The sequence below is a fragment of the Chelon labrosus genome, assembly GCF_963514085.1.
Source record: "Chelon labrosus genome assembly, chromosome: 14".
Lineage (NCBI taxonomy): Eukaryota > Metazoa > Chordata > Actinopteri > Mugiliformes > Mugilidae > Chelon > Chelon labrosus.
In genome coordinates, this window is record NC_140347.1 from 24,957,509 (window position 1) to 25,028,494 (window position 70,986).

Here is a 70,986-nt window from a genome sequence, read left to right on the forward strand (position 1 = left end):
AGGCAATGCAACAAGTCGTTTTTAGGACAATACCAACCGCTGTGCTGTTCTGTGGCTAAAACAACCACTCCTGGAGATTATCACACGTCTGGATTGAGTGTTTAAATGTATATTTAATATACATTTAAAGGTATTATGAGTATTTAGTCACTGATTCAGCTGCTAGTCTTTAAAGTTTAGTGCTTTGGTTACTCCATACATACTTTGATCACTCATATAAAACCCCATTTGGAAATAAAAGAAATCATGGAATTGAACACGCCTCTGGTTGAGCCCTTAACCTGGAAGCCATTTCAGCCATGTTTGAAGGGACTACTGACCTAACACTTGGCTAAACATAGCACAACATCTAGCTTATCAGTGAGATTATTGCTTCAGAGAGTTGTGAAGTTGAGTTTACCCAGTTTCATTCCCAGGCTTTGTTTATCCTCGCTCTGCTTCATAATTAGGATAAGATCAAGTGGATGTAGCGTTCACTCTGGTGCTTAAGAGGTAATGGGGGGGGGGGGGGGGGGGGGGCTTGTTTAAGGGCAGGGTCTGTGCATAGATTTCATACTAAAAGGATATGTGTAGACAAAAGATGAGAATTGCATATACTGAAAAAAGCCTGATTTTAAAAACAAAGTCCCCTTCATGGCTCGCTAGGAATTTAAAATGCTGCACGGAAGCTCAAGCCTCTCATCTTGTAACCTCCCACATTTATCATAAGTAGTTAATACAGCCCACTGAGCTTACAGCTATAAATATAAATCAGCAAGCAGCTGAGGAAGCAAGCCAGAACGCAAATCTAGAAAGGGGCTTTTTTATCGCAGGAGCTGAGGGCAGAAGTGTTATCTTGTTGTGTGAATAAAAAAAATTAGGTGGCAACATTTTTAAGGAGTTTAGGTGGTTAGATTTGTGGCCAAGTGCACGAGGTGATGTTCCACCCTGTACAGAACACTGACAATTAATGCGAACTGAGAAACAAGGCCATTTCCTTCTTATGTGCAAAAAGCTACATGCCATTTCTTAACATGCACTGTGTCTGATACTGACATGTAAAGTGTTTTGGCCGGATAAAGTATAATATTACTGGTGCCATTTTATTTAATAGTGTTGTGAACATACATGTTTAAGAAAAGGTCAAGTAGCATTATTTAAGCTCCCGTGCACGTGTAATGTTATTTTTGAGAACTCTATTTAATTGAAGGCTCTGTAATTATTAAAAGTAGCTGGATTTATGGTTGGCTAGAATTAAAACCATCTCACTCACATGACAGTACTTATTATTCTGTCATGTTTCTTTCACCTATCCTGCTGATCCTATACCAATCAACAAGCACTGAAGGATAAACAAGGGGAAGGATTCTTAAGCACTGAGCTACATTCAGTGACACAATGTTGCAAACACACACGCTTTACCTTACGCACGTATTCCAAATGAATCACCTTTCCACACTGATCAACGTTTGCAACATGAATGAAGCTCAGGTAGATTGGTGTTGCCGTAATAGTGGTTGCTGAGGAGTGCCGGCTAGTCGATTGGGCCCTGGAAGATGAGCCGCGTCCACCCGGGGGAGCTGAGGCCAGCGGAGCAGAAGGGGCAGACAGGTCTGAAGGCGTGTGTCCCGTGAGGCAGAGGGGTCTCAGCCCAGTATCTGGCTGTCCTCTCTGAGCAGACGTGGCCGCATGGCACAAAACCGTGAGTAGGAGCTCCGGCATCAACGTACACGGCGGGCTCACAGCCCAGCCACAGGGGCACATAGGGACCCACGCTCCTGCACAGGGGACATTCTCTGCGGGTTGTGGAGCCCTCCCCTTCTGCCGGTACCTCCTCTCCCTCAGATCTCTGACCCCAGTCGTGGCGTCCGTGGACATGGCCGCAGGTGAGGTAGACCCAAGGCTGACGCTCTTCAAGGCTGAAGTAACACATCCAGAAAGTTGAATTTAAGTGCACATGCATGAAACAGTAAAGACAACAGTGAAGGATTTGCTTACTCCTAACAATGAGACTAAATGAATATCCTGATGGAAATAATTAGTATTTTTGAAAGACCAATTCATTGTGGCCCTCACCTGTGGCTGCGTGGAAGGCTGGGGAAGGCCAGTGTGCTGAGGCCTACAGGGCACTGGGGTCGGGACGCATTAAGCTCCTGACGAAGTGCCTCCAGGTGACGCAGTGTGGGAGCGCGCATGAGCCCCTCACCTGTGCGCCACAGCAAGGTGGCACCACATAGGTCGACCAGGGAACCGTCACGCAGTGCGCTGCTCTCTCCCTCTGCCTGAAGGTAACATCCAGATACAATAAAAGTAGACCTAACAAGCTGGATGAAGACAGAAAGCAACATGGACGCTGTGGAAAAACCACCAGCAACTCACCAGTTTGCCTCGACTGGGTCCAGAGCGTGTCTCCCGCAGAGCATAAACATCTCCACAGACAGAGATCTCCCTCCACAAACCCTGCTTGGGGTCTTCTGGGAAACCCTCCGGGTGCATCACTAGCACCCCGTTGGTGGTGAGGCCATCCATGTGCCCATCAGGATTTTTCCATTTGGTTGCTTTCTCCTGAGGCAGCATAGACATGAAAGCATGTATTGCTGAATTAATAAAGGAATTCATATATTTTTTTAATTAATTGTGTCATATATATGCATAACTATGCTCAGCCTGCATGGGCTTACACGACAATATCGACTCAGACAAGCCAAGACCAGACTTGATATTTCAAAACAACAGAGAAAGTCCAAAAATAAACTACTTAAGCTTTATTCACAATCAAATCTGACACAGAAGTCATAAGATTACTGCAAAGAATACTAATACAAGAAAAATATGAGAGAAAATAAGAAATCAATTATTCCATTTTGCCTTCTTCTTCTGGATTTTGAGATGAAGTTAGCGTTATACACGTCAGAATTAAACAACCAGTCCAGTTTATGGTCATCTTTGCATTGACATATTCCAGGATGTTGTCATTTCATGGAAATTGAATTCCCTGGACGATCAATGTACTCACCCCTAGGAAGATATTTTTGGAGGAGTCAAAGCCTGCAGCATAGATGCGAGCCGTGTAGGGTGGGTTGCGCTCACACACCACTCTGCAGGCAAATCGGGAGATAGTGCTGGGAGCGATGGAGGGGTCCTCTCCCTCCTTTCCCCCTCCGGAGGTGTCTGTCACCACAAAGTCAATAGGACTTTCTGTGGAGCGTCCGATCTGCAGGAGACGGCACAGGAATGACGACTCATATATTCCCTGCCACTTCTGGATATGATTTATTTAAACCAACGTGAATTTAAGTTCAAATTTAAACAGTATTTATAGGCTGGCTTTATGCCTTTGAAACATAACTGGAGTGAGCAAGACTGTTGATAATTTGTTGCAAATCTGTCACACTATTATAAGTCCAGAATCCTGTATATAAAAATAGATTTGGAAATATTACGCACAAGCCTTTATTTTTAATACAAAATGGTCACAGTTCTGAACTAAAATAATCCTAGTGTGGAAATTACTTTGATGGTATTACGCAACAGTATATTTTTGGAGAAACTTGCATTCCTTTCCTGACATCTCTTAAGGAGGATTCATAAAAGGGATGACTTTGTTTTCTCTCTTTCCTTACCTGGAACATGTCTGTGTTGTTGTCATGGCAGTACTCCACCACCACTGTCTGGTTGCGGGACAGTGTAAAAGAGATGCTGTGCTGCCCCCTGCTGTGGACGGCCTGCAACAACACCAGCAGCAACAAGCTGCGTTAATGCACTCATTTTCTGGAATAGTCTTTCATGTTCTCCACCGCATGTATTACTAAAGCATGTTGATGCTCAAAAGAGAATAACAACAACTGACATTTATAAACATAAAATAAAACTTTTCTTAAAGTAATGCTGTATGTGATGGCAGCATTTGAAAATAACCTGACAGTTTTAATATCAACATTATCTTAATTTTAATAACTGCAACCATAGGTACAAAGACACACCAAAATGGACAGAGCACATACACCATCCTCATGATTAGTCATCCTTCCCCTGGCATACTTATGAACAGGAAGCAAAGTAATGTTACATAATGATAAAACACACAGCGCACAAACGGGTACCTTGCTGTCCTGTGGTGTGTTGAGGATGTGCACAGCACTGGGTTTGACACCGTTGGCCTTGGCCCTACGGTACAGAGCAAAGCGGCTCTTTCTGCGCCCACGATCTCCACTTGGAAGCGAGCCATTGTACCTGAAAAATGACAAACAAAAACAAGCGCGGGAACAAACTGTGAGTACGGAAACAAAGCGATAAGTAATTGAACAAGAGTATGACTCAGATGTGCACACGTTTATTCCAGTTTATTTGGCATTACTGACCGATCACTATGGTGTTTAAAAAACAGACATCATTTAAAATGCCACTGGTGCTGCCAAGAAGGAAATAATTTGAGTGCAAGCAGAATTGATTATGTGCATCTTTACAGGTATAACACTCCATATTCCTTTGAAACAAATTAAAGCAGCACATTCGGGACACTCATGATTCATATTAAACTGCTGAACTTGAATGAAAGGGACAACTAGCCCTTGATCTAAATCACTTGACTTGCACTTGAGGGGCACATTCACTGAAGAGAAGCTCAGCTTTTTGTTAACAATATAAAGAGTTTTCAGCAGGACAGAATTATTTTGATAAACCCAGCGCACGATTACATTAACCTTAAAGCCTTGAGGACGTGCTCCATTAAGGATTTTGAATACTAACTCTGAAGCAATTGAGGCAGATATGAACATTCAGATTGAGTCTTCCTCAGCGTGGTAAATAATGTATTCCAGACCTTGACTGTTTTATTATTCAATATCAACCTTTTCTGAAAAGATGATCTCATATCAGTCTGGCTCTTTTCTCTTGCCGGCACTGTGTTTTTTATGCATCACTTTCACAGTCTGAGTTCACACTGAAGGCAGTCTGCTGATTTTAGACTTTTTACTAATCAGCAGGACATGGTCTTTATTACGATCTTATCGAAACCACTAAGAGGAAAGCCAGCAGACAGGACGACTATAACAATATAGACAATAAGTCTTTACAGGCCTTCATGGCATCTGGTTTGGATCTCTTCTGACCTGTCACTCAGTGGCCTGAAAGCTAAAAGGACAACTGTCTGCTCTGACAGTGTCAGTAATGTCAGTCTGGGTCCATAACTGTTAAGTCAACAAGCAGCAAAAGGAAAACAGTCAGTGGAGCTTTTGGCTGAAGATTGAAGAAATTCATCAAATAAAAGCAACATTATGCAAGTATTTTATCTTAAAATAACAACGTCGAACTCATGGTACACTGGCTTCTAAATGAGACAATGCTGCTTCTTTTCGTTTCACTAGGGTAAGTTGGGTTGATCGAGTACAATCGCCGGCAAGAAGTGGTTTACACCGTAATGTCACACATCAACTATGGGTTTTCAGCTAGGTACAACACACAGCTAGTGTGGTATTCTCTGTATAGAAATAAAGTCCGAGGGGAAGAGACCGAAGAGATTGATTACAGAAGATGGTGAAAACTGAAAAAGAGACAGACACCAAGCACAAGACCAAAAAAGCGTAAATCTGAGATTGGCTTTTAGTCTTTGGCAATAGGTCGGCAAACATAAAAGGGTGCAAAAGAGACACCTTGCTGTTGGGACGCTAGGTAAAATTAGCTGGCTTGCAATAATTTTGAATCTGTACATATGGTATAAATTCATAATGCACAATAGGCCTTTTAATTAAACATTTTCAAATAGAAATTTTGCTAGATTTTCAATATTCAATGTAATTACCACTTGGGTAGACCTCTTTCACGTGGACGTAATTCTGTCCTACATGCCTGAAAACTGCAGGTGCAAATTCTTTATAACCTGACCAAACCCTAACAGAAAAACATGTTTATGTACAGTATAATTACATATATTGTATTGTACAAACCGCATTTACCATTTTTCCTGTTCTATTTAGGATCTTTACGGTAGTGTGTAAAATTAATCTCAAATGTGACTTCTGCAATGTTAATATGGAAATGAAAACTAGGAAAAACACTTTTGCCAGTCTAATACAATAAATATAATAAAAACAGAAACCCAGTCTGTTAAAAGCATTTAAGTCCCGAGTTCTAGAGAAAGCAAAGAAAATGTTATATTTTATTATTCCTCTTTCTGAGATGACAGATAATTTAGTTTTTTACATCAGTAAACTGGTTTTCCTGGTTAAATCTGTGAGTGTGTCTAAAGGAAAGTTTGTTGACATAATGTATTTTTAATGAGGTGAACTTCCAAGAATCTCGACACGAAGATTGAGGCAATAGGCCAGTGGAAGACCAGCACTGAAAGTTACAACTATGGGCATTTGGGGTCTGCATCACGCATGTGCACACATCATAAATATGAAATATGCACTCCTTCTGCCCCCCAACAGAGGGTTTATTTTCGTTTAGGGCAAGTCACCAAGGAGGCTGGCCGCTGTAAAAGTCAGCACTCAGCAAAACACTGGAAGGCTGGTAGAGAAGGGACCGGGTGTGAAACGGAGAAATGCGACAGAGGCCGTGTTAAGATGGGTTATCTGTGGGTTGGAAATGTGTGGGGGAAAATGCATAGAGGAGGGTGTTTACATAGTGATGATTGGGAAGTTGGTTATGAGCGAGTCGAGCTGCACCGGGCCGCTGGACAGGACAGCGGCGTACATGGTGTCCGGGCTAACTAAGGTAATGAGCAATGGCAGGCAGCCACTGCAAAGATCACATGGCCTGCAGTGGAGCAGGCATCGACCACACGGGGCATATGATCATCAAGGCTGACAGATGCAAAGTCAAACCACACTTACACGAAGCAGGCCAGCAAAGTAAGAAATCTGACAGGAAGCAGTATAAAGAACAGCCTGTTCTTACACTGGTTCTTACTTCCTCTATGTCGGGGGACAGCTGAGCTGGTCACGGGGCATAATAAACCCAAAGATGGGATTGTTTGTCATTTTTAAACAAACTCTCACATAAAGAAGAATAGAAGCAATAATGGCATAGTGGAAGTTTTAATGGAAGTTTTTAACTATGACATCAACTGTTTGCAGATATCACTGAGACCTTTTTCAAAACCACAGATACCCATAACAGCCTTGAGGGCAGTACTCTGATGAGACAAGATCAAACCCAACCTCAATCACTACACTTTTACAGTGAATGCATTTTCAGTAATCGATGAGGCACATTAAGCGTTGCGGTCGACACCGCAGAGCGCGCTTGTGTTTGAGCTGCATGTCCAAAAGGCCTCAAAACAGGCATTCAGTTCTCACTTCCTTGTCCTGATCTATGGGAGCAAAGGGCCGCTGTGTTCAAACGGTCAGATGACGAGGTCTCATCAGTATTCTGATGCGGGCGGCCTCCTACAGCCTCCTCACTCCATGTTCAGCCAGAGGGGAAGAGATAGGCCATTAGGTCAGTTATCTTTGGCTTACACAGGAAGCTCTGCAGCGCAAGAGGGAGGCCTGTGTGCGCCTGGATATGATTGTGTATAGATGTGTGTGCGTTGTGGCATTTCTGGTCCCTGCAGAGCTGTGCTCAGTGTGGAGCTGAAGGGCTGGAAATGCTGTGGAAGCTGGTGGCTGTCATCAGCACATCCTGCCTACTGTGTGTGCTGGTGATGTAGAGGGGCTTTTCTCCTCCTCCTCATCCTCCTCTTCCTCTTCCTCCCTCCCTGGCAGAGATGGTCAGCTGGCTTTTATTAATTAGTAATAACAGCCGAAAGAAAGACCGTGACTCAGTAACATGACGGGATGCATGCATCTCTCATACAATGATATTCTCCCCAGTCCCACTTTTAGCAATCACGGATCCAGCACAGTATGACATCATTGGGATTTTCAGCCTGAGCAATCCAGCGCAGCTTACCCCCACTACAACCATTGATGAAAACGCGGCTACATTCGTAGTAGCCTTCTGTACTATGGCTAAAGCACATTTTGCACCTTTTACACCTAAACGCACCACATATGGTACAGAAACAATACAGTACCATAGTTTAAGAAAACATGAACCATGAACTTACTTTGGTACATTACTACACATCCATACTTGAGGAGAAAACGACGACAAACGTATAATAAACGGGAAATAAGCTAAGCTAGTATGAATTTACTACCAGAATATATTTTATAAAAGCAATGGATTTAGCCTGAACTCTCACATCATCTGATGGTTTATTGTGCTGATGAATCCGCTACGTTAATTTGCCGCTGGTGCGTTTCTCGACCCCATACAATTATTTTTTACTATCGTACAAGGTTTTTATAAGAGACTTACCCCAAAATGACCAATTCGCCGTATTTTACCGGGTCTTTAACGGGCACATCATCATCTCCGTCTTTTTTCGGTGAATTCATCAGACTGGACTGCTCCAGAAGAAGAAAAAAAGACGCGTCCAATGGCAATAGTGGGGAGCTAAAACAATGCTAACACACTCGAAACTGTAGGGAAGTGGTCTGGTTTGAGGTCTATCAAAGTTTGGCCACACTTGGGCAAAGTTTTCCCAGACTTCCGGACGTTTGTTTTATTGTTTTAATCCCGTGAAGGAGCATCTTTTCGCGGCTTTAAAGCCGGTGTGTAGCTAGTTTGTAACGCGACAAATCTGTTCAGATGCATAGGATACAACAACGGCTAACGGCACGGAGTGGGGCATACCATACTTTGTAGGGAGGGGTGTATAATTCTAAGCATATGTCGAAATAGTTGTTAAAATGACCTTTACAAGGTAGAGTGCTACCTTGTCCGATTTCAAAGTTTTATAAACGCATTGCTAGTGATTAGAAGAAAGCTAAATTATATTCAGAATCAGAAATGTAAATGCGGTTAAGGTTGAACCCTCCCGTGGAAGAACAAATGGGGGAATCCTCGATGAGACGCTGGCTCCCACTGACAGAATAAAATGAGCCATTTCGAAATGCACAGGAAGTCCCCGCATCCCTTGGCACGTCGAGGCGTCCCGGTGTATTTATAGTAGACCAACCCTCTATTAGATTTTTTTTTATTTTAATTTTTGCACCGACATCATGTAGTGTTGATCTTACGGTTCATTATGGAGTCTGACGTAATGAGGTACTTCGGGGGGTGTGGTGGTTTAGCTAAGATGTGGGTCACCATTGCGCCCCAGACAACACCTCCTTACCTTCCTCTCTGCATTTTCATGTGGGAGTTGGGAGACAGATACAGGCCGACCGGAGCCCACGCTTCATGCATCTCTCTCTCTCTCGCTCTCTCTCTCTCTCTCTCTCTCTCTTTCCCACACAGTGTAGTAAAGTAAGGCTTAATGCTGTGACCACATGAGGGCAGTGCATTTGCAAAATACTTTCCATTCTTCTGAAGTTAGTCAAGTCTACATATTTGGACAAATTTGCATGTATAAATAAGACTTCTGCCTGTGATTATGGTCCATCAACAACTTTTATTTACTAATTTGATCAACATAAACGACTAAAATGTGGCAAAGGCTAAAGCCCACAGATTATGTCAGATTCTTGTCCCACTTTCTTTGGCCGCTGTTCATTGTTATTTTATGAGACAGAAAGCAAACCCCTTGCTGCAGGCTTTTTCGGGCCTGAATGTGTCAGTAACAGAGTCTGTGCAGTCTCCAGAGCGGCATGTCTACCTTCATCTGGAACAGTGGCCTTATCCGTGTTCTGGCTGGCTGGTGTAACATGTAGCAGCTCGCTTAAGGCACAGAGGCGCCGTTCAGTACTCTGGATGACTCTGTGGTGTGCGGTGATGTCGGCCCTCGTTATCAGATGAGTTGGAGAACATTTGCACATTTGTCTGTGCAAATTTACACATGTTAACCTGAGTGGTAGCAATTTCAAAATGTCCCAGCCCTGGTTTGCACATTGAAATAAAGAGCTGCAACTTCTGGGAGAGACTTCTGATGACACCATAAGAAATGGTGACTCATGAATGACTTTAAAACAAACCAAACAACCACACCCTTGTTTTATGAATGACAGCCTGCAGCAGTCATTATGCAAAGTAACTAATAGACAAGCCTTGGTGTTTAATTATTTCTGCAGAAGCACACAAGTTTTTCTGTGTATATCAGAAGTTTAACCTTCAGCATACTTTTCCTCTGAGATATGAAGTAGAAACTGGATGGACCAGATGTGTGTGCGTTTCAGTGAGTTTCTTTCTTTCCCACTGTGGAATTAAGGTCACACCCTCCTGTGTCGCTCTCTCCCTCTACCCTTCCTTTTCTTCCGCTCTCTCTTTTCTATCTGGCTGTCCCTGTCCTTGTTTGGCTGAGGTTCAGCACTAAACGGTGAAACATTTTTGGCCTCAGCCGTGCGGAGGGAATTCTCACTGCTCCTTAATTTGCATATTTTAAAGCTATGATAATTCATCAGTAGGGCAAGAATCCAGTTTGGATTTACTTGTCTAGTCCGAGAAGGAATCCAAAGAATGTTCTAAATGAATACAACTCCATGTCCGGTAATCTGCCATGTAACATTTAAGGATTAGCTAGTTAGTGGAGAATTTCTCTTTTAGCTTTTCACTGAACAGTTTCAGTGATATAACGGTAGAAGAGATTAGTGAGACTGTTAGAAACAGAATAGACGCTTGTTGTCATAGAGAGTTGAAAATGGATTCCATTAATAAACTATACCACAAATATCCAAGGAAACCGTAGCAACAGTCTTTCCATTGTGTCATAAATTCTGTCATCTATGCCCCCTCGCTGCTGATACAGACAAACTCAATAAATTTCAGCAGATTGGACATAACGGTTTTGATTGACAGCCATGTTGTGGATACGATGACCTCATCAGCCAGACAAATCCCCACAAGTTAATGAAATCATGTGGTGTTTTCAGCTGCTGCTGAGTTTGTATTTACAGATCCCAAACTGTACAGTACTTGTCAGTATCACTTTACAGTTTATGATAGTTTGCTTTGACATTCATGGCAGCCACATGAATACTAATAAAGGATCTAAACTGAAATGACTTTATAGGGTGTTTGTAGGTATCACATTAAGTAGCAGCAAACAGCTTTGTGGCAACTCACAGCTGATCGACAATCCATATTTGGTGAGCGAATCACAGATCAGATTGTGTGCTTAATTGTGAACATGTGGATTGCATTACTACCCTGTTATCGTTATGCAGCTTTTAGCAGATCTCAGGTCAAGCAAAAGTAGGAGCAGTGGTCGCTGATAATTTAGAGGTGAATGTTCGTCTAGAATATGCACAAATATGGGCTTTTGTGGAGTAACTCTAGTCTTGCTATAAATAAGTCTCCTGTTAAGCACACATATGGCCACATATTTGGAAACGATAAACACTATTTACACATATATTCTTTGGTATTTAGGATACAGTACACAATCAGTCGGAGTTTATGACGAATGTGACTTCTGGATGGTTTCTGTGATTTATACCCAGAGTCAGTGATGTAAAGACACCTCCGGGCCTTCTGGTTTTAGTTGAAGCTGATCTAAAAGATGCAAACAGATATCTGGTAGAAGAGTGGTAAGTAAGAGATGGTAGCCAAGACAGTCAGTTTAGACCACTTCGGTGTGCTCCAACCATCTGCTGTGGAGTCTTTGTCAGTGTTGCCATAGAGATGGGAGCAAACAAAGAAAAGGTATTTTTGTCATTTAGCAACCCGACTCCCCCTGTTTGAAGTAAAAACTCAGGAGGGCCGGTGAAGTAGAACCATTTCGGAAATAAAGCCCACCAAACAGAGCAGCGACAAATAACTAACACAATTACGCTTAAGTGAATCATTCTGATCTGTTACATGTTATCATGTGCGCTTGCGGGCCGTGACAGCCAGGCAGTGTCCTGACTTTGATGCACGAGTGCACACATGCCCACTGGGTGTGTGCCTGTGCGTGTGAGAAACACCACATTCCCTCTGCTTGATGAAGATTCCGTCTCCTGCGCGGAGCGGGCATGATACTGCAGATGGCTCAGCATATTCCCCTTCTCTGTGGAGGCTGCAGACACCACCAGGCACTGCTAGTGATTTTGGCTCCCCACAGGGAAGACTAATTACATACACAAGCAGGTTTGTTGCAAAACAACGAAAACATATGTCATTATAAAGTGCGGCAATTGATTGTATATGCTGTGGAAAACAGCTTTAACGCTCACGTGCAGCTAGGTTTGAGCCAAAAAAGTGCAGATTTGCGTGTCAGTTCGTGTGCTGCATAAAACTGGGCAAGTCAAGAGCATGTGAGAAGCAGGAGATAAGGAAGTCATAAAAAAAACAATTGGGACCAAATAATCCTGCTGTACATGTGACAAGATTAACCTTTGAAGTCATTGGTGGGCTAGGCAGGACACTTGCCTGAACTGTTATGTTTTAGCACAGTCATTATAAAGTCATTTAAAAACAACTGTCGAAAACCTGCATCCTCAGAGAGACGGGGAACACCGTCCCGCTGCGGACTGGGACAGTGAAGTGATCTTCACGCAGCACCTGCCAAAAACCCGCCATACATGTGCATGCACACAGACTACACGCACACACAGCTGCCGGTGTGAGCAATGCCGTGCGCTTTACATGAAAGCAGATGGCTCTTCAGACGGGTCATTAGTGCGAGCCTGTGGGGAGGCTGTGTGTGGTGGGTTATTTCTGGATTTAGCGTTGTGTGTTATTTAGGGATGAAAGTTGTATCGGTGGCTCTATTTCTGTGTTTGCGTAAGTGGGAGGCTGCTAACAGGCACCAGAGTGAGAGAGCGACATTTAGAGTAATTGGCTCCCTGTTCGGCCTGACAGTATTCGACAGTATTAATAATCGCACAACTTGGTGTGAATGGCAGCCGCTGACCTGGGTTCAACAAGTTTCATTATCACAGCTTTTAAGGAATGTGTCAGGGTTGTTTGTTTCGTTACCACATAACATGAAATGATGAACTAAAATCTAAAGCAGATACATATTCTTGGTCTGTACTTTTTCTCAGTTTGAGAATAGAAAGCCAGTCCAGGCACTTACAGTGACACATACATTAACATATTTGAACCCTGTCTTAACTGTATTATTGGAGGACCAGACAAACTCCTCTATTGTACTTACTTTTAACAATATCCTGTTAATCCTTTTTATTTTTTAATCTCAATGTGTCCATCTGTTTCTGCGCTGTGCCATGTGTCGCACAGGAAGGTTGCAGCATATGTCACTTCCTGTAAATCGCAACGCTACAATTACTCACCGGGTTGTGTCGCTATCTGTAGAGGAAAGGGTTTTTCTGTAATTAGAAAATCATGCAGCTTCCTGTTATTTCTTTCGGATAGTTTTATCTGATGTGTGCTGCGAATCTGGGCCCAATTTTCACAAAATAATGACTCAAGATCCTTCGTTATGTTAAGTTACAACGTTTATCTGATTGGTTCATTGTCATTTTTTTTTTTTTGCACACACAAACCATCATTAATGTATAAAAAGATATAGAAGGCAGTGGCATCAATAAAATTAAAATAAATATATTATAAGTCACCTAATACCTAATCTGTTATATTTATTGTACAGTATTAGCAAATAACTTCCTCCACTTGTTCTTAAAGAGAGAGAGTAAAAAGTGGCTTTGTTTGTTAAAAAGTGATATTTAAAAAAAAACAAAGCATTACTTTCTATGCACTGTATCCATTAATTACATCTGTGAGCCTGATTCCTCGCTGCTGCTGTGTAGGGTTTTAGCAGCATGCATCCCTCCCACTGCACAGCTTCTCTGCCAAATGCAAACACAGGCCTCGGGCTCCCTATAATTATTAGCACACTGTCAGAGGCAGAGGGAAATGCAATGTGCAACAGATTCTGAAGAGTTTACAACTGCCTGCAAGCCAAATGTCACTCGGCGTGCTGGGCCCCATGACAACTGAGGAACTTTCAGAGCTGCGTCTCTGGCCCATCCAGCCGGTCCTATAAAGTGCTTTGCTGTGCGTCAGCAGTGGATGCTGTCGGACAGGAAATGCCTCAAGAGAACTGCAGATAATCATCCAATCAGAAGACAAAGACGGCAGCAACAATCAATTCTCATCCGTGTAACTTGAACAATCACTGGTTGATAAAGGCTAGGCAGAGGGGTGTGTCGGAGGATTTTCTTGTCCTGTTGCCCATGGCAACTGGAGGATGCACTGTCCTCGGCGAAAAGACCCCAAGAGGTATTGGAGGCTCAAGGCGCAAAAGGGAGGATTGTGACAGCTGAACAAATGGCTGCAAAGCAGACTGTAGTGTTTCCATACTGCAGGTGGTGAGGAGCAGCTTGTTTGATTCTGCACTGCGCTTGTGGAAAGAATCATAATTTGTAGAGAAATTAAGAATGATACCTAAACGCAATTTCCATTTAATTAACACGGCGTACATACAGTATTTATAGCAGACAATCAAACTAACGCCAGAGAGACAATACACACATAAACACGATGAGAAAGCGCTTAAGGGTGAAGCTTTGACTGTTTTACTTACCTCTGACTCTTTAAGTAAAGTTAGCATACCATGTCTAAGCTCCCCAGCACTATGGAAACAATTGTGGGAGGATATAGACGTTGCCTGAGGTGTGAGTAAACCAGCATGTCCGCTCAGAATACTTTCTGAATGTGTCTTCAGCTGACATAATCGTGCTTTTACTGCAGGTGGAGAGTAGATTAGTATTTACAGCGGCATGACAAAGAATCAGCAGTGAACACATTTCTCAGAAGGCACAAGTATTTGCTTTTATACTGAACTGAATGTAAGTTCATGAGCCCCAGACGGTTTCCTGGTTTGCTGAATGAAGAACTGAAGTGAGATTAAAATCAAGACCTGTGTACACATGTGACAGAGGAACTGCCAGTGAGCTCTGCTTCTAAGTATTGTTTGAAACCACCTCCTCAATAGACGTACAATAGTGCAGTCAGCCCCCACCCTGACACATACAAAGGCTGCGCTCAGGGCAAAAACTCCATGGTAAAAGAAAATGAAGCATGAAAGCTGCACGAGTGCAACTTATCTATTTGCAGCTGACAGACAGGTATGTCCTTCCCAAACAAAAAAAAAAAAAGATTACTTAGATTCTACTAATTGACAATACAAATTCTTAAATCGCGTCCTTTAACTGAGGGCCACAGGTGAGCCTGACAGCGTTTGACACCAGCCAGTGTGTGCAGTGCATCTGCTGCCGAGTGCAGTGACAGCTGGACAAAAGGCCTGCGACATGTGCAGCGTGATTCAGTGCCTCAGCGCTGATGTAACATCAGGAGCCGTCTCAAACTGCTCCCCCTTTCTGCATTTCCTCTCCTTCGTTCCTCCCGAGAGAAGAAAGGTATTTGTGGATTTCTTTTGAGAATTCCCACGTCCACAAATGAATGGAAAATCATAAAGCAAACAAGATCACACTAGAAACTGGCAGTACTGTTCAAATAAAGTGGTTTCAGCTCAAGAGCGTGCTCGGAAAATGCAGGAAAGTCCCGCAACCGGTGCTTCTAATCCCCCTGCCTCCAAAAAAATACACACAACTCCAGCAGTTTCGAGGGAGAGAAAACAGGCCGTCTACATTTGTGTGTTCATCTTAGTTTAACTGTCCTTCACATGACACATCACATGTTAGCAACTGCTTTCAATACAGCAACAGGTCAAACTTCAAATCAACAGCCACAGAACAAACACCACATGAGCAAATAAAGCAAAAAGAGAGATATGCAACAAGCATTCCTGCACAGGAATCCCTGGACTTTGACTCCCATGAACCCTTCAGCATGTATGATATTTGTGAAGAATGCAATATCTTTCAAATGTAAGCTTTTCAGGAAATTATCAATCCTTTCTTAAGTTCAGAAAAAAGAAAAAAAACTGCTCTAGTGTTTGGATTTTACCTTTTACCTTTTTTTTTTTTATAGTTCAACCTGTTTTTGTTCAGGGGAGTCACTCTTAAAACCACAGATTTCCATGACAACCGTCTTCTTCTTTCTAAGCGTTTCCTGGCTTCACACGGTGATGTCACCAGCCTTGATTCACACCCTCCTCTTCCGATGTGTGAGAGGAAGCTGACCTTATGCACGCAGCTATACTCCTTCCTCTCATGGCGTGGAAACACGTTAAACTCCACGTTGCAACGTGCAGTAAGCAGGTGACAGAAAGAATAATGGATTTGAAATGGTGGCCACCTGATCTCAGGGCAAGTCGCTCACTGGGAACAGAATGCCAGGTTGGCAAAGACCTTTCATGAGCCCAGCTGACTAACCCTAGTAATTGCACAATCGAATTGAAACACAATGCTCTCATCAAGAAAACTACCTAATCTACTTAAAAATCTGTTCTAGTGAGCATTTCTATCATCAGACTGAATGTGATGACAACGTAAATGTGTCATTTCCTCTTTGAAGTATTCTAAAAAAGTTGTTTTACTCATCTTTTTAACTGTAGCCAAATGTGAAGTTATCCATTAACATTTTCACCAGCCATGGCCACAGAGCTGGACCAACCGCGGCATTACCTTTTCAATTTGTGTCATAAAAAGTTTTCAGGAGTCCTTTGTGGAGACTGGCTTTAAGTGATACTTCAAGACCTTTGGCAAAGCCAGGTTTACCTGACAATCACTACCCTGAAACTAGAGAGCTCATCATTTATTCACAGCAAATGACTCACGCACGTTGGAGCAGAAAGGAAGCAGGGCCGAGACTCACTTCACTTCACAGTTCGTTGTAGCTAGTACTTCTTTCTACCATCATTAACGCCCTGCACTCTCATTTCCTCTTTTACGAGTTTTTTTTTTTCACAAGTGAAACATTACTTTTGGTTGCAGCTGCTCATTGAAAAGGCACAACGTTCGTACTGATCTGGATATATTTTTTTTTATTACTTCATCAGCATAGCAAAAGAAAAGGAAAGAAACTTTTAAACAGCAGAATCTATGAACTCTTAACAGATTGTGACGTTACAGGCTGATGATGGTGATGATGACGACTAAAAAAAAGAATAGAAAAAGAGGAGGGTTGCAGTCACTGAAGCACCAACATCGGAAGTGGAGAGGGGGGTTGGGAATTTCGTAAACACTTGCTGGGGTCCAAAAGTCAGTCACAAAAATTTAAAATGTGCACAGCCAGCTCGTTGCTAACCCCCCCCCCTTCCTTCTCTACCAAAGTGCAAACTCAGCGGTTCAGAATACCTTCTGCCATAAAGAACTGTCTAGATTTAAGGGTACCTGTAACCCTCGTAAGGCAGCTGAAACTACAAATACTCAACAGTAATGGAAGCGCTGGCAGGAACAAAAGAGGAACTAATAAGACTGTTGGTAACAGATTTGGACCCTGAAAGAACAAAAATATATATATATCCGTATCACAGTGTGAATATCCAGCGTCCACATAGTGTCTTTCAAAACAAACCTCCACGGTAGACATCATGGATGTAATCACTGCACAGGAAATAAGTACGAACACATCTCCTCATTCATCCCAGTACAATCAATTACGAAATGTTTTTTGTCGTTTTTTTCCCCCTAATACACCCACATTCGTACATACTACAGAGGCAGTTTGAGCCTTGAGACTGATATGCTGATGTAGGCAATGGTTTCCCATCCTTTGGATATGTAGCTGGGTCGTGAAAATACTGAATGAGAGCTAAGCAGGGGTGAAACTATAATAAAGGTGTCCCAAAGTCCCCTAAAAGATACAAAAGGAGGAAAATAAAAGAATCTGCGATAAGAGCTTATTGTATATTTAAGAAGTACTGATTATATAGATCGTGAACCAAAGCAAACTAGAAAAAAAAGAAAAAACATTCGCTGTTTAAATGAAATCTGGGGTTATAGTGAATTATCAAAAAGACAAATAAAATATAATTGCTACTCTCTTTGATACATATTCAGCAGAGAGGTCATTAATTGCTTCAGATTGCATTTTTTTTTTTTTTAACTCGTGTTTTCATTCTCAGCTACTCTTTCTTGCATCCAAGTGTCCAGGCTGGTGATGGGTGAGGGAAACATTAAGATTTGTAATTTGAGGTAAGCCAGGTCAGGCCCTCATATAGTCCATCCCCTGTTGTCGCACACGAGGGCTGAACGTACCAATTCCTATCTCGGATCCGGGTCAGGCCCAGCTTCTCCTGGATCTCGTGGGGTTTCATGGCATCTGGGAGGTCTTGTTTGTTGGCGAAGATGAGGATGATGGCGTCCCTCATCTCCCGGTCGTTGATGATTCTGTGGAGCTCCTGCCTCGCCTCGTCGATCCTGTCCCTGTCGGCACAGTCCACCACGAAAATGAGGCCCTGGGTGCCCGTGTAGTAATGTCTCCAAAGTGGCCTGATCTTGTCCTGACCCCCGACGTCCCACACGTTGAACTTCACATTCTTATAGTTGACTGTCTCCACGTTGAATCCGACCGTGGGGATGGTGGTGACTGACTGTCCCAGCTTCAGCTTGTACAGGATGGTAGTTTTCCCAGCAGCATCAAGTCCAAGCATCAATATTCTCATCTCCTTGTTGCCAAAGATCTTTGACATCATCTTCCCCATCTTGTTTGCTGTGCATAAATACTTTGTTAGAAGAAAAAGTAAGACTTCTCTAACGAGAGAAAAAGTTGTATTGTTTTTTTTTTGGTTTTTTTTATTCGGCTTCGTCTCAGTGTGTAGCTACGGAAAGCCCTCCACGTGATGGCAGCGGTGGGCTGACACAAGTGTCAAAAGGCGGTGACTTTCAAGTTTGTACAGTACAATTATCTGGCCTGTGGTGATCTGACCTGAGCTGGTGACTCTGAGCATTCAGTGGGAGCTGAATGTATGCAGCCCTTGCAGAATTGGGTGTGGATGTATTATCTTGATCCACTGCTCTCCGATGTAAGAAGAAAAAAATGACATCCCCTTGTCTCAAACTCGCCTTCGAGCGCCGACTTCGCTCAAAATCCACATTTCAACTTCCTTTTCTCCTTTCAAAATCCTGTTGCTCTCAGCTGAGCTGGACCCGACACAGAGTGGCTTGGGTTTTTTTGTTTTTTCTTACTATATAAAATCAGGCCCAGTCCGAGCCCGGGGTTCCCACTTCCTCCTTGGCTGCCGGCTGTCCACACTTGGCCTTAGCTAATTCCAATCGATGAATTTCAAAGCGCGGCGAATTTATTGTGAAAACGCACCAAAACGATACCTCTCTGCTCCGTTTCTGCACCGGGACATCCAGAGGAAGAGCGCTCAAAAGGTCATTGATTCATCCGACTTTCTTCTCTTCCCCCTGTGACACAAGAGCGGTCCAGAGAAGGGAGGGGTGTTAGTACAGAGGACAACTTTGGATACGAAAAAACACTCTCTCTGCTCATAGAAAAGCTCAATACAAACAGATAAAATGAAGAGCGGGATAAATACCTATGCCTGCGGCTATCATCCCCCAGTCCCCGGACCGTTTCTCCCCGCTCTTGCCGCTCTCGGTCTCTCTTCCTCCCTCTCTCTCTCTCCAGCCGTTCAGTCACAGCGGTGGCGGTGCTGTGTTACCGGAAAAGGTGCGGACCCAGATCAGCCGCCACTTCCTCTACACCGCTCACACACACTGCTGCCGCGTTCAGGGGCTCCCGGCGAGCTGGGAAATCTGAAATAATGAACAAAAAACAACAAAATACATGAGCATTACACAGCGCATTATCAGGAATAAACCGCATGGCTTGTCCGATATCCACATGACTCCAACCAACACGTGACACTGACCGATAATTAAAATAAAGATTTAATAAATAATTAGTTATTAAACTACTTTGGTAAATTATAGTTTAATTGCTTGCTATTCGGTAATTTCCCATTTTTTAAGTTCAGTTTAGTGATTTATTGTGATAAAATACATATATGAAGACCACACGCCACACTAACTACCGTGGACATTGAAAACAAAAGCGCCGTTGTTTCGAATTTTAAAATGTCCGATTCCCCCCAAAGGCACTATACGCCATTTCGCATGCGCGCAGAAAAAAAGCTCAAACTGCAGACCGGCCCATTATCTATCATTGACGCCATTTGAGCATTCATTATGGATGTAATCACATCTAGTATTACGTGCGACTCAATAACAACACATAGACCAGTGCATGCGAGACAAATATAAGGCTTTACTGGGCTTAGAGGTCCCTGGGGGGTTTCAAGGCCTGTTCTTTCCGACATGTTTTATCATTCATTCAAACAGTTCCCCGTATGATTAATCAGTGACGTGGAGGTTGTGAGAGAATAGGGCGGGGGAACTACAGTGTTTGTTTCGTTGTCGAAAGCAGTCTACAACTTGCTTACACCTGCTTAAGAGACTGAATAAAAACACATTTCATACAGTATAGCTTATATTATAATTACTGATGAACCGAAGTATGTCGAACAGGGCATTATTAAAGCAAATTCCAAAACCATGAAATAGTGATTTCCTTAATCCTCATTCCTCATGCACGAAGAGGTGTACATCAACATGCATCAGTACACTATATTTAAAACAGCTGCCGTGTTTTAAACTTGGGTTTTATATTACGTTTTATCTGTCCATTTCACTGTGCTTTTCCCTTTTCTTACACTGTTGGAAGTTAACTATTTGAAAAAAAATATGACAAGTATACACTTAAACACTACCCCGTGTTTAAAGATTAACACATTATGTTCTAAAGAATCTTACACTCTATAAATACCCCACTACCCAAGTTGCTTGACTTTAAATGCTACATTGAGCGAAACTATTTTGTCTGTATTTCGTTGGCTCATATGCACTTAATATAAAAGTTACCTAAAAATGTGGTGAAGCCACTGACTGTAGATACACAAAACTGGGAAGCTGGGAAAGCTGGGGAAGATTTCTCAGTAAAACACGCGGGAGGGTGGTGATCTGACTGAGCATGCGCACATCCTGCCTCTGTTCTTCCTCCAAGTTGATAAGAATGGTGGACGAAGCGCGCTTGGTCGTTGTAGGTTAGATAAAGTGACTTCGGAAGCTGCACACAAGTTCACACGGTTGATCAAAATTACATGGAAGATACTGGTAAGATTCATCCTACGTGTTTTTTTATTTGCGAAACTGGTTTAATCTGACGAGAATTTTGGAAACTTAACAGTCGGCTATCGCTAGTTACGCTAGCCGGGTAGCTAACGTGGAGGAGCCACTGGTGCCGACTATTAACTGGAGACGAAGGAAAATGCATGGCGTGTTGCAAGGTTACGGTTTATGCGAACATTTAGTGACTTATCACAGTTGAGTACATTTAACGGCGTTTAGAGTCGGATAGCCGAGAATTGTAGTCACGAATCAACATTTTCAAAAAATTCACATTCAGCGTTGCGAAACCAGCGAATTCGAGAAGCTAACGTCAACCTTTGCTCACTTAAGCGCTTCGATGCTCTCATGAAGGCAGGAGTTGAGGCCTAACTTAAATTGAACTTTGACTACGCAAACAATCTTCCGGATGCACCGTGACTTCAAACGCAAACGAAAATCGATTTCGAGCGAACACGTAGCTAACTTTTGCTTCCAGCATTACTAACGTAATTAGCTAAATTAGGAAGCTAGCCGCAAGTGACCCATCACGCGGATACATTATTTTTAGTAGTCATGTTAAGACTTAAGCTTTAGCTCGCACCTGTTTTAACGTTAGAACAAGGAAGTATCCTGTTGCACCAGCTGCTACTGCTACTTGGTACTAAATAGGTTGTATTCAAAATGGTAAATAAAAAACAATATAAGGAATTGTTGCCTCGCTTTAAGTTCTTATTTTAAAGTATCTATATCAAGTGTGTTTACAATTAGGATTTCTTTATTTCCCAATTTTGCTTAATAATGTTCTCGACCACAATTCTACTTGAGCTGTAGTAAGGTAAATAGTGCTGCTGCTGCTGCATGTGTCCATTGATTAGTTTGTCAGATCAGTAATGAGAAAAAATATATATTTGTTTAGTCCCCTTAAAAGTCCAAAGCTGTTGTGATATAGTTCAAATTATTGCAAGGAATGCTTTTGGCACTTTTCTTAAAGTGACTGAAGTTGATTGTCGTGGTTCAAAATAGCTGGAGATTAATTTTCTGTTGTATGACTTAACTATGCACCTTTTGTGAAAATCCAACCTGTTTATCAACAGGCCTGCAACTCTCAGAAGACACTATTACTGGAATGCTGGACACTGAATCCCCTGCCATGGAGAGCAATGGGGATGCCTTTCTTCCGGACCTTCCTGTTCTAGGCCAGGCAGCTGAATGGTCCATGGACCAAGTGGCTCCAGAGTCACTCTCCAACATCTTGCCTGAAGACTCTGATGCGTCCCAAGATGTTCCTGGGCAAGAGCAGCAACCTAGTCAAGAAACCAAGTCCGCAGAGCTGGCATCTGTGGAGAAGGCGGTGGAGCAGTTTCAGCTTGCCAGTGCTCAGCTCTTCCAAGGGGAGCAGCCACCACCTCCACCACAGCCCCAAGAAGAGTCAGAGCCTCGGCAACCCAGCCCGGAGATGAGTGTCCCACCAGAGCCTCCTGTACAAGATGGCTTTCAAGGTAACTGTTTAGTTGTTGTAGTATCTTATACATATTTAAAGTAAGCCTCTGTACATGGTAGCAATTGATGTCCCATTTAAAAGTAAATTGAAAGATGTAGCAAATTTAAAAGAGTAAGAAAAAATGTTAAAAAGCTTGTTTAACATCCATTTTTGTTGCTGCTTTGACTGATATTCATTGAAAAGAAAAGTAAAACGTCTCCAAGAAATCCAGATTTTGTCTTCTCATTCTCCTTTGTGACTCCTTCTCCAGATGGAACTGAGGCAACACAGGTGACAGAGGATGGCATGGAGCTGGAAGAACCATCCAAAGAAACACAAGAATTGGCTGTTCCTGCAGAGCCGGAGTTGCCCTCAGAGTTTGAAAAACTGTTTAAAGGATGTGAGGAGAACCCAGAAGATTTCAATGGCTGGGTCTACCTGCTTCAGTATGTGGAGCAAGAGGTAAGAACACGTGAGGGTTATCCAGAAATTTCCATTTGTACATTTCAAACACGCAGGTTAACTTGGTTAAAGTAAAAAAAAGGAATGTAACATTGTTTTTTTTTCTTTTGCCATGTCCTTGCAGAATGCCCTTACAGCTGTGAGAAAGGCATTTGATGTCTTCCTTCTGCGTTATCCCTACTGCTATGGCTACTGGAAGAAGTATGCAGATATTGAGAAAAAACATGATAATTTACAAGTTGCGGAAGAGGTAAAACTTTTTACTATTTCCAACATTTTCTGTGTGCTTTTAATCAAATAATCGGTTAATGTAACTAAGTCTGTCAGTTGGGTCTTCACAGTGACTGTTAAGGGCTTTCAACCAGACATCCTCCTATGAATATGTTCAAATAATGTCAAGCAATTAACAAGCTTGTGTATGGTCTTTTCCAAGGTGTACAGAAGAGGCCTGACTGTCATCCCTCTCAGTGTGGATCTGTGGCTGCACTACCTCACCTACCTTAAAGAGAACTCCGATCTTACTGATCCAGAGACAGAAGGCCGCATTCGAGCGTGAGTATACCACTACTGTACTTTATAGCATTGCTTTATAGCGTAGTCTCATTTTTGTGAAAGCAGTATAAATAAAGTATTTAATTGTTTGTGTGGCATAACGACACAATTCAATTTATTTCTTTTTATGTTTCATCATTAGTTCCTATGAACATGCAGTGCTCGCAGCAGGCACAGACTTTCGCTCGGACCGTCTTTGGGAGTCCTTTATAAACTGGGAGACGGAGCAACAGAAGCTGGCTAATGTCACTGCCATCTACGATCGCGTCTTGGGCATCCCAACCCAGCTGTATTCCCAGCATTTCCAGAGGTAGATAGAATTCTGTTAAACTCCGGTTCAGATCTGCTTTGGATGTTTGATTTTGTCTTAATTAGGTTCACTGAGCTTGATGAGTGATGTTTCTGTTTTTTCTGTTCAGGTTCAAAGATCATGTTCAGAACAACAACCCCAAACATTTCTTGTCGGAAGAGGAATTTCTTCAGCTGAGGCTCGAGCTCTCTAAAGCCAGTCTTTTGGCAATGGTCGGTGACGGTGAAGATGGAGAGGCGCTTGCTCCTCAGGAGGAGTTACCACCTGGTACAGAAGATCTTGCAGATCCTGCTAAGGTATAAATCCTACTACCAAATCCTGTAGGGGAGGCCAATTTACAGAATTACTCTTGCAGGTTAGCAGGAGCTTGCCTGTTGTCCATGATGAAATGGAAAGCAAAATTTGTTCAGGTTTGAAGAGGTGTCTTTATGTCAGCAGCCAAGCCAATGAATGCCAGAGGGGATTCAAGCTGGCATCCAATCAGGGAATCGCCCTAATACTAAAAGGATCAACCGGGCCCATTGAACCCAGCACCTGCGCCCCGAGGCTGATATGCAGGGTGCATACATACCTCACCCCACTACAGCCTTCTTGTCTCTGGCAAGCTCATGGTGATGTAAATTCTTGCCTGCAGGACTAGCCGTTTTTACATCTAGTGGAGAATGTGATACGGTGAAGCATAAAGGGGTGTGCTAACCATATTTCTTTTTGTGTTTTTACGTAGAGGGTGACAGAGATTGAGAACATGCGCCACAAGGTGATCGAGGTTCGGCAGGAAGTGTTCAACCACAACGAACATGAAGTCAGCAAGCGCTGGGCCTTTGAGGAAGGGGTAGGTATCTTGTTTTCTCCACAGTGGTATTGATTGTTCAAAATATGTTTTGTCTTTATCATTGTCTAATTGATTTATGTTATTTTAGATTAAGAGACCGTACTTCCACGTCAAAGCCTTGGAGAAAGCGCAGCTCACCAACTGGAACGAGTACCTGGACTTTGAAATTGAAAATGGGACTCCAGAGCGCGTGGTTGTTCTTTTTGAACGATGTCTCATCGCTTGTGCACTCTACGAGGAGTTCTGGGCCAAGGTAATGTGACCCCTGGCCTTGCTTTCACTCCTGCTACCACCCTGCACTTCCCCATCAACGATGATAATCACATCGACACAGTAAATCGTCCTGCACTCTATTTGCGTGTAACGTTGATATGTGACTGTATCTGTTGTATTAGGGGATGGCCAGCTTGCCACACAAGATTTGACTGCAGCATTTGCCAACTACTACGTTGCATCTTCTTCGTCTCCCACTACCTTACAGAAACTTATCTAATTGGTTCCATGAAGGTGCTGATGGGTTTACACAGAAAATTTCTAAAAACGATCTTGTCAATGAAGAAATTCACTGTTTCTGTCAACTGAAAATGTAGGTTTAAAAATGTGTTGTTTCTCTTGCCTTTCTCTTTCTCCTCTGTTCTTTTACTTCTCTCCTCTCCTGCATTTCTTCCAACTCGCTTTCTCTTTTTTTCACTCTTAAGTATGCAAAATATCTAGAGAGCTACAGCATTGACGGTGTGAGACATGTCTACAAGAAGGCTTGCACCATCCACCTGCCCAAGAAACCAGCCATCCACCTGTTGTGGGCAGCTTTTGAAGAACAGCAAGGTGAGTGCCTCAGTCAAACTAGGTTGTAACTTGACCAGAACATCTAAATTAAGTATAGAGGGCAACAGATATGTCCCTTGAGGGGGTAACTAAATGTGGACATTCACAAAAAAAAAGAAAGATGCAGTTTCCTTTGAATGAGGCCCATCTGACAGTATTCTTCTTTCCTTTGCCCAGGCAACTTGGAAGAGGCTCGTGACATCTTGAAGTCCTTGGAGGCATCAATCCCAGGTCTGGCCATGGTGCGCCTTCGGAGGGTCAGTCTGGAGCGTCGCCACGGAAACCTGGAGGCAGCTGAAGCATTATTGAGGGACGCCATGGAGTCGGCAAAAAATTCAACTGAGACAACGTTCTATGCTGTGAAGCTTGCCAGACAGCTGATGAAAGTGCAGAAAAGTCTGAGCAAGGCCAGGAAAGTGCTGCTAGACGCTATTGAAAAAGACCAGGTAATCACCTCTTCTTGATAACCATTTATGTGGTCAGTGTAGTCACCACCAGTTATGACAAAATCTTAGAATGTAGACATCTGGTTATTTGTCTTGCATTAAATTCTACTCACAGTTTAAAGAAAACGTGACAAGCTGCAGGGAACTGTTAAAAGTGAATTTTATCAGAAAATGATATACATCTTTTGTGGCTTTACAGACAAGTCCAAAGCTGTATCTAAACCTGCTGGAGCTGGAATATAGTGGAGATGTGACGCAAAATGAGGCTGAGATCTTGGCTTGTTTCAACCGAGCCCTGCAAAGCCCTTTGCCCCTTGAATCCCGCCTGCTCTTCTCCCAGCGCAAAGTCGAATTCCTGGAAGACTTTGGCACTGACATCAATGTGTGAGTTTTGTCAGTTGTAAATTGGATGCAGTATTTTGTTTTTTATTATTATTTTTATTTCTTTATTTTATAATGTTTTATATTCATTTTTATTCTTCATCTTTTAGGCTTGTGGCTGCATATGAGGAGCAGCAGAAACTACAGAAAGAAAGTGAAGCAACAAAGAGGAAGGCAGAGAACGGATATGACAGGTAAATATTGACCTGGGCTTTGGTCACATCAACACGCATCAACATTGTCACAAGCTTTTCACACAATCTTGTAGTCAATGAAAATATCTATAGCAGTAAGTCTCCCGTACGTACTATTTGTTACAATGAATGACAAATACATTTGACACAAACTTAATAAGTTACATATGCACCATAGCATTATTTTGGAGATTTTACTAATTCGAGACAACTTCTCCAGCTCTCAAGAACCAGATGCAAAGAGACAGCGTGTGGATGATGATGCTTCGGGGGCAGCAAGCACAGCCACGGACATGAGTGCAAACACCTCTGCATACAACTACAACTGGTACCAGGTATGTTAAAAAAAATCAATAGTGCTTTGTGTTTTGGTTGGGCCTGTTGGAAATGTCGGTGATTGATGCAGCCTTTTCTTTGTCCATCCTTTCAAACAGCAGTACGGTGGTTGGGGACAAAACTCCTGGGGTCAGTACGGCCAGTATGGCCAATATAACCAGTACTACCCTCCTCCTCCTACATGATGATCCGAATCCGTATGAAGATGGAGACTTGGCATCCTTCCTGACCTTTTTACATCTTGAAACAGGGCTTCTTAACAGGGTGTCATGGAGATTTCACTTCAACCACAGACTGCAGAAGCTAGTTTTTTTGTTTTTTTTCCCCTCCCATTCTTTCTGGTTTACCGTGTGCTAATCAGTTCAATTTCATATTGTAGCCCTTGGTTGGAGTATATTTGGCCCTCCATGGCATATTGTCATATTGACCTGTCAAATTTATATATACATGAAAAAAATAATTGCTACATTCATCATCTCTAGCACTGGCTTCTTCTTTTTTTTTTTTTTTGAGTTAAGTGCATGTTAGTTGTGAAGGCACATTTTCCCTGGTGTGAGAAAGGCTTTTTAATTTGTAGATCAGATGACTTAGTTTGTTCTCTTTCTTTGTGTTAAAGATTTAAACTTGTGAAGGAGGCATCCATTAATGTATCTCTGATTATATTCCCAGACACAAAGATTTTAATATTTCATGAATATGTTTCCATAAAGAGCAACGAAGAGTACCTTTTTTTATTTTGACTTGATTTCATAATAAAGAGATTGATATGCTGAAGTGTCCCCTTTTGATTTATTTTTCTTGATGAGTTCTTAAGGACTTGAATGATTGCTGTAGATGTTGTGACAGTGCTCATACAAGCCTCCACTTTTAAGTCTGATTTTATACACACACACACACACTCACACACACAGAAAAGACTTCTTGATTCCATGTTTGGTATGTAAATGACCAACACCCAAATAATCACATTTTGCTTGTATTGATTGGTGAATAATTGACAGCTTCTGTCCCTTTGTTTAGTCACCCGAAGAAATAAATCCATGCTAATAATAAAATTGCTACCTCAAACAACATACCCTGTACGATTACATAACAGCTAGTTGCTAATCTATCAGAAGATATGATTATGTCATAGTTTAAAAAAAAAATTGAACCTTGTACCATTACAAGCAACATAATGTGCATAGATAAGATTCGTCATTAATACAACTTAAAACAACATATAAGTATTTAATTTGAATGCAATATTTAAAAAGATTAAACTGACCGAAGTAATAGACGAAAACATTTAATGACATATAAAGCAGAAAGTACAAATAGTTTTTTATTATGGTTCAAATAAGTTTATCTCTTAAGATAACTGCGTCGCCATTCAGGTAGGCGTGGCTACCGCTTCCGACACCCGATACGTATATCCGCACATGCGCAATGCAGGCCCTCTAGCAGTCCTTTTTATGCCTAGCGTTGAACGACTAGCATCAAACGAGGTAAGACCTGTGCATTTTAAGTGAAAAATCTTAATTAGGAAAAAGCCTGACGTACTTTAATTCGAGAATCTAGCACATGTATCATTACTAATCACAAGTTCTACTTTATATTGGACATTAAATGTATATTTTGCGTGTATTTGTCCGACTTTATGAAACGCGTGCTCCATGTGGCTAGTTAAGCTAGCTTAGCGCTGGCTACGGCTAGGCTCCAAGAGAGACGAGTCTGTTGAGCTGCCGGCTGCTTGTTGTGCGCTGGTTCTCTACAGGTTTCATCAGTTTCAAGGTGGTGACAGAATACCCTCTACGGTGTATGTCCACTCTACGGTGTATATTGGTTAAATTATTCTAAACATTGCTGTAACTAGGCGGGTTTTATAGCAAGTGTTTGCTGTCCCAATAGTACGCCACAACTAGATTTCCGCAATAGGGCATTTTGACTTGTCATATCAGGAAATCACAGGTTAAACAAATATCGTTAGGGATGACAATTCTTGTAGGTATTTTAGAACCCTATGATAGTGAGCAAGCATGAATAATATCATCACATTGGAAGTAGCTCTATTAACGTGAAGTATTTAGCTTTTAATGTTGCCTCTTACTGCATTGAAGCTCCAACAACCCCATGTGAAGACTGACAATGACTAAAGTAGCTTGTGTTCTCTTTCAGCATCAAGATGCAGCTCTTCTTGCGTGCCCAGAACACTCACACCCTTGAGGTGACCGGACAGGAGACTGTTGGCCAGATCAAGGTAAAATGTTGAAGAAACACCTGGGCCTTTTAACCTCTTAGAAAACACAGGTATTTGGTGTTTATGTGGAGGAGTTATGTAAATGCCTATTCTTTTGGTGTATCTCAGGCCCACGTACAGTCTCTGGAGGGTCTCCTGGTCGAGGATCAGGTGCTGCTTCTAGCCGGATGCCCACTGGAGGATGATGTCTCCCTGGCATCTTGCGGTGTCTCTGAGCACTGCACCCTGGAGGTAGCCGGCAGGCTGCTGGGAGGTGAGTACACAGATGCAACACACGGGTTTGTTTATTTTACAAGCCGTCACGCAGTATTAATTAGTTTGAACGCTTAAAGTTGCCCAGTATCAACTGACTTACTGTTTGTCTGGACTTTAAACATAAACAACTAGAGATATCAGAGATATTGCCTTTTAGCCTGGTGTAAAACTTTTATAGCCAGTGTCTTGGTCTATGGCTGGCTTACAAGATCAGCTGTGATATCACAATTATCTTCTTGTTTTCCTCTTCAACCAGGTAAGGTTCACGGCTCTCTGGCTCGTGCTGGAAAAGTGAGGGGACAGACTCCCAAGGTAAGTTTTTGTGCCATTTTTCCTAATACATCTGTGTTCCTCTATTTACAGACCTGTTAAAACACCCTTTCTGTGGGTAAAACTGACATTCCTTTTAAGGTAATTGAAATGAATACATTAAAATGCACAATGATCTTAATATTGTTTCCGTGTCCTGTTATCCAGGTTGAGAAGCAGGAGAAAAAGAAGAAGAAGACTGGCCGCGCCAAGCGTCGCATCCAGTACAACAGGCGCTTTGTCAACGTTGTGCCCACCTTCGGAAAGAAGAAGGGACCCAACGCCAACTCCTAAGTGCTTAAATTCCCCAAGGAAGGATAAACTGCAACACCATCCATCAGTTTTTACCAAGTTAAATGTCATCCTGTACAAAATAAAGAAAAAAATACTTGGCATTCGTGAGTGATGTGTTGTGAAATGGGAGTCTAGATCTTCGTCAAACCCGTTTATAAAGAAGGGCACTCGGTATTGGAACCCCTTATTTTAAATTAATGATGCTGGTCTCAAATTGGTTGGTTACCTTGGCTTTCACAGAAGCTTTATCATTCAGCAGAGGATTAACTCTGTGGTTTGCTTATATTTATACTCACTGGCCACTTTTTTAAACATTGTATACAAATATGACATGCTTGTGACAGTCTGCTGAAGATCAAACTGGGCAATAGACTGGGAAGAAAAACTAAGGGACTTGCTGAGTGTAGTATGACTGCTCGTGTCAGATGGGTTGGTCTGAAAATTAACTGCTGATCCTCTGGGATTTTCATGCACAACAGTCAAGTTTACAGAGAAAGCTATGACAAAGAGAAAATATTCAGTGAGCAGCTGTTCGGCTGAAAATGCCTTGTATAGGTCAGAGACTTTGGGGCTGAGAGTCGGGCAACAGTAACTCAAATTTGTTACAACCTAGGTATGCAGAAGAGCATCTTTAAACACACACCATGTTGAACTTCAAAGAAGATGGACTGTTAGAGCAGCAGAAGACCACTCAGCCAGCTAAGAACTAGAATTTAGGACTACAATTCACAAGGGCTCACTAAAATAGAACAGTAGAAGATTAGAAGAACACTGCCTGGCCTGATGAGTCTCGGTTTCTGGTGCAACATTTGGATGGTTGGGTCAAATTTTTTCGTAAAAAAACATTGACGTATCCCATCTTGTATTAACAGTTCAGGCTGCTTGTGTAGGGGGTATTTATTGGCACACTTTAGGCCCCTTAGTAACGGTCAAATATCACAGTCAACATGCGTATTATCGCTTGCTGTGTCCATCCCTTTATGACCATAGTGTACCCATCTTCTGATGGCCATTTCCAGCAGGAGAATGTGTCATTATAAAGCCAAAATAGGATTGCTCTCCATCCAATAGAGCACCTTTGGGATGTCATGCAACAGGAGGTACGCAAGATGGGATGTGCAGCAGCTCCTTGATGCATTCACGTCAATATGGAGTCTGTATAATGTTTCAAGCACCTTACTGAATCTGAAGAAGAATTAAAGCATTTATAAAGACAAAAGGGGGTTCAATCCATTACTAGCAAAGTTTAAATAATTGGCAGGTGAGTATATGTTCACATAATAATAAAATAATAAATCAGAAAACTAAGATCCATGGGTGTCTTCACCCTTGGTATCCCATATATGAGTATTTATTTTAATAAACTTTTATCTGATGCTCCTGCCACCACAAACTCTGTCTACCAAATATACACATCCATTCATATGTAGTTTCTACAGTGACTGGCCACATATAAATCAATACGAACTCAAGTGACTGGAACAGGTTTATTTATCATTTACATTGTACATGCAAAAGAACTGAACAAAACATCGGTTAGTTTCATGATCTCTTATATGTACATTATTGACAAGCCATCCCATTTTGGATAAAACTTAGAACACTGTAATGACTGATCATCACTGTTGATCCAGCCGGTTTGTTTGACAGAACAGAAAACAAAACATCCTGGGAACTGGGCGCAATGCAATCCAAGAGACATGTTAACTTCAATCTTTACAGCAAGGCCTTAAAATATGCCAGTCTTGAAATACAGTGCATGCTGGCCAGTGTTTGTCAGTTAATCCACAGCCACCAGCTCAACCTCAAAGATCAGCTTGGCATTGGGTGGAATTCTGTTAGAGCTGGAGTAAAGGAAAAAAAAACGAGTGGCATTGCATTAAATTACAGCTACAGCACTGGAGAAATGAAGCTCTGACCTCCTCTGAAAGGAAAGCAAGGTAAATCTTACAAAAATAAAATGAAGTATTACATGACTGATTGAATATATTTGCATGTCATTAAATACAAAATACCACAGAAAAGGATACTTGGACTCAGGGAGACCCTTCTTCCCGTAGGCCCATTCTGGTTCAATCTCCAATCGAGCCGTTTCACCCTTGCTCATTGTGAGAATGCCCTCGTCCCACTGTGATGATGACATGTGGAGAACAGCATTGTCAAACCATGTATATGACAAATGTGTGCATGCCCAAAACTAAAACACTGGAATAACTTACTCCTCTGATGACTCGGCCCATGCCAACTTTGAAGCTCAGTGGCTTAGTCTGCTTCTTCTTTCTCGCTACTGTGGAGGGAGAAAACAGTTTTTGTTTATATGGAAACTTGTATTCCAGTAATAATCTGAATACTGGACACTGAATTTTCCTCAGGCTAAATAAATCATCCATCCATCCATCTATCTAATTTGAGGGAATTTTCATTGCATTGAGAGGGTTGGTGTAATCTTTATAATCTGTTAAAAAAAAAAAAACTACTGGCGGCAAATAACCATGTAAACACTTCCTTCTATTGTTTTTCTTTAATCTGAATATGTCAATTATTTCTGTGTACACTTGCCCCAGGTGGGGTTGAAAATGTGGATCCACCTTGGTTATGTTCCTTAAAGGAAGTTCTTCTTCTGCTGTTGTATTTCTGGCAGATTTAAAGCTCAGCAGCAGGCTGAACACATATCGAAAAATTGCCTTCTGATGAATGTTTTGGGGAATTTAAATGCATATATCTTGTATCACATCCTATATAAACGGTTAAGAGGGAATTTCTAACGTAGCCACTGATGGCTTGAGGTCAGAATCCTCGTCAGGATACTGACTTCACTATAAACCGTTATATTGTTAAGCTGTCAAAGTGGATCAGTTGAAAATTGCTATAAACAGATGTTCTTTTTTGTTTGGTCCTTAAAAATGTTTAAATGCATAAAATGTCACTTTAAGATGCAGTGCTGTCTTACATGCAGGAATATTGGTGTCGAAGACGGTTCCATCCTCCAAGGTACCCGTGTACCAGCAGCTCACGTTTTCACCCTTCTTAGGGAAGTTTACCTTGTCGCCCTTCTTCAGCACTGATTTGGTGTACTTTGGAGGCCCCTGAGACGAAGGAGGATGAAGAGCGGTTCATTAAAGTGTTGCCAAATTAGAGCAAAGGGGAAAAAAAGAAGGCGTGTATATTTAACATTCAGTACCTCATCCACTACTTCTGTCTTAACTTCTTTGGGCTTCTCTTCTATTTTCACAGCTTTCACCTGCTCTGTCACTTCTTCCACTGGCTCCGTGCCTTTAAACCTCTGCAAATTACACACAAAGACGCACAGTTTACATCAGCTTTGCCCGCTCTTGCATTGCCACCAGGTGCAACATTGAGACTCGATATCATCACTTACTTTGCTCTCAAAGAGCTGATTGTAGGCAACAATCAGTTGCTCTTTCTTTGCTGTCTTGGCAACATTTTTTATGTTTCCCAGCAGCTTGTGCTCATTGAGGAACTGAAAGAGAAGATGCATTAAGAGCAAAATCAATATCAGGGGTGGCTTCATTAAGTACATTTTAAATCATAATTAAAAGCATGTCAGGACAGTGAATACAACTATTTTTTGTCCAGTGCCAGATTAAATAATGGACCGCAGTTTACGTCTCTAATGTGTAAATAACAGTGAGTATTGTTGGGCTTTCATTCTGCTCTGCTCAATGCTAAAACACAGCATCCTCCCTGATGCTAGCTAACCACGCAGCAGGCAGCAGCTCATAGCATGCAAACTGTAACGTGCAAATACTATGACCGAAACCACGACGAGACTAAACTGACAAACATACCGAGTGGGCTGCATTGTCCTGGATGAACTTTATAATGTCTTTTTTGGGCAAATCATCACTTTTGAGCTGCTCCTCGCTCCACTCCCGTGTTGGTTCAGCCGCCATTTTGAGAGGCGAGCTGGTGAACTTTGACCTCCCTACGTTAAAAAGTGAGAGGACCGATGCTCAGATACGAAACCACCGAGTTATACATTTTATATTTCTATTTTTAACTGTCAGGGCGTGTTCTTTTTGGTTAAAGAACAAAAAACAAACAAAGAAGCATGAAAGAAAAAAAATATTCAAATTATTCAGTTTGACTCATAAATGAAAGAAACTCTCGCAGCCGTTGACTGTGTGTTTGCCTGACATGTGTTTTCTGCCACCTAGTGGACAAATGTAAAAAATTCCACAGGCGATTGAGAAAACCAGAGCACCCACACGATACAGTGCAAAACTTTCAGTTTTGACCAACATTTTTATGTGGGCAATGTGTGAAATACTGTTTCTCCAAGTATACAAGACACACACAATAACTCCTATACTGCTGCTGCTGCAGGATAACTGTAAGTACAAAAGCTGCCTATGCAGTGAATGAATACTGCTATTGATGGATACAGCTGTACGTATGTAAAATGTCTTTTACATTTGTTCATAGACCATAGAGCATATTTGTGTACTGCCTGTACTTCCTCATTTTGTTTTATTCCCCCATGTGCTGGGACACTGGAAAAAGAGCTACACCTAAAATAAACTATATCTCTTATCTGATTCTTCTCAGCCCAGCGCAGTGCCAGTGACAGTCTCCGCTGCAGTATACAGATCAGTTATGTGTGTTTATTTGGCTGGTATCACATCTTCTTATCGGTCTACAACTGGTTGGCAAAGAGCCTCAGGTGCATCAGCACCATCTGTGTTCTTGTGCGTCTTCCTCTTTCATATACAGGATTCGGGAAAGGTTGCTGAATTTATGTTGAATTATCAAATGTTCAATTTCAGAGTGAGCCCTAATTTTCAGAGGTGTTACAGGCAAGATTAAGACTGCCTCCAGTCTTGATCTGCCAGTGGGAGAATTAATCTGCTCAGAGGTTGCAGTTCATTACTTGGCTGCAAATTGCATGCAAATGAATTGTTCAGTTTTGCATATCTCAAAATGTATACCATTTGAACATGTGACTTAAGATCTTAAGATCAAACGTGTCCTTTTCAATCTATTGATTATTTACTCATGTGAGTCTTATTTTGAAATAATTAATTCTCGTCTTCATTTAAGATAGAAAACTATGAGTGAAATAACAAGTATATCTAAAACTTCTGATTACACAGACCATCTTGTAGCTCTGTTTTCCCAACCATGTAGTGCTGTAGTGATATTCTCCACAAGAGGGTTACATGTTGAAATCTTATACCATGTGTTATATCAGTTTCCAGCTTCCTGGTACCTTTCTCAGGGTTAACAGGCTTTCCGTTTGCTCCCTTCTGTTCGACTTGCGCACCAAGAGCGAGACAGCCAGCCTAAAAAGGCCTGCATGGATAATATGTCCCATAGCTGTCCTTGTTTGCTTCTATTCGTCAATAACATTGAAAAGCAGTGAGATGATGATGATTTGCCACCACTACACCTCGCTGGAGAGCAGGGTCGTGCAGAGCTTTTACCCTGCTTGGTTACTAGGCAACAAGAGTGACACTGGGTGAGAAGCTCATGAGGAAGAGGAGAGGGATAATTATCTCTTTAGAGGAAATCTCCCAGGTCTCATTTCTCCTCCTTTGTTGCCCGTAAGGGAAAGATAGTTACAATAGCACAAACTGTGGAACTGAAATTTCACAGCTCTGTGCTTTAAAAAAAAGAATACGTTGGCCTCCACTGCCTTTAGATATAGTGATGTTTTCTATTTGGTTGCATGTTACATATAGCTTTGCTACACCGAGAGAGTTTATGAGATTTCAGTTCTCACCCTGCCAGTCTTTCTCTTTTGTCTTGCTGTTTGCCACCTCCGTCACAACATTAGTTTTTGCATCTTGGAGTGGCACTCGTTGTTTCTCAGTGTTTGCAAGTGTCTGAATGAAAGTTGCGTTACAGGAAGTTTCCCGGTAAAAAAAAAGAAAAAAAGAAAAGGCGACTGAGATTCAAGTCTGGCTTTGTGATGAAGTATTTCTTGGGAGTGCAGAGCTGAGCCGCTTAAATGAGCTCGCATATCAAGTGAGGGAGGAATCTAATTCGATGCAGCTCCTGAGACTCTTCACATCTACAGGTTATACAAACAAGCGATGCACATTCTCCAAGACGTGCCTCTCAGCAAGGAGATTACAAACAATATAATCCTCAAGTAATATTTGAAAAAACTTTGTCCCTACTTACATTGAGTTCAACCACGTCCACTGTCAGCCTAATGCATTTTTTAACAGGCTTTGTTTCAGCATGGCATTTCCTCTGGCAAGGAATTTATATTACCAGCAAGAAACATTTGATGAGTCAAGACTGTTTCATTCAAGTAGCAATCACGAAGATTTTCATTTACCTAAGTGTCTCTTTAGTCACTAGCTACAAATGAAAAGGTGCTTGAGCCTATGAGCCAACAGAGAAAATGATATGAAAATCCGATATTTACAACATTTCTTGATGGGTGTCTTTGGATTTCCACACAAAGTCACTGGAGGAGAGTGTGATCTCCTAAATGACTATGCCTAGAGCGATGCTATTGCAAATAACTTTTTTTTTCTTTTGGCCATTTTTGATCATGGCGATGCATGTGCTTTGCTTGCTAGACAGGAAAGGGTGTCCTTGTGTGGCGTATGCACCGTAAGCATAACCATACACGGCAGTTCCATTCAATTCCATTTCATTTATATATTGTCGATATCTATTCAAATTTTCTCATAGTGCTTTGCATAACCCAGAGCCCCAAACCCCGAGAGCATCAGAGCATCCACTAAGGTGACGGTGGGAGATGAAGAGAGGGACACACACTAATAACCCTAGTACACAATAGTAACACACAAATGCATAGGTAGGAAGAAATTAGAGGATAGGGGCTTGATCCATCCATCCATCCATCCATCCATCCAAATATCTATCTATCTATCTATCTATCTATCTATCTATCTATCTATCTATCTATCTATCTATCTATCTATCGTGTATTCACTGTAGTCAGTCTGGCTGCAGTTCCAACTTTCAACCTCAAGGGGTCAGTATGTACACACTGTTGACACGAGTAAAGCAGGCTTGGTGTTGCACATTTACAAAAGATAGGTGGTTTCAATATATGATGTTTACAGTGGGGTTTCATAGGAGGGTAAATTGCCGTGATCCACCTCGTTAAAGATAGCAGTGACAAACAAAATACTGTAAAAACTGTGTATGTTATGTAGGGGGGAATTCATTGCAGCGGTGTCATCAAAACGTGTGGATGTTTTGTTTTGTCACATATGTGCAGAAAGCAAAAATTCTGTATGGGTTAACCATTCATTTGTTGCAGGGTCATTCTGCTGCGAAAGGGAGAAGTCACAGAGGTCAGAAATAACTGTTAAGATAAAAAAGATGTCATTTGGGAGTAGACAGGCCTTGAAGATATCGTCCACCTCTGCATGAGGCAAGAAGCCAGCTCCTCTCCTGAAACATTTTCCCTCCTCCTCCTCCTCCTCTTCCTCCTCCTCATACCAGTGGAATTAAAGGCTTTCATAATGGAAATCGTCCCTCGGTGGCCTTGGTCCACTGTGAATAGTGTGTTTTCTGCTCAGAGCCTAATAAGCTCCCCCTAAGCCATATGGCAAACTGAGTTCACCTGCCTGCGCCGAAGGCTGTGAGAACATGTCTTCAGCTTCTTATGGAATATGATTCACATTCTGCGGCAGCTCAAACCAACAGCCCACACCTCGAGTGAAGTAGGCAGTGCTCCTCCGGGTTTCTCTGTCAGAGCGGAAGGTATGATAGGTCAGCAGCTGGAAACTCCACCAACACCTGGCCGCGAGAAACTTGGAGCGCTTACCTTTTTACCATAAAACTTCCACCTATAAGTGTGCCCCTTGGTGATGGGGGGTGGAGAGGGAAGGTTGGATTATAGTGTGGTACAGCCTGGTCAATAGAGAGCGTGGAATTTCTCACAATAATGCTTGTGGTATCATCATGCAGCAAAGAGCTATCCATCCACCATGCTGCACCACGCGCTGGAACATTTCCAATCCAGAGCTTAGCCTTCAGATCTGTAATCTCAGTACTAGCCCACGCCTGCCCTGTCAGATCTAATCTCTTGGCCGCATGCCGTGAAATGGGGCTTATTAAGAGTTTAACTGAGATCAGCGCAGCCCTGATCTGAGGTGTGCAAAGTAAAAGGGAAATCACTCACCTGAAGAAAAAAAAAGAGAAAGAAAATATCTCAAAATCACAAGAACTGGGTGGCATAAGGGGGATAAAATCCGTCACCGGAGGCTTTGCTGTACACCCCTACATGCCCTCTCCCTTCTGTCTCCGGGATGCATCATCTGTTAACCGCTAATTAGAAACCAAAGAGAAAAGATGGATTTGAAGTTTCAGTTGGAACCGGTCCCAGCATGATATCTCACTGGGCTTAAAGGGACAGACTTCTGAGCCACATGCTCCCAAAACTCTTGTCTCCTCATATTACTCTCGCGCTGTCTGTTTACGTTTAAACAAAGGGACTCGTGACTGCAGCCTTAGAGCAAATTACAGAATTAAAACCCTGCATTTGAACTTAATCCTGAATGTCCAAGGCTCACAATGTAACTGTTCTTAAAGACATACCTTTAAAAATACAGTTATTAGATGGTATGAGAAGGTTGGCCCTGACATTTTATTCTCCTTCCATTTCTCCACTGCCTCTATATTTAATGGACTGTTATATAAAATGTGCACAATAGAGCAATTAGACAGCACGCCAAGTCTATCTTAATGAAAGGAAATATATGCAAACTGTGCAACAAATTTGCAACAACGCGTAGAAATATGTTGCCAGTTGAAATGCACCAAAATTAGTCACACAGTCCTGCTTTGATGAGTCAAAATGCCTTTGTCTGATCTTGCAAGATGGAAGACAAAAACATGCGAAATCATCATCCCGTCACAATATCATAGTATGACAAAAATACATGTCCTAATCCAGTGCAGAAGTAAAATGCACACTGGCAGCCTGTAACGATATTGCCTCACCCCTCCGTCCTGTGATTCCTTCTGGCTGAACAGCCTGACATCAAGGCCCCGACTCGCCTGGACACACATCACGCAGTCTCTCCGCAGTTCCCCCAAAAATCCATCGCCAAACAGAGCTTTAATTTCTGTTTACCAACCTTGGGATGAGGTGCACCGTATGCGAGTCCCCCAGCGCTTCATGCTGTAAACCCTCAACAGAAGACCTCAGGATGGAGCCGGTCGATGGGTCGCGCTAGTGACGGGAATGCTGATTGCAGAAGGAGTCAAGAGACAGAACCAAGTGGCACTGAGGATCTGCAGCCTGTGTGGTTTGGATTAGAAGCCTTTTCTGTCGCTGTCTAATTTGATTTTGACGTGACACGTGCACATGACAGAAGGCTGGTGTTTGTTTTTTGTTATTTCAGGAATAAGAGAATGAGCAGCCGATTTTCATGCTGATTTTCAGAGCTTTGTTCTTTTAAACTGCATGTTTTTGTGGCTAAATATATTTCAGAGAAACACTCAAACGTGTTGGCAATACCCAGTTTCATCCTGCGTGTGCAGAAAAGTGATTCACTGCCTGTCTCAGCCTCCATTAAACCCATGCCAGGATGCTCAGCTTGGCCTGGCGCTAACATCCTGTTGCACACATAAAACACTGAAACCTGCAGATAGCATTTGAAATCTTTTTTTCTCTCTTATAAAAACAAGGATTGCATACCTTTCCCTATCAGAATGTCAAGTAAAACACTAAGCAATTTTGCTATACTTACACTAAGGACAGTGTGTTTTCAAACTTGGGTTGTAGCAACTTCTTTTTCCCCCCACTTGTTCGAAGATTGGATTGCATTTTAGAGTGATCCCTTTCTTTGACGAGGACACACATGGCCATATAACACACCCACACTGAGAGTTTTTTTTGTGTAATTGAAAATGGGTTTGCGTTCAGTAGATGGAATTTCATCATCCTCCCTTCACTTCCATCACCAGGATGAAGCAGGTTTCACTGCGTGTGCCATGTAAAATGCATCGTGCCTGAGGGGAGGAGACGGCTTACTGATAACAGGACATGTTTCTGAGACTTAGTATTTATGAAACACCTCCTGAAGGTTGTTTTCTGAGGCGGATCTTTCTTCGTTTAGGGTGGAGCGTAAACAGGAACAGTGGGTGAACGTGTGACAGATAGTGTCGCAGGAGTCATGAAGCTATTATGGTGTTTGCAAAAGACAACACTCCATGACTCCAGCTCAGGGCCTGGAATGTCCCCCTTTTTCTCCTTTTATCTTTTTTCTTTTTGCCCGTACATGCATGTGCTTGGATGCACTTGGAGGAAGATGAGACGACCTGGGGTAGAGGAGGAACTTGAGGGATGAAGCCCTGTGTGTTAAACCCTGTGCATGCTGAGGGTATGCACCTGGTGCAAAAAAACACAACTTTAAAGCACAACAGCCATGAAAGCGGTGACCACTTGTTTTTTTTTATGTGCAGCTTTCCTGCTCTGTCCCCCTCCAGCCAGCTGAGCCACTCGGGCTCAGAGTTTGATCAGTATGTGAAGCCCGACACGGACAAGGCGGCGAGCAGTGGACACGAAGGGCTCAGCAAACACCCAGCCGCTGACACGCATACACTTGCTCAGACGAACACCCATCCATGCACACCATTTCTTTTATGTGCCTCTGACGCACTGACTCTTCGATGTTGACCCCAAAAAGCTCAAAACCAACAATTCCCACACTGCATTTCCCCGTCACGCCGCACTAATTCTTCCCTCTAAAAATCCCATTCATCTCAATAATGGGGAGGAGGAAAGTGCCAGTACCTGATTGCGCCTGGCACCTCGACCACCTTGCGTCTCTGACGGTGTCAACCAATCTGTCTGTCTGCCAAAATTCATGCACGTACCACTTTTAAAAAGGAGGAGGAAAGGTCATGTTTGAATAATGAATCAATGCAGTGAATGAACTGCAGCCCCAATGACTGTCTGAGTTTTGCACGTTATTTTACAAGTATGTGAGAACTACATGTTCAGTCCCATCCATCTAAGACAAAGCATGTCTCCCTAAAAATGTAAAATTAAAAATATAATTAATGCTTCGCATACACTAAATGTCAAGCAAATGAACAACAGAGAGAGATGCTGCTGCTGCTGACGATGATGATGGCTGTGATATTATGGTATTGTTTACTGGTATGAGCAGAAGGTCAGACTCTGTCCTGACACAAAAAGCCATTATCTGGATGGGTGAGAGCGTCCACTGGGGCCCGGGGGCTCATCAGCGGAAAGGACGGAGAGGGAGGCTGCAGACGACAGATACAGTATTCGGGTCGAGGCGGCCCAGGATGGCAATAACGGCCCATCTAGTGGGATATAGGTGTCATTAGGAATGAGCAGGGCTATCTGACATCTCCTGTTCCCAGCGCAGACAGAGACAATACAGTTCGTTTAGTTCTTTTTCATAAGTCGTTGAAATCTTGGTCTAAAAGTTCTGTCTTGAAGAACTGACTGCCATTTACCACCACCTCACAACACAAATAAACGCTATGTAATCTGATCTCGACAGATTCACAGCCCATTTTATGAAAAAAATCTCAGCAAATAAAGAATAAAAACACTTACATTGTACTTTAAGTAAAAGTGGAAATTCCTGAAAAATGAAAAATAAGTAAAAGCACAAAAATATTAGCAGATAAAATATAGTTAAAGTATTGAAGTACTGGTTCCTCTGACTGATATACAACTATGCTTCAATAAGGAGAGATCAAGTGGGGGCACAATGATCGTTTTTTTGAGACATGCAAGATAATAGTTTGGCACTTAGACTAAGAGCGACAGAGTCATGGAGCTGAATCCTAAACAATAAAGGTAGATGGGGACAGGAACTCTCGAGGCTAGACACTGGTGGTGGTGGAGAAGTCGATCAAGTTGCTGGGATGGCCATGAGGAGTTGGAGATGGCAAGAAGGAGAGTTGATCAACAGACGGCCAGCCCACGTAGTGACAGTATGAGAGTGAATTTAAAGCACAGGGACGAGGGAATGGCAAATAGTTCATTGGATGAAAGCAGTGACATAGAGATTGGGAACAGATTGATTTTGACAGTGTGGGAAAATGGAAGAGATAAGGACGTAGAGTGATGGCCCACATTTACTGGAGGAGACCAGACCATGAGGGACAGATATCCCTTAATGAACTTTCGCCTAACCTTCATATGACATCCGTAGATTATTAATTCTGAAGCAGTGTTTGTTGCGGCTGCTGGATGTGGCACCAGTCTGAAGTATATTTATAACCAACGTCACATCCAGCGACAGCAGACAAACCTGAGATGACTAATGGGGGAGGAAAGAAGACTGATACGCATGCTTTTGGACTTTCTTTTTCTCTTTTGTTAAGTTATTTGAACATTTATTTAAAACCTTGTAAGACATTTAGAGGCAAAAAACACTATTTGGTAGAGCTGTTAACAACTCAAACATCTGTAATGTGGCCATGACTGCACACCGCTAAGACATCAGAAGCCCAAACCGCTCAGAACCACTAACCCTAACCCTTAGACTTTCATGTATTGTATTTTAAAATCTTGTTATATTATAATCGTGTTAAAATCTTTATCTTAAAAGCGACTTCAGCTGTCAAATAAATTACATCAAGGACAGCCATTCCCCTCTGAAATATGGTGGTGCGATTAAGCTAGCATAAAAAGGAAAATAAAAAGGAAACTGTCCTCCACCACCTTCATCCTTTGGTCTTGATTCGGCACATCACTCATCCGTGAGTGACGCAGGTACGTCGGAGTCTAACAGCACACGCTTGAGGAGGACGAGCGCGAAAAAAGATTTAATCAGCAATCTGCAAAATTGAGTGGTGGCCTCCAGTGGACAAGAGCATCTGCCGAGGAGTGAGTGAGCCTCAACGTAATGATGAAAGAAAATGGAAGCACAGAGAGAGAAGGTGAAAACGCGCATGCCGTGGTGCCTTCAGGCTCTGTAATTTACACAGTGGCAGGAGTTACATATTGTATGCATTAACTGCGAGGATATGTTTGATCAAGCTGAGGACTGGGCACTTAGGTAGGCAGAAATAACACCTTACAACATGCTCACCCTGTACGTAACGTGGCGGCAGGCGAAATCGGCAGCTGCTTGACTTTAACTGCTTGCCGTTTTTTTTTCCATGAGCCTGGACAGAGGTATCGGAGTAATAAAGGAACGATGCAGTTAAATGTGCAAACCTCCTTGGAGGAATATAAAGTAAAGCCGGGGATGGAGTTCTGCTTTTAAGGCTTGACCCTGTTCGCTTGTAATACTGCATTCAGCGAGACAAGACTACAGCTCCTCCTAATTATTTCTAACTGATGGCCCAATCCATCAATGGAGACAGCGCGGAAGAGGGAAGAGTGGGGGAAGAAGAGGAGGAAGAGGGGAGGGAGGAGTTGGTGAAGGGAAAAGGATGGCAGAAACTCACGCCGAGGCTCTTCCTGTGGTCTCCCCTTTCCGCGGTTTTGTCTTTCTCCCGTCACATCTCCTAGTGCTTTCTCTTCCTCACATTCCTCGAGTTCTTACCTCAAAATTGGCCCTTCTTTTGTGTCACCGTAGTGTTTATTTGGAAGGGTTCGGGGTAAGTCGATAACACAAATACATGGGGCTGTCATCATCATGGTTTATAATGCACAAGCAAGCTATCTCCTGTCAGAATGAGTCAATGGGAATTCACAGAACCTATTTAGCTTGATTCCTCATACGAGAGTTGCATGACAAATGTCCGCAGTCCAGGCACATCGGGTCATTAAATTCAGATTTATAAGATTGATATCAATACTTATCAAAACACTAACGCCCCCTTACGCCAGCAAAGGCCCCAGGCACCTATTCTCCACTCATGAAAAGAGAGAGATGGATAGACCTTAAAAATGGACAAGGGAGCGAGAAGCAGAAGGGAAAGAGAGAGAGAGAGAGAGAGAGAGAGAGAGAGAAATTTCCTCAGTCACAAGAGCGGTGCGATTCACCATCACAGCATTAGCTGACATCTCCTGATAACAATAGTAAAGGATTAATCAGTATTCTGTGCATAGCTTAGGGCTGCACATGTCCTTTATCACAGCCGCAACTGCAGCCTTCCTCTAAAGGTAAGGTTAAAATGGAGATTACGCTTTGTTCCTGCACACCTCCTCTAATGAACCTTATCTCCCCTCAGTACCCATCTCTTCATTCTGTCTCACTCACACAGAATAACGCACCTCCTGCCCTCTTTTCCCCTCTCTGGGGGAAAACAGAGAAAGGCTCTCGGTTTTCTTCGTCTCTTTTCGAGTGCAATGGGCCAGTCGCCCTGTTGTCTCCTTCATTTCCACTTTGAGTCATTCACGTTGCAGTGTTTATACCTCTGTTCCGAGGCAGTCCTCGCCGACGTCAAAACAGCGAATTGAAACGCCTAACGATGAAAGCATGTGCTCAGAATTCTTAAAAAATGCTTCGTGCTTTCATGCAAAATGCAAAAGTGAGACACTCTTGTGCAAAGCAGTAAATTATGTCTGCAGCTGAAAAGAAGCCGCACCATCATTTGAGTCTAATTAAAACTTTAACGTTGTTAAAATGCTGAAATGTTGCATCTTGGAATTTCATAGGGGTTAAACACTGAGCTGATCGAAGTGCAATGCTTTAATTACAACTTCGTTTTTCCACTATGCAGAACTCTGCAGTGCGGACCTTTTGTGTCCCCATTGTAGCAGTAAGAGGAATTACACACTCCTGAGTAGCACATGTAATCAGTGCCTGCTAGCTCTGGAAAGTTCCTGGCTCGTGCTGAGAAATAGTTACAAAAATACCTCATAGCCAATTCCATAGATTTTACAAACACCAACCTGTATGCATTAAAGCAACATTCGTGTCTGCTCTTAATCCCTTCTCTTCCATCAGCACTCTGTAATGAGGAAAAGCCACATCAGTGGTTTAACCTTACTGTTGATCACTTCCTTTATTAGACTGTAGTTTTTCTTTTTAATCTTTCCTTGGTTTTTGTGCCATGGGCTCCTCTTTGCTGGTTGATGTAAAACAACAATTTTAAAGCTCTTGCAGACTCTGAAATACAAACAGGTTTATAAAGCTGTGATAGACTTAGTCAGCGTTGTGTCAACTTGTTTTGCAAGACCTTGAATGTACCAGACATTTGTCCAACGTGCAAAAGTAACACAGTCCAGCTTTTGGACATTTATGAACTGTGATGGTGGAACTACTGGCAAATCACTACTTTGAAACTAGCTAGTAGTTACTTTACACACAAATTTAGGCATGGATTGACAGTATAACCCGATCCAATCTACTGCTTCAAAAGACCCTTTAATACTAGCGTGGTTCAGACACATTCATATCCGCAAGAGGTGCATGTTCATGTTCAGCTCCTGACTGCCTGACTGTGGGAGCCACATTGCATGTCATATCCATTTCTTTTTCAACATGTTTTCTTTCCTGTTCGCTGCACTACCAAAGACAGGCAAGATGTCAAAAATGTATTCTTAAAGAAATACACCTGAACAAATTTCCCCAGCATGCTCTTGGTCACAAAGACTTAAACAGTTCTGTCTTAGACCACATGCTGGGGAAGCAAATGCATCCTTTATACCTGAGAGGAGCTAGAAACATGGCGATGGCACATCATGCTGCCAAACGCGAAGAGCTTCAGAGTGCTGTTTCTTTCAGCAACTTCAACTTTCAGCACGTCGACTTTGAGAACATTCACAAGGTGCTGAATATGAACATGTTTCAGGCCTAGGTTGTTGTTATTTTTATTTTTTTTATTTGTATTTCTTTTTCATGTCTATGTTAACATGTGGTTATTCTGTATCCAAAAAAAAAGTGTTTCGCAACATTAGCTTTGTTGCACATGCAACCTTTTACTGGTAACACCACAGAGCTGACTAATATGCAATGCTAAACCTTTGTTTTCACATTTCTTGCTTGTAGAGTGAGTGTACATTTAAAGCTACAATGTGGAACTTTTGTCTCCCCCTTCTGGCAGTGTGAAGAATTAGACAGACAGCACTGATGCATGAACATGACATTTGACTACTTGCTCCACATTTCAGAAATAGTTGGAGAGAATACAGAGAAATTTCTGGTTACAAAACAACAATAACATTATTAAGGTACAGTAAGTATAATAGCTCCATAGCCTACTCCAGATATTTTACAGATAACAACCTGTCCAAGAGCAGTAAGGTAACATCCGTAGCTGCCCTCAACCTCTTTTCTTCTTTCAGCGCTCCTCAACAAAGAAAAGCCATAACAGTGGCATGTGTGTATCCTTCCTCTGACCGCAGAGATTCTTTTCATCTGAAGCATCAGAAACTTTTTCTTGGATGTTTTCTAGGTCCTTCTGCCACAGGGTCTGTCATACTCCTAGTTGTGGTAGCCTGATCCGTTTCTGTATCATTGCTGGTTGACGTTAAACACATTTCTACTGCTGCACCAATGCAGGAATGTTTGCTCAGACAAGAGATTTAAAATTATGGTAAACCTGGAAATACAGAGAGATTTTAGGATCAACCCTGTAGACCGCACAGTTTGGATTTCATTATCATCATCAATAGAGAGAGAAAAATACCTCTGCATGCAATTTGATGGGCTTACAACCAATCAAAGTCATTTAGTTGTAAATACATTCAACTTAATGGGGCTTAGATGTCATGTATGACTACACTGCTGTTCCAGCTGCGTTTGCCCATCACCGCATAAAGCCTGGCCTGACAGATCTTTGCCGGAGGATCATCAGTATTCCACAGCGTATTCCCAACGGAGTGGTTCCAGGCCAGTTTTCCACTACAAAAAAATTTGTGTGAGAGGAAGTAATTCTGGTGTAGGCTAGAAAAATTTGCAACAAGTCACTGATAGACCCAGCATTGTTTGAACTTGAGCTTGAAGGTAACAGACTTTAGGTGCTAAGGTGCTTAGGTGTTTATAAAGAGTGATGATGGTGCAACTAAAAAATTTAAAATGGTAAATCATTAGTTTGAAACTAGCTACTGCAATGTGCAGTATTAAATGCCTGTATCCCTGGGAAGCTAGTGTCAGTTTGTCCAAGGCAAGGAAGTGGGGACGTGTTGTCCATATTTATATACAGTCTATGGCATATCCATGGATATACCATGACCTGGATGACTGAGAACCTTCACAGACGTACAGTCTATGGTGTCAACTCTTGCATACAGCCAGAGGATTCAGACACAGGGCATAAAACAGCAATGTCATACTCATCTCTTATTTCTTATCTAGTTTTCTATCAAAACAAAAAGGAAAAATGCCAAAAACCGATCTCAAAAAACTGCTATTCAACATTTTTTCCCCTCTTGTTCTCTCTTGGACCACATGCTGAGGAAACAACCGCATCCTTTAAACCTGTGCAAGAGCTAGAAATATGCAACATGGCGATGGCACATCGTGCTATTGAACTTGAAAAGGTTCAGAGCGCCGTTTGTACATGAAGTTGGCAACTTTCAGCACGTCAACTCTGAGAACATTCACAGGATGCGGAAGATGAACATGAATCGACTCAGGCTGTAATTTTGGTCTTTTTCCTTTGAGAGGAACAGCGGCGAAGTGAAGGAGCTGAGGCACCAAAATACATGCTGGAAAAATAACATCTATGTTAACATGTTGTTCTTCTGTATTCTTTGACATGTAACTAGACACTTTCAGCATGCACAATATTTGATTATTATTATGAGCACAATTATTGCAATTATGTCATTACCTTGTGGTTTGTATTTCCCCACACAAACTGATAATCTTAGTGAGGCGGGACTCAAACTGGCCAAGTCAAAAGAAATAATGTGCCCTCCAATATTATGTTGTAATTTCTATAATTTCTCTTTGGCTCTGCAATACAAAAACATTTTCTCACCCTTTTAGAGGCTTTGTATAACCTTATTTCTCAAAATAGGAGTGCTGGTGAGGGCTGACTTAATGGCTGGACAATTTTAGCTTTTACCTGTCTGCTCTTAAAAGCAATGATTTCCTTTTAAAAGCAGACAAAGAGTCGCATCCCATTGTATTTAGGGATTCGCCTCTCAACGGAGGAATTATCTTCATCTGTCTCTAAAACACATTCGTGTCTTTACTGGGTGCAGTGGATCCTGACTTTAGGGAACAACTGCAGAGCCATGCATCACGATCGACAATATCAGGTGTGATGTGAATAATAAGAGAAAAGACAGTGGGAGAAGAGAGATATGCCAGAAGAGATTTTACCCTTACTTTAAATTACTAGCCTTTAATGATGAGTTAACACCAACATTAAAATAGTCTTCAATCCTAATTCAGAAACATGGTCACACAACATCACATGATCATGACACATGGAAATCCATCTAGCCAGGATTTAAGTTACCTGTTTGCTGCTTCATCATAGTTGTTTAACCAATCAGTATCCTGATCATGACCTTCTGGACGCTATGGTCATATTTTAGGTGGGACAGCAGTCTATGGTGAAGGTATCAAGACATCATTCAAAAACAACAAACGTGTGGTCCTTTTATGCCTTACAAGGGGAGTGATTGTCATTCAGCATTCTAGCTACATCATTAGCTACAACAAGTGCTTGCCAGGCTGTGATATACAGATGGTTCACCCAATCCATCCGTGAAATCTCTGGTCTTTACAAACAGTTTCCAAGGACGATTCCAGTGTTGTTGTTGTTGTCACATGGTAAAAAGACAATGTCCTACTACTAAAAGTTGATACACTTGTGCTCTAACAATTATTGGCATTTTTAAGAAAGTAGTTTTTGATTAGTTGTACTGACAGCAAGACACTTTCAAACAACTTTTGTAAAAGCCTCCACTGTTGGCAAACTTTAAGGCTTTACCTACTTTTAGCTATTTTTTGATAATAATGAAACTATACACCGATCAGCCACAACATTAAAACCACTGACAGGAGAAGTAAATTACATTGACCATCTTGTGACAATTCAATGTTCTGCTGGGAAACCCTAGACCTGGCATTCATGCGGATGTTACTTAGACCTCCACCACCCACCTAGACCAGACCAGGCACCCCCACCCCATAGCAATGACACTCCTTGATGGCAGCAGCCATCCCCAGCAGGATGCAGCCTGACACAGACACACACATAAAAACCAAAACAATAAGCTGAAAGTGTTAAATGTAGTCATTATATGCAGTTTTGCTGCTAAGGATGACCCCTTTCACAATACACAAAGTCCTCTGATCTATTATTCTAATAAAAAAATATTGGTAAAAGGGGTGGTAGACGGGCAATCCCTTTGAAGGAGATTTTGTCAGAGTGCTGCTTCATACAGTATGTGCTGCATTGCTGCCATTGAAGTGTTGCTCAAGTGCTTGTTGTGTGGACACAACATATACAAACTGTAGGAAGGAGGGAGCTTACTGGACCTCCATGGCTCCCTCTTCAGGTCTGACTGACGCTATCAGCTCAAGGCAACATCAGCTGCCTCTAGCATTACAGCGCTAGCAAGATTTTGACAACAATAAAGAAAATAATCATCTGGATAGATTTGGTCAGCGAAAAACAGAACAGTGAGTGAATCAGTGTTGTAGGAGTCCAATGCTAAACCAGCAATACAAACTCATCAAACTTCCTGTTCGGAAATCTGTGTTGAGAGGAGAGGTGCTGGTAAATGTTTTGTTCTATTCTGTTGTTGCAGACCCCATTTTCACTGCCAGGCTGGTCTGCCATCATAAAAAGGCTGAAATGTGTGTGTCAGCCTGCCATTTGCATTAAAAATAAAATGGCGAGGCTTCGAGGAACATATCGTATCGCCGTACATGCGCTATTGTTCACTTTGAATCTCTGCGAAAACGCTCATCATTTCTCTGCATGAATCTCCTTTCTAAACCAACAGGCTTTAGATGAATTCTAAATCACCCATGTGCTCCGCTCTCCACTTTCTCTCTCGAAACACTCAGATACAGAGCTGGCATGATAAATCCGTATGCACATCTGCCAAACCATCCCAGCCTCCTCTCGCCCTCCCTGCTCTAACCCCACCCCCTCCACCGCCCCATCTCTCAGTCCCAGACTCATTTGATTTGGGGTGTAATCGCGGGTGCAGATCTGTGGAAGGGTGTGGAGAGGAGCGATTGCCGTGCTCCACTGAGTACTGAGGATGAGATAGAAGAGAACGGTGCCCAGGAGACACCATGCTGCTGTATATTGGTTCCTCGAGTCAGACCTAGCTCCAAGCGCACTACAGTGCCAAAGGGAAGCTGAGGCTGGCTTGCCAGTTTAGGGCTCTCTGTCTTTGCTTCATCCTGTCTTGTTCTCTGTTCTCTTTCACACATAATTTTCTCCCCATGGTAGCTTCTTATTCATATTTCACCAGGCTTTCTCAGATTTTCCTTCACATGTTTTTGTATCTATTGACAGAGTGTAAGCATAGCATGTTTAGTGTTATCTATCTATCTATCTATCTATCTATCTATCTATCTATCTATCTGATATACACATACAACAACACAATATCCCTACTGTCTTTCACTTCCACACTCCCTTCACAAGCATGCAATTTCAATCTGATGTGGACTTAGTTCCTGCGGATTTATCCTTGCTAAGGCTCGAGTTACCAATTACCACGCCAGGTGCCTTCACATTTTCGATTTCACATTCACTTGGCCAGAAAAGTAAACCCAAATATGTGTGAATGCACGCCGCAGACAAACAGTGAGATGATTCTTTTGCCAAGCGGCGAGCCCGTCGGGGAGCCAGCCGACCTCGAACGCAGGAAAACGTCGGCGATGCTGACATTTTTTATGTAATTTTATTTTATTTTGAGTGATCAGCCTCGCAGCTTCATATATCAAGCAAGCTATATAGTTTGCTCTGAATATACAGAGCGGTACATGACATGAGTATGTGACATAACAATTGCTTTTACTGCAGCTAGCGTCTGGCCTCAAACTGCAACAATCTCTGTGGTGGAAGCTAGTAATCAAGTCCCTCAAACTGCATAATTACACCAACAGCCGACCGCGGAAACCCATCAGCCTCCTGCGGTTCCATGCCAACGTATTAAACAGAAGTATAGCCCGTAATTAGAGCGAAGACACATAAACAATAAAACGAAGTGCCTATGGACAGAAGAAAAATATTAAGTTACCTCCCCTGTGTGTTTAGGCTTTAACAATTATATTCCAACATGCTACAGAACATAACAATAAGATGTAGTGTGTTTTAAGACTTAATTGCATGACATTGACATGCAACACTTTCCGCAAATTGGCTCCCATAAGAAATTAACTGTGGCTCTGTGTGATAAATATTCTAAGCGAGTCTATTTTGGTAAGGTGAATATACACACTCAGCTCCCTGCTCTCTGTCGTGGCCTTGAGATCCTCGCAGGAGAGATTCAAGAGGGAAAAGATTTTGAGTCGGGGTGAAGTTGCTCTGCAGGACACTCCAGGCCTTCACAGGAAATGATTTATTCAGGAAGTAAGTGTAGCAGCGGGCCACGGGGCCTCCCCTGCCATCATTTAGGTGCATGCGCCTGCTTCATTTATCCTCCCCCTTTTATTGATTAATTCATGGCTCTGATTAAAGTTTCACAAGTTGCCAATTGTCCTTCACAACGTCTGACTCCCCTGTCGATCCCGAGCCAGTGGGGACGTGTGCCCTGCTGGTAATGGGAGAAAAAGGCGCTGCTGCTCTGGAACGTTTACTCGATCACCACAGTTGAAGCAGGTCCAAGAGATCCGTTCTCTGAATATTTTACAAATTGCAGCCCATTATAATCGTTCTTTTTTTGGTTACCCAGTGAGAGATTATTTAAATATTGATGATATGGTAATTCATCAATAATTGTGGGCTGCTGGGATAACCGTGCACATATGGGCAGGGGAGAGTAACAATTAAGCAGTCAGTCATTTTGCATAGAGTGTGAGGTGATTCAGCAGTAGTCAAAGGTTTGGCCATTGAACAAAGTGCTATATGCCAAAATGTCCAATCTCCATAGCACTGAGATTTATCCCATTATTCACAAGGCCTTGAAGGAACTCAGGAAGCAGGAAAAATGATTTAAAGGTAGACGCAAGGATTTCCTAAACTAATTACGCCGCTAGCAGCCATATTGCAGTGCAGAAACCTTACACTGCAGAAACCTTGAAGAGGGGCTGTGATTTGAGATATAAATTTTAGTTGGATGGTGGTGTGAGTCACCTTAATGACCATGTTCCAGACAAAAATATTGCAGAAAATATGAAATGTTTGACAAAATGCATTAGTAACAAGGTAAAGAGAGAAAGGAAAGCTAACAAAGTTTCCCCAGCAGCTAAATTACATGCTCCCGCTCTGTCTCCTGAACTCTTTCTTGTCTCTATTTCATGTTCCACCTTTTCAAGCCTGTGACACATAAAGCAGGAAAATCCTTCAGACTATGAGGAATCGCTTTAATTTCTTTGTAATAATAGAGTCAAAACGTGCACTTCGCTATGTCATTGCCTGACACAAGGCCAAGAGTGCTGCAGTGTCGCTGGGAAAGAATTTGTATCTGCAGAGTGACTGATCAAACTCATTTCTACATGAAGGTGATATCACTCTGTGACTGAACTATCTGCCCACACATATTTGGATGTGAGTAAGGAGGATGATCATTTCTCTCTGTGTGGTTGTGAGCGCTTGTGGATGTGTGTGTGTGTGTTGACCCCAATACAGCATGTGTGTGTGAAGTGAGCAGTGGATGGCAGGTCTGTGTGGAGGCTTGCTGTATTTTCACCGAGCAGAAAAAACAGTAGAACATTAAAACATTAACACGTATAATGGAGTCTCACAGCTCATATTCAGAAATGTAATGCCAGATATGAAGCAGTTGGCTCTCCGACACCATGGAGCTGCAGACCAGCGTAGGCCTTTCACATCAGCTGAGCAGGGGTCAAAGATGTCTGAGTGGACCAGCAGCAGCATTTATTCAAGCACAGACATGGCTTCACAAGACTGAGCAGTGACTTGATTCAGTGCTATCCTTAAATGCCAAACAGCCTTTGCACTGTTGGCTGCAAAGGCTGGATTATTATTTTATTCAGACCATCACCACGACAGCCATCAGGGGAACACACAAAATCTATATCACGGAACTTTACAGAGATGGTATAATGCGCAGCTTTAATCTGCAGTCCGTGTGCTGAGGATCTAAACACTAACCCTCTGATTCATGGACAACCCGCTACTGAGCGACAGCCATCATATGCACATGACATAAGTCAGTGAACAGCAGGGTACAGTGAAGAGACTAGAACTGGTTACCTCTCTGAGAAGTTCAGAGTGTACGCCAGCTCACTGTGGCTGCTGCTTCTTGTTTCAATTGATATTATGTCAGAAAATGCCAAAAATGTCTGTTTTCTTGTTTTGTAAACATTGACTTCATGAACGCTGGGGGTTAAATGCTTGTACTGACTAGTCAACCAGTCGGTAAGTTGACTTTACTGCTGTGCCTTGACGCTTTAAGCATCATGACGACCAATCACTGATCGAGTGACAGTAACGGACACTAACCCTAACGACAGGTGGGGCGCCCAGTGGGTCATTGCAGCAAACTAGCAGTGGTTCATCAAGTGTGTGGAAATACTTCACTAAAGATGAAGCCCATATTTCTGAGACATGCTAATTATTAATAATAATTAAGTAAGTCAGTCCTGAAATGCAACAAAAGTACTACTGCAATGTAGAGGGTGACACGGGAATCAATTGTCGCTCCTATCCAATCCTGAGCCCACAAAAATACTCCCGCCATTTCCCGATCACGTGACTCCCCCCCCAAAAAAATCCTGTCCCGCAAAATCCCGAGAGAAAGACTCCCAAATCCCGTCCCGCTCCCTATGTTGTTGTCTAAAGTTATCAGACTCTGTTGCCCAACTTGATCCCCTGTAGCATGTTTGGTTAATCGCGGTCAAATCACTGAGGTTGCCTCGGAAATTTAGGCTACACTGGGTCTCGCTCCCGCCCGCTCCCATTGATTATTTGCCCTATCCCGTCCCTATCACGTTACTAACAGTGAAATTGACTCCCGGTAAATTTGACCTTTAACACAAAACTATTCTAAAACTCTATCAAATCCAAGATTAACATCTAGAACCACTACCAAAGATATAGTTTTGATAGATGACTAATACACAGGACTCCCAGGGGAATACCGTGACCCGTGGGAGTCCCGAAAAATTGTCACCCTCTACTGCAATGCACACTCATCTCAAAAGGCTAGCAGACAGTAGCAGAGGAACGGTCCAAGTCCTCTCGACAGCAGTCAGTTAAGAACTTCACAAAATGCCCAAAATTTGCTACTGATTTTTTTTAGACCTTTAACTGCTGTACACCAAGAAGGCTTCAGAGAAATACTCTAAAATCTTTGCTATCCCATATCCCATCTTACAACATGCTGTGGAGTACTATTATATGCTATTGATGGTGCTGAGTTGCTGCTTGTTTTTATACAGGCCGTACATATCTACAGCATACAGTATGCTGCCATGAGCTGTCTGTTCTCAGCATATTTATTCAGGTCAAGGATCTAAATTTCATTGTGGCGAAGCATTACTTTCTACTTTGCTTTTAGACGATGAGACGGCATCGACTTGACCTTCATCACATAATAGTCCACTTTAAAAAACTTGTTCAATCAAACAACAACAAAAAAAAAATTGCACTTGCTGTGACTTTTCTTAATAAAAATCGACTCATGTTTTCCCAATTAAATTGTTTAAATGCTAAACGGCAGCAGTAGGAAATGTTTGATTTGCATTAGCGGCAATCTTTGAACCCGCCAGCTACTGTCTAATGATGATTAAGCATTCTGCGTTCAGAAGTCTGTTTGTAGGGATTACATTAGCAGCACCTTAATACAACATCATTTCCAGGAATGTTGCCACAAACACAAACATATAACATAAACATATAACATATAAGAAGTGATTTCAGGTTATGCAGTCATTTAATCCTCTGTTAATATAAAAATGCTGATTAGTGCAGCTTTAAGGTTGTTGTCGTGTGCGTTATATGTAAAATCCCAGGAACAATTGTGAACCTGATGTGCTCAAAAGAATAATGTCTCATGAGCTCAAGTATGTGAAACAACCTTTCCCCTCGCCGGAGAAGGCACAGCATGAAAGCTGTCGGACGGGCATTTAGTAACTGAAGTGTTATCCAAACCCCAGCCCTAAAATTAGTCCCCACATTCAGTTGCCATGGAGAGTATCAGACAGGGTTTTGTCTGTGTGTCAGGGAAAAGCATAAATCCCACGGCCCAGCGATAAAAGCCGCTAGATTAGTAACACAGGAATGTGCTGGATGCATCTTTTCTGTTTCTATATCTTCTTTGTTCTCTGCTCACTTTGTTGTTGTGTCCTTTCTCACTCCTCTCATACCACTTTCTTTCTCCTTACTACCTGCCTAAAGGGAAAATGGACTCTTCAGTGGTTTTTTCTGTGTCACAGTGTCCTCCACTAGGAACATTATTTCTACAAGCGTGTCTTTTTCTCACTCCTCTGTCTCTCCTTTTCTCTATTACATTTCTTTCTTTCTTTCTTTCTTTCTTTCTTTCTTTCCCTCCCTCCTTCAGCCCTTCTGAGACAAAGGGTTGCGCCGCTGTGCCCCCTCGTGAAGGCACCATCCCACTGTAAACGAATGAGTCTGTCACACTGCAAACAATCTGCATTCATCATGTCTTATCTGCTCAGGCCTCCACGGCAGCAGTCATGATACCGGGGCACAGCGAGAGTGTTTGGGCCCATGGCACGTGGGGTCAAGGTCTACAGCTCAGGGAAATAGAACACCAGCTCAAGGCTTATTTGGCGAGCTGGTGTTGGATTTGAGCATCGGGCTGTGGAGGAGGGGAACAGGCGGCTTGACTTATCCTTGATCCAGGATAACGTTCTTTCTCTCTCTCTGTTTTTTTAAATTTGTCTGGGGACGGTTTACTGACCATGCATGCTCTTCTCTAGCGATGCCAGGCGTAGGACTCATACTGCGGCAGCGCACATATTACCATCTGACAGGATAATAGGATAACCAGCGTCTTAAACCTAAACATAAACAGGTTTAAGTGCCTGTCGGAGGGCTTATCATAATTAATTGTTGAAATAAGCGAGAAGAGAGCACTGCTTAATCACCTTCCACACCCTGAATCTCTCATCCAGGGGATGATTCACTCTGGGGCATTTTCCTTCACATCAGACTTAAAATCATGCTACACTGCTAGATTTAAAATGCACCGAAAAGCATCCAAAGTTTGGTTGAAATAAGGGTTGAAACATTATGCAAAGCGTAATAAATCAAACAGCATTGATGTGGGGGCTTATGGCTGGTTTTCAAATTACTTGAGACAGGAAGATGCAAGCTATTTCTGGAAACAAAATCAGCACCATGGAGCCTGTCTTGATGGATTCTTGAATGGCATATACATTTAGACAGTCAAAACTGCTTGAAGGATAGCTGCCACTATAGAGTTTATTGGTTCCTGTAAAGCAATGGGACATAATGTGAATTTGGATTTTATAGCTCACACTAGGGGTTGTAGCCTATAGACTAGTCGACCAGTCGATTAGTCGACTTCACAACGCTTTAAGCATCATGTCGACTAGTCACTGATCACATGACAATAACACTGTCACCTCCAACAAGACAGATGAGGAGCCCAGTGAGTCGCTGCAGCAAACTAGAAGCAGTTCAACAAGTTTGTGGAACTCCTTCGCTGAAGATGAAGCCCATACTACCATGCAAAATATGGAAATCAGTCCTGACAGCAGTCGCCCTGTAGTAACAAAGAGAAGGAGGGTGCAAATCAACAATTTGCTGGTGAATTTCAGTGTCTAATGTTATTAGACCTTTAGCTGCAATACACTGAAAAGGCTTCAGAATAATACAGCATTTTTTTTAACCCGGCTGCACTATTCCATCTTCCAACACGCTTTAGAGGACTATTAAATGCTGTTGACGGTGCTGAGTTGCATCCTGTTTTTATACAGGCTATACATATCTGCAGCGTACAGCTGTCTGTTCTCAGTGTATGTATTCAGGTCTAGAATATAGATTTCATTGTTGCGAAGCATTACTTTCTACTGTGTTTTTATTAGTGACTATCAATCACGTAATAGTCAAAACATTTGAACTTGTGTAACCCCTAACTCACACCATGTTTTATCTAATGGTATTCAAGGGCCAAGAGGATAACCGAACACTAAAAGATTTATGTGAAGATCATGGAACAACAAAGAAATGTTTTAATCCTTCAGTATCTAATTGTTTAAAAACCAGTTTTACGAGCTGTTCTGCATCTAGCAACAAGCAAAATTGAGGCCGGAAACGAGACTGAAGGATAGCGGCGGTTTGAAGGCCGGAGCTGCAGTGCTGACCAAGCAACAGAGCCACTGACTCTACCTGCTGCCTAACAGACCTGTGGACTGCCTATCACTCAAACAGCCAGCGCACACAGGGTGACTGGACTACACCTCCCAGTTAGCCACTCTATCATTGCAGACAGCGCTCACGGGAGAGTGGGCAGGGGCCACGTTGGAGGTCGTAGACAAGTGCACGGCCCAAATGTTCCATCTGTGGACTGGTGTTGGGGGGAGCGGAGAAGTCAAGGGTCATGTGGACATTTTGAATGACTGACTGCATGGGAGATGGGACTCTACAGTGATGATTAAGATGCAGCACAGCGGAGATGGCACATGGCGCGTGTTCTTAAGACAACTGTTGGTGTAGTAAAGATGGCCGTCTGCAGCTGACTATGGAAAACACACAACACATATGTTTATGTTGATGTAATTAATACTATTACACCAAGGAGACAGCAGTTGTGGCTGCAAGCTGTCTAATTAAAATCCCATTTGGGTGTTCCTTCTCCAAGTCACCCATCACTGAAACTAAAAAGACGGACGTGTGTTGGGGACCAGAAAATGAAAGAAACTTTCTAACCACAGTACATTCCGCAAATCAATTTTTCATTTTCCCCTCTTCTGCTCCTGAGTGAATTATATATAATATCCTTGAAATACCAAGCAGGAGTTAATATAAAATCACCGGCTGTGCTGTGATGATTTCTTTAGTCGTCTGTTTGTTTCTCTTTTATTATTCTAATTGCTGAAAGGAAGTTTGCTACTGGAGGGGCTTCACGCGGCACCATACAAGGAAGCTGTGATTTCCAACATGCGGGGATGGGCACAAAGTTAATGAGCACATTGAACAATGTTCTTCTCCACAAATTGAGTTAACCTGCATTTTAATTCAATCTGGCCTTTGATTGAGCTGTTTCACCCATTTTTTGTCCCCCGGCTGCTGTTTCATATGTATTTCTTTGGCACATTATGCTTCCTGTTGCACTGATTCACTGATGGATTATTCATAACAATAAATACAGATTTCAGTAATGGTCAGTGGAGTTACTCATTGCACTTGCATTTTAATGTTTTGCCTGTAACATTTGCATTTATAAATAGGAAAAGTGCTGTGATGGACAATATCTAAAAGCAGTGGCCTTCAAACTGATTTTAATTCCAACCCAAAGTAGCTCCATCCTAAAGCCCATATTGGACAGACTGTGGCCGTAGACAGTGAAATCCACAGCTCCTGACTGATAGGGACACTACTCTGCTAATGCATATTTAATTGTGTGAGCCATTTCGATGCTGGAATATTTCAATTACATGCATTACACTTTCCTTGGAGGAACCGCTCAGTGTTTAATTTGATTCCGTATAATTACTCGAAAATGGATTTTAATTGTTATATCCAGTCTTAAAATAAATTGACATATATTTTCCGGTCTCCGCAGTGAGGTGACTTCTCATTTGGATTTGAAACATCGCAGCCAGACTATATTTGGCTAAATTGAGAAAATGGAGTCCATCTAGATAACTTTGTTTAAGAAAATCATGAAGACAGTAAGTACTCTATTAACCCACTTTGCAGCCCGGTGGAAATCTCATCACAGAGGGGTGAAGTTGCACTCTCACTGACTGGATCTGAATGCTAAAATCGGACCTCATAACCTTTTGTTATCAACATTTGACATCAGTTTCAGATGAATCCCAACTGGCCATGTTGTTTCTCCATCTAAACCTTTGCAGGGATATTAGTGGCATCACAGTAACTTGAACATCTGCCATATTTTTTACAGTTGGCTGCCTATTTCTGTGTTAAAATGACACTGGCACCTGGGTCTTTGTTGCTCATATGATATTTTCCCTGTTAGAAGATGAAATATGCATCACTCTCTCTCTGTCTCCATCTCCCTCTCTCTCTCTCTCTGTCTCCCTTTCTCCATCAGTGGCTTCTGTTGTCCGAGTGGATCCAGCAGGTTCCGCTGGGTGGAGATGAGCTTCCCCTATTCGAAAATCAGGAGACACAGCCGCCTCATAATTAGATTTGCTTTCTGTGTGGCGCCAGTCCCTTCAATCTAATCTATTTATGCATTCCCTCTTTCAGGCCTCATTGAGATTCTATCGCCTTGTATTTGTACCCTGCCTGTCAAAACGGCCTTCTTTTCTTCACAATTTTGGGCTCATTTCACTGGCAGAGATGGGCGATGATTGCCCGCTGGTCTCATCGCAAATGCAATGTGCTGGAACTTAAGAGGCTTCTCTTCTTTCTTTAAAAGGCTGGTGTGTGTGTGTGCGTGCGTGTGCGCGTTTGTTTAGCAGGATGAGATATGCTTGGCTGTGGGGTGTGTTTGTGTTTTTGTGTATGTGCGCTCATGTCCTTCTGTCTCAGTAGTATTTATGTGGATGTCGATAAATAGTCTGTACGTGCGTGGGTGTGCGTGTGTGTGTAAGAGTGTGTTTCAGAGGTGTTGCGCTGTGGTGCCAGCAGGGAGAGAAAGGAAGGGGTGGGGTGTTAAAGTAAGATTAACTTTATTGATCCCTGAGAGGGAGAACTGGTTACTGTAGGCACAAACAATACGCTATGGATGAAAATGTAATAAACTGAAAAAGGAGATATGTGCCATATAGTACCGAAATAGATCACTTCTTGGCTTAAATCGGTTCTCTAATTCACAGACTCCTGTAGTCATCAAATCGGTATTGTGCACAATACCATCTACCATATGATCTCTTGTGTGTACAGTATAGATTACTATCCATACTATTGTACTATCTGGAATGAAGGTGAGACTATGCAGTGTTACACATACAAGACAAAGGAAAAGGCTCCAACAATCATACATAAACTCACCTCACTGGAGAAGCCACCATGTCTCAACTTTAGCACTTGCTGAGTATAATGCTGCCTTCATATGGGGCCTCGTAAGTGGAATTTTTGAGAAAGATTCACCAGTTCATTCATTCATTTTCTGTAACTGCTTCTTTCTGTAACCCTCCTCTGGAGGGTCGCGGGGGGACTGGAGCCTATCCCAGCTGTCACTGGGCAAGAGGCGGGGCACACCCTGGACAGGTTGCCAGAGAGACACAGAGAATCACCAGTTAAATGGACGGTGGGAGGAAGCCTACGAGAACCTACGCAGACACAGGGAGAACATGTAAACTCCACACAGAAAGGCCAGAGGCGGCCGATGGATTCGAACCTGGACCCTTCTTGCTGTGAGGCATCAGCTCTAACCACCTGTGACGCTCCAGTCCATGAGATGTGAAGCATTGTTCTTTGTGATTTTACAACACGCCTGATGGCTTTTTGCCCTTTTCATTTCCTTCATTAAGCTACCTGCTCGTTATCTTGTTAAACTCTTAACCTCGGCGGCTTCTGGATGCCAACAGTTGCCTAGCAGCGGCCGTTACTACTCAAACACAAACGACTTCCCATGTCTTGAGTTCCACTTGAAGGTCTAACCCGCGACGGTCAAAAATGGCTGAGTGCGAAACAATGGTCAACGTCTTGGCCACGTTGCTCAAAATGCTGGAACTTGTGAAAAATGAGAACCGAGGAAGCTGCAGCCGTTGTGAAATGTAAAACTATAAAGCAACCATGAATATTTCATTTCTTTGTTTGTTCCTCCGTTAAGATAAAAAGGAAAGAAATCAAAGCAAAGACACCTTTTTGAAACTCTTGCTTATTTGAGGTAAGCGGGCCCACAGAGACGTTTCCCGCTGAGTCTCTAGACACAGAATGTCTGAAGTTTGCTGCAATAGGTTAAGATCGGACAACGTCATAACAGACTGAATATTGCTGTAGGGATTCTGTTCTGAGTGAGAAGGTGCATGTTTTTTGGCTTTTTTTTTTGTAAGAGGAGAATGTCAAAGTGTGCATATCTCATAAAATAACTTTTCACAACACACTGTCAATTCTGGGTTATGCAAGCAGAGTGATTGAACAAATTATAAAGTGCATTGTTATCTACTATCCACCAGCATAGTTGGATAGTAGAAGAGTCTGTGTGTTGAGAACCACAAGAACTTGTACACTAGGGTGGACTGAGCTGTCAGTGTGTGTCTTTTGTGTGCCTGTGTGCTTGACTGGCGCTGTACATGTTATTTGTTCACGTGAAAAGGAGGGAGCCTCAAAGTAAATAGGCTCCAGGTGACTTGAGGCGGTTGCGGCTGTCTCATGTGTTTCATTCCGTGTCTGTCAGCAGCGAGACCTGTCGCAGTTTGTTGCCAACCCCATCAGCGTGAATGGCAACGTCCCCGGAAGGGCATGGCAAAGCTTCAGTACATCCAGACAATAAATTACGCAGATAGCAACAATGAATGCTATTCCTGACAAGCTGCTTGCTATTTTATCATTGTCCAGCTGACACCATCTGCGGTGCCAAGCTGACATCAGCCCACGCTCAAACTAGATCACACTTTGTGGTGAAATCCTCTGCACTGAAGGGAAAAAAAGCAAAGTAAGGAAATTGTTACTGAAAGTCAAGAAACGACTGGAGTAATCCACAAATCTTCTTGCATTGATGCACGTAATACAAAAGTTCGGGAAGGCTAACAATTGATTATTCATTGAACATGAAACAAAAAAGCCAACAATAACACTTTAACTGTAAAACTGCATAAATCTACACTGTCCTCCAGTGGTTTTATCAATAAATACAAACCAAAACATGGCATAGATCTGACCTTGAGACATGCTGTAATAACACAAAGACTGCATCAATAATCCAAATAATGTGGAGGATATTATGATCTTAACACATTTTATGCCTTGTGGCTTTAAGGCAGTCTATGGTGGAGACTGAATGTTTTTTTTTTTTTTTTACACAATCATCTCAGACCTGGGTTGCTCTGTTGAATAAACTTCTCAACATTTTGGAAAACACAATTGCTGTATTTGCTCAAATCCTGAAGGTCTGACTGCCTGCTATAAAATAGTTTCCGTACATGCTCTAAAATCATACACTGTCACTTACACCAATCAGCGGCAACATCAAAACCACTTTCTCTGACCTGTTGCTGGCAGCGGATCCTTTGAGCTTTACCGTGCTGCAAGGTGAGGAACATCCCTCGACTGCACGATCGGAATGGGATCATTGGAGTTTTAAGGCCAGGGTTACCACCCTTGGGTCGTTCATTGTGTTCCTTGAGTCCCTCTTGAGCTGTTTTTTTGCAGTGTGGCATAGTGCATTGTCCTGCTGGGGGAGGGCACTGCTGGCAGGAGGTACCGCATAAGCTCTCACAGCAGAAAATTGCATTGTAGCCATGGCTTTAGCTGTGGTGTGTATTTCTACTCTATAGAGCTATGGATGGTAGTAGGTGGATATTAAGGTAATTGCATCCTTGCTTTAGTTCAGTGTTTGATGTACACCAGAATGGTATTCATTTGGTTACCTAATTCATGAAAATTGATAAGCATCATATTTCCAGTTAAATTGTGTTGTTAAATTATATGGGTTTAGTTGTAACTTTATTTTATTATTTTTTATTTTTTTGTTTTTACGGCTATTTTGTGACAGCTGTTTGTTGTCCAGGATGAAACTGTCCTTCCATAACTGGATGGTTGACATGGACAATAGCTTTGTGGCAGACTGTAGAAAACAAAAATAATTACTGACACTATGTCAAAGATACATACGTTAATATACACTATCTACTTATATCTATAAATAAACTAACTGCTTAAGTGGCCATGTGTTGCGGTAAATGTTCACTCAGTCCTCCCAGCTGAATTGAAGTCTTACAAGATCCCTACTTCCTGTAGCAGCTAATGTTAAACAGCTGCACTGAGTAAAAGTTAGTCAGTGTGACAGCCCGTTTCAGTGATGTTTGTTTCCTCTGTGCATTCAGATCTCTTGGGCATGTAATGCAGCTACGCTTCCTGAGAGCCCCAACCAGCACCGCCGTTCAGCTGCTGACACCATTACAGTGAGTGATGGTCTGCCTGACAGGGGCGTCTGTCACCAAATGCAGGAGGAGTCAACGAAGTGAGCAGTCTCTCGGCAACTGAGGAGTTCTGCCTGTTGCCAGCGGGATAAATACTGCCACGGGTTGGTTTTAATTTCACTCTGTTTAGGTGAAGCTTTGTCAGCTGAACCACTTGATCGTAGTCTCTAAAGCATTTTACTCCACTGTTTGACATGCGTTCACTGTCTCTGCTGCGACTTCCCAGCTCCAGCATGCCGTGCAGTTGTGGTCGCGCAGTCGTATTTAGCCCTCACGCGCTGTGACTACATCTCATCTGCCGCTTTAATTGCGTTTGACATTTAATACATGTTCGTGTATGTGCAGCCTGTGAGTTGGTGTGTCTTGTCATGGTGATGAACCCAAAGCTCATGGGAGCACCTTGAACTTACACCTCACAATACTTTGCAAATAAGATTAGAGCAATTTAATTAGGCGGAAAGCTGCAGTAATAAAGCCATTAAATTAGTTACTGGTGCAGGGCAACAGTGGCAAGGAATCCTACTAATTAACCTGTGTCTCTTAGACTGTTACAGCACAGCTTGTCATAATGACGGAGACTTGACGCCGCAGTGACCCCGGCGTCCGAACCTTGTCCAAAGCACTTAAATTCTCATCTAGTTGCAAAATTGGTAGAGTGCATTATTCTACACATACAAAGAGTGCAACATCTTGTTTTTCCCCACATACAGCGGATTGGATGAGTGCAAAATGTAAAAGGCTAACGACATGTGTGCGCGCAGAATCATTTCATCAGAACTGAACTCATCAGGACATCATCTAATTTACATGAAACTTGTATTTAATCTTTGTGGATAGACAAACACAATCATGGGGTTTGAAGTGATGATTACAGTGATGATTATACCGCAAATCTCTCCGCTTTTTTAGCAGATCGTCTAACCTTAGCACAACCTTTATGGAATCATAATAATAATAATAATACTTTAATCATGCTCTGTTCTGCTGAGGAGAAGTGTAATTTCTTCTTGTGTTTTTTTTTTTTTTTTGTGAAGCTGCCCGTGGATCAAGCACCTGCTGTTCTTCCACAACGAGTTTCTAGTTCTTGACCTACAAACATGCCCAAAGCAGCTCCCAGTTATGAAGATGAGAGCATTAAAAATAAACCGCAGCTCGAAATGAAAGTTGAGCTTGATTGCAGCAATAACATCACCTCGTGAGTCCTCATCTACATCCAGTCAAAAAGAATATAACACTTGAAAATCATTGGATTTTTTTCCCCCCCTACTCAGTAAGAATGCATTAAATCCCATTAATTTCTTAACCTGTCCACATTTTCCTAATGCTGCAGCTAGAGGGCAAGCTAGCCTAGAAAACCATCTTTACTGCATGGAGATCAACTATTTTCTGGTGGAGTCTGCATGTTAACATGTCATATGAAACATACGACGCGTGCACTTCAGCTCACTTCACATATGTTTGCGTGTTAGCTCAGTGCAATAAAAGCACCTGACTTATCCTCTACTTTTAAATAGAGATCTGCAGCCCTCCTTTCCATTTGAGCACTCGCCCTGACGTCTTTTCTCAACACACAAAGCACAATCGAGAACCAGCGAGACATAAAACATGACACCTTAAAGATTTAACATGAAGGTCTGAGCAGCACTCGTGTTTCTGTTGGTCTTTGATGCTGCATCCGTTTTGGGTGGGTAGAGCTTCTGGCATGTGTCGGCTGACTGCGGCACTCATGGGACTGTGCCTAGCCCCTGGCATTGTCATTCTTCATTGATCAGAGGGGAGAGGCTAACAAGGTCTCCAGGCTACATGCTGCTCTCTGCCTGCTGTTAGAAACCTGCTCCTACTGCTCAATCTCTGCTGGGCTTTTCATGCTGTCGTGCTCGAGACAGCCATAAACAGACCATCTTTTTCAGGACTTAAAGGGAGATTACAGCTTAGGTCTCATTTCCATATTTATAAATAGCCTATCATTTCCATCAGCTATAACACACTTGTCAAGTTAACAGCGGAGATCTGAGAGAAGAAGTCTGACAGAGCAAACGAGGGCAGCCAACCGGGTTCACGTTAGACGGAGTCGTTTTTTTAAAAGAAAGGAAAGCTTAGCAAAAACGTCATCAGAGTTAAACTTTCATCACATGTACAATGAGTTTTACCTCTAAATAAATGATCTCCCTAAACCTTTGGCTTATAATAAGATCATATGCTAATATTGTGTTTGTGCTGTCTCCGTGTGGTAAAAAAAGAAAATGGATGCAGGACTTCAAACGCATGCAGTGTTTTGTTAGTTTTGTACTGGCATCAGCAAAGTCCACGGGATGTTCCTCTTCTGAGACCGATTTTGAAACTGCACTAAGGATTTAGAGCATCGCTACTACAGAGAGACCACGTGGGCGCGACGAGAACTCTCACTGGGCGGCTCGTTTAATTCAGAGAAAGACAGTCGAGAGTGAAAACAACAAGCAAGGCTCAGGCTTTTCAGTAACAGAAATGTCTCTGAGCCATCTCCTCAAACCCGGCCACTGCGATCCTCTCTCTCCTCTCTGTCACAGCGAATAAATCAATGTGAATAAAGCACAGACAGTCCTATACTCCGAGTAAGTAGACGCGGCAGTGAAAGACACTGGTATCGACGGCAATAGGTGAATATCAAGAAGGATCAAAGTTACCTGGAAGTGACTTAAGTTTAATGAGCAAAAGTAAACGATAGAAAGTCAAACTTTACTGTGAGGAATATATTTGATGCACACTACAGCTTTCTAAGGCTTGTGATGTTGCCACTAACAGGTGAAATCTGGGGTTGAACTATATGCAGTGACTGCAACTACCTAGCCTGTTATCTCCTCTTGCTCTGTCTAGGAAAGTAAAGTGATCCCTGCTAAAGTAAAATGACCATTAGCAAGGGTACATTGCCATCACGGATTTAAGCGAAGTTATGTACATAGCATAGCTAATTAAATTGCTTCCACATCCTCAAATCCAGTGTGACGATCGAGGCCCTCTTTTCTGCAACCTGCATAGCAATCATCAGTTCCTCTGACATACTCCAATGACCTGCTGCCTGCCCTCTCTCTACCTACTTCCTCATTAGTGGCTGGCTCTAAACGAGGAAAATCCATTAGTAATCCTACTATATCACATAATGTGGATCTGGATTTCCCCCTTTTTTTTCCTCTTTTGCATTCACTCCATCATTCTCTGCAATTTTGCATGCGCACAAGCATAAGAGCAAATTTGCCGGCACACTTTTCACTTTTCAGTGCTGTTTTAATTTTTCACTGTTGCTATTCTTACTCCTGGCATTCTGTTTGTCTCCCTCCGCGTCTTCATGTGTTTCGCTCCCCCTCTTCCTCCACATGTCTGTGAAATATCCAGAGAGCACAAATACACGCTCCCACCCACGCACTCCTCCTCTGGTGCACGGTGCATCTGAGCTGGGTGAAACCGTGGTCAGAAGATGTCTCTGCCGCTTGGATCTAAATTGGCCAGTCCTGAACTCCGAGCTTCAGAGGATGGCCCGTGGTAACAAGCGGGAAGAGGTGAGGCCCCGTCAATGCGCAGTGCCAATAACTCAATCAACTTTGCGTCTCGCAGGATGAGGAGGAGGGTTGTATAATCGGGCGAGTCGTGAATATTCAGCAGTACATATGTCTCACGTGAATATTTATGTCATCCAGCCATGAAACGAGCGGAGCGATAGCAGCATCAGAGTACACAGATGGTTGGGAGGCATGACTTGGGGGAAGCCTTGTAATAAATCAGAACATTTTAAGAAAGCCGAGTCTTTTAGAAAATGCACTAAAAGTGAAGCTAGCAAAACGCCGCAGCCTGTGGTCACTGTATACATTCAGTACAGGGTTATGAAACATATGACACAGAAACGCTGCCAGCACAGATGAATGAAACCTGATGGGATAATCATACAATTAATCTATTTGTTACCTGTATCACCCCGAAGCTACGTGATACAACGAGACTAAATTACACCAATTAGGTTGCTGTGATGGAGCTACGTTCTCTTCATCTTTGTCCCCTAATTAGTTATTTTTATGCTGCAATTTTTCCTAATTGAAAACGTCAGGAAAATGTGTTTAGCACAAACAAAGCATGGCTAATTGTGCTTGAAACAATGGCAGGCATGAGAAATGAATTTGCTTGGATGGCACGTACGTGTGAGTATAGTGTGGGTGAGTATGCGTGAGCTTGGTATGTCCGTGCAGTGTGCGGCGTTACCAAATGCAGCGGGAGTCAGGAACGCACACGTAAGCACGCGGTTCAACTGGAACCGACCAGCTCTGCTTTAAAATGACTGTTCAGGTGATGTGGCATGTTAGGACCAATAATAACAGTCGTGTGCCCTTTATGTTACTGCTGACCATTCTCACAAAAGGTGGCTAATAGAAGTTACCCCTCCATCACAGCTCCTGCAGTTTGTAACAAACAGACAGTAACTCTATAAAGCTGAGTGGGCCTCAGCTGAAATAGCACACAGAACATGGGCTCTCATCTTGGGTCCCGCTTCTTCTTACCCTTACAATCCCTGAAGCATCTAAGGAGAGTTAAAAATAGTTGCATTGACCGAGAACTATTCTCACTTACACATGGGCACGTCAATATCGTCTTGAGGCTTGAAAACCTATCCTTCGAGGCAGCTCTGCGTGTTCCTGTTAGATGACCGGAAAGCCCATTGCTGCTCTGATTGGTCGACTCCAATGGCCTGAGATGGCACCTTCCATACACGCCTGAGCCAAGATCCAAACCTGGCGCTTACTGCTGCTGGTGAAAGAAAAACACTGAGGCAGGGAGGGACACTAAAATTTGAGAAAGCATTTAATTGGTTGCAAATTAGTACACACCCCCAAGTGCAAGATGAGTCATCTCCATTTTTTAAATAGTTTTCCTGGAAGGATAAACTACAAAATACCATTAGAACAATTTGGTGCCAGATAATAGCATAAATTGGTAAATTGACACCAACGCAGATGAAACAGCAAAAAACCCTAGTGGTTCTTTCATTAATTGGACTTGGACAAACAAAATGTCAATATTTTATTGTAAAATGAGCATCAAGATGTTGCTACCATGTCTGAGAATCCTTTCCTCATAATAACAAAGGCCAGATGAGGCTACTTGTAGGTTCCAGTTGTCACTTCAGCTGTATTAGCGTATCGACTGTGCCTTGACCTAACCTTGTCACCCCCCCCCCCCCCCCCCCCCCCCCCCCCCGCGCACAATCCGGCTTGAGCCCTTCTTCCATTTTACACTCCCAAGGGTTAAACACACGTGGCCTTCATTCAATCTAGCCCTTGATCATGCACATAATGACTTTAGGGAGCTAGTTAGGTCGAGGGACTTGAGGAGGCTCTGTAGGCATGACAGCCAGCAGACGGGATAAAGAGACCATCCATCCTGTCGGGATGACAAGCTGGAGGCGTTCCTTTTCTGTAGGCAGCATCTTATGATCTAATGTGTACCCAGCTCTAATTTAAGAGTACATGGACTTGTGCATATGTATGTTTTCCAGCCAAGTATGTTTCTCTGTGAACATCATGTATTTAAAATATTCATGGAGGCTACAGGGAGACTATAATTGTGTTATGTGCAATTTTTACATTCAGAGCCACGGGCAGGGTCAGCTTTATGTCATAAAAACTGAACAATTCAAATACTGTAAAGTACAGCAATGCTGCAGATGTGCCTGCAAACTGTACTTGTGTACAGTAGATTTAGCACATGAATAGTACGATAAAAACTATAAAATCACAGCAGGGTAGATACACTATATTACCAAAAGTATTCGCTCACCCATTCAAATGATCAGAATCAGGTGTTCTAATCACTTGGCCTGGCCCCAGGTGTATAAATTCAAGCACTCAGGCATGCAGACTGTGAAACAAGACATTTGTGAAAGAATGGGCCGCTCTCAGGAGCTCAGTGAATTCCAGCGTGGAACTGTCATAGGATGCCACTTGTGCAACAAATCCAGTCGTGAAATTTCCTCGCTCCTAAATATTCCACAGTCAACTGTCAGCTCTATTATAACAAAATGGAAGCGTTTGGGAAAAACAGCAACTCAGCCACGAAGTGGTAGGCCACGTAAAGTGACGGAGAGGGGTCAGCGGATGCTGAAGCGCATAGTGCAAAGAGGTCGCCGACTTTCTGCACAGTCAATTGCTACAGAGCTACAAACTTCATGTGACCTTCAGATTAGCCCAAGTACAGTACGCAGAGAGCTTCATGGAATGGGTTTCCATGGCCGAGCAGCTGCAGCCAAGCTACACATCACCAAGTGCAATGCAAGGCGTCGGATGCAATGGTGTAAAGCACGCCGCCACTGGCCTCTAGAGCAGTGGAGACGCGTTCTCTGGAGTGATGAATCACGCTTTTCCATCTGGCAATCTGATGGACGAGTCTGGGTTTGGAGGTTGCCAGGAGAACGGTACATTTCAGATTGCATTGTGCCAACTGTGAAATTTGGTGGAGGAGGAATTATGGTATGGGGTTGTTTTTCAGGAGCTGGGCTTGGCCCCTTAGTTCCAGTGAAAGGAACATTGAATGCTTCAGGATACCAAAACATTTTGGACAATTCCATGCTCCCAACCTTGTGGGAACAGTTTGGAGCGGGCCCCTTCCTCTTCCAACATGACTGTGCACCAGTGCACAAAGCAAGGTCCATAAAGACGTGGATGACAGAGTCTGGTGTGGATGAACTTGACTGGCCTGCACAGAGTCCTGACCTGAACCCGATAGAACACCTTTGGGATGAATTAGAGCGGAGACTGAGAGCCAGGCCTTCTCGACCAACATCAGTGTGTGACCTCACCAATGCGCTTTTGGAAGAATGGTCAAAAATTCCTATAAACACTCTCCTCAACCTTGTGGACAGTCTTCCCAGAAGAGTTGAAGCTGTAATAGCTGCAAAAGGTGGACCGACATCATATTGAATTCTATGAGTTAGGAATGGGATGGCACTTCAGTTCATAGAATGAGTAAAGGCAGGTGAGCGAATACTTTTGGTAATATAGTGTATGTTCTGACACACACTTGTATTAAGTCTAAAATGTCAGAGCAAATTTACTCTTTCTCTGCCCCCCCAAACCCCCCACCCCCCCCTTATATTCCATGCCCTCGTTCTTTCCTTCCAGTGCTCTCTTTCTAGCTTTTCTTGCTTGCACAGGAAATTTAGCGGGGATGCTCGTTCTCCAGAGACGATACAATATCCTTCTTCTCCCACTCGAGCCCCCCACTCGACATGTCTCACTCTGAATTATAGCTGGGTAATGTCAGACCTCATGCTCATTAACAGCGGTAATCATGGAGGGGAAAAAAGTGGCTAACTTATGCATGGGGGAGAAACTGGCTGTTGAGTAGACTGTAACACATGCAAACTGAAGCCTGAGTATGACTTGAAATGCAGTTTTCTCTTTACTGTAAACCTGAAATGAACTGGAGAAACCTCTCGAATGTTGCTCTTTCTCTGCTCTTTGACTTTAAAGGATAAGACTGGGGTGTTGTTCTTACCTAAAAGTAATAATGAATTGATCTTAACAAGGTGATGTGAGGCTTGTATAGTCAGGCTTCAAATAGAATATTTCCTCTGCAGTGTAGAGCTCCAGCTACTGAAACCACGTAAATGAGTCACACCCTTGCACTGGCCAACATGTTTTTCATTATGATGAACGTGATCTGTATTTTATTATATACCTTACTGCTGCCATAAATACTGACGGGGTCACTAAAGGTGAAGAAAGTAGTCCCAAACAAAATCTCTTTTATTTGAGTAATGTTTGCTTTGCTTTAACCTGGAAATCAGCCCAAATTATCCCCACCCAGAAAAGGAGAAAGGGAGGAAAAAGTTGGTCTGGAATCACTCTGTTGGGAACTGATTATGTTCAGCCAATCTGCAAGTCAGATCATTTGGCTGGA

At 42.6% G+C, this 70,986-nt stretch overlaps 5 protein-coding genes across 5 annotated transcripts; 2 read left to right on the forward strand and 3 right to left on the reverse strand.

Annotated features, from left to right (window-relative positions):
* Positions 1-514: 514 nt before the first annotated feature.
* LOC311499333 (E3 ubiquitin-protein ligase pellino homolog 2) lies at positions 515-8,497 on the reverse strand. The gene is made up of 7 exons (XM_084560285.1): positions 8,287-8,497; positions 4,083-4,212; positions 3,603-3,704; positions 2,996-3,193; positions 2,359-2,544; positions 2,056-2,261; positions 515-1,898 (listed from the first exon to the last, which is right to left on the reverse strand). Exons 1-7 carry the CDS (start codon positions 8,364-8,366, stop codon positions 1,514-1,516), a joined length of 1,287 nt encoding a protein of 428 aa, XP_084416411.1. The 5' UTR covers positions 8,367-8,497; the 3' UTR covers positions 515-1,513.
* A 7,990-nt stretch (positions 8,498-16,487) lies between these two features.
* arf6a (ADP-ribosylation factor 6a) lies at positions 16,488-19,430 on the reverse strand. The gene is made up of 2 exons (XM_084560773.1): positions 19,304-19,430; positions 16,488-19,172 (listed from the first exon to the last, which is right to left on the reverse strand). Exon 2 carries the CDS (start codon positions 18,461-18,463, stop codon positions 17,936-17,938), a length of 528 nt encoding a protein of 175 aa, XP_084416899.1. The 5' UTR covers positions 18,464-19,172; positions 19,304-19,430; the 3' UTR covers positions 16,488-17,935.
* A 1,209-nt stretch (positions 19,431-20,639) lies between these two features.
* On the forward strand, positions 20,640-27,525 carry prpf39 (PRP39 pre-mRNA processing factor 39 homolog (yeast)). Its single transcript, XM_084560696.1, has 15 exons — positions 20,640-20,939; positions 22,028-22,432; positions 22,685-22,875; positions 23,000-23,125; positions 23,309-23,427; positions 23,570-23,737; positions 23,847-24,033; positions 24,462-24,569; positions 24,658-24,822; positions 25,268-25,394; positions 25,572-25,840; positions 26,040-26,224; positions 26,332-26,415; positions 26,636-26,750; positions 26,850-27,525. Exons 1-15 carry the CDS (start codon positions 20,927-20,929, stop codon positions 26,934-26,936), a joined length of 2,349 nt encoding a protein of 782 aa, XP_084416822.1. The 5' UTR covers positions 20,640-20,926; the 3' UTR covers positions 26,937-27,525.
* A 651-nt stretch (positions 27,526-28,176) lies between these two features.
* Positions 28,177-29,949, forward strand: faua (FAU ubiquitin like and ribosomal protein S30 fusion a). The gene is made up of 5 exons (XM_084560332.1): positions 28,177-28,238; positions 28,909-28,990; positions 29,099-29,243; positions 29,502-29,557; positions 29,723-29,949. The coding sequence occupies exons 2-5, from the start codon at positions 28,916-28,918 to the stop codon at positions 29,846-29,848; spliced, it is 402 nt and encodes a 133-aa protein (XP_084416458.1). The 5' UTR covers positions 28,177-28,238; positions 28,909-28,915; the 3' UTR covers positions 29,849-29,949.
* Positions 29,950-31,316: 1,367 nt separating this feature from the next.
* Positions 31,317-33,774, reverse strand: fkbp3 (FKBP prolyl isomerase 3). Its single transcript, XM_084560934.1, has 7 exons — positions 33,658-33,774; positions 33,228-33,329; positions 33,030-33,131; positions 32,799-32,934; positions 32,068-32,135; positions 31,879-31,976; positions 31,317-31,683 (listed from the first exon to the last, which is right to left on the reverse strand). The coding sequence occupies exons 1-7, from the start codon at positions 33,760-33,762 to the stop codon at positions 31,629-31,631; spliced, it is 666 nt and encodes a 221-aa protein (XP_084417060.1). The 5' UTR covers positions 33,763-33,774; the 3' UTR covers positions 31,317-31,628.
* Between the last annotated feature and the right edge of the window lie 37,212 nt (positions 33,775-70,986).

What these genes read in the sequence shown, in the direction of transcription:
- fkbp3 (XM_084560934.1), bottom strand. Translation starts at nt 33,762, where the DNA reads ATGGCGGCTGAACCAACACGGGAGTGGAGCGAGGAGCAGCTCAAAAGT. An exon ending in AGACAGAAGTAGTGGATGAG is followed by an intron (nt 32,935 to 33,029) that starts GTACTGAATGTT and finishes CCTTCGTCTCAG; the next exon opens with GGGCCTCCAAAGTACACCAA. An exon ending in TGGGCCGAGTCATCAGAGGA is followed by an intron (nt 31,977 to 32,067) that starts GTAAGTTATTCC and finishes TCATCATCACAG; the next exon opens with TGGGACGAGGGCATTCTCAC.
- arf6a (XM_084560773.1), bottom strand. Translation starts at nt 18,463, where the DNA reads ATGGGGAAGATGATGTCAAAGATCTTTGGCAACAAGGAGATGAGAATA.
- faua (XM_084560332.1), top strand. Translation starts at nt 28,916, where the DNA reads ATGCAGCTCTTCTTGCGTGCCCAGAACACTCACACCCTTGAGGTGACC. An exon ending in AGCCGGCAGGCTGCTGGGAG is followed by an intron (nt 29,244 to 29,501) that starts GTGAGTACACAG and finishes CTCTTCAACCAG; the next exon opens with GTAAGGTTCACGGCTCTCTG. An exon ending in TGAGGGGACAGACTCCCAAG is followed by an intron (nt 29,558 to 29,722) that starts GTAAGTTTTTGT and finishes CCTGTTATCCAG; the next exon opens with GTTGAGAAGCAGGAGAAAAA.
- prpf39 (XM_084560696.1), top strand. An exon ending in ACGCTATTGAAAAAGACCAG is followed by an intron (nt 25,841 to 26,039) that starts GTAATCACCTCT and finishes GTGGCTTTACAG; the next exon opens with ACAAGTCCAAAGCTGTATCT. An exon ending in TTTGGCACTGACATCAATGT is followed by an intron (nt 26,225 to 26,331) that starts GTGAGTTTTGTC and finishes TTCATCTTTTAG; the next exon opens with GCTTGTGGCTGCATATGAGG.
- LOC311499333 (XM_084560285.1), bottom strand. Translation starts at nt 8,366, where the DNA reads ATGAATTCACCGAAAAAAGACGGAGATGATGATGTGCCCGTTAAAGAC. An exon ending in GGCGAATTGGTCATTTTGGG is followed by an intron (nt 4,213 to 8,286) that starts GTAAGTCTCTTA and finishes GTCATTTTTCAG; the next exon opens with GTACAATGGCTCGCTTCCAA. An exon ending in CCAAAAATATCTTCCTAGGG is followed by an intron (nt 2,545 to 2,995) that starts GTGAGTACATTG and finishes ATGCTGCCTCAG; the next exon opens with GAGAAAGCAACCAAATGGAA.